Source organism: Rana temporaria, chromosome 10 (genome assembly GCF_905171775.1).
Source record: "Rana temporaria chromosome 10, aRanTem1.1, whole genome shotgun sequence".
In the NCBI taxonomy this organism is placed as follows: domain Eukaryota; kingdom Metazoa; phylum Chordata; class Amphibia; order Anura; family Ranidae; genus Rana; species Rana temporaria.
Window position 1 is genome coordinate 57,027,274 of NC_053498.1, and position 72,089 is coordinate 57,099,362.

Below are 72,089 nucleotides of genomic sequence, written 5' to 3' on the forward strand. Positions count from 1 at the left end.
TGGCAGTGCTCCCCTGCCACCCAGGTGTTAGGTCGTCAAGCCTTGGACAGGCTAATAACATGCCCAGGTCTTGCAAATCCAGGACACAGTTGATTTGTGTCCCTGTGACCCTTCAGCAATTAGGCGCCATTGTCATGGTTGTGTGAATTGGGTCTGGTTCTAATGTATGTCCTGGGCCATGCTTTGTTTTTTGTCTTTGGGAGCTGCGATGCTCCCGGCGCGCCCCCGTCCGCCTCTCTCCCCCCCCGCCCCTGTGGCGACAGTGGGTTTGGCGCACACGGTGCATCGGAGTCACGCATCCCACCCAGCGTCTGACGTCAGACTCTGGCGCCGTGACGCTGGGTGTGTGTTTTCCATCTCCACTGCCTAGCGAGGAGGTGAGCTCCGTCTGTGGGCGGGATCCTCCGCCCATGTCGGGGTCCCTCCCTGTACATGCCGCGTTTAGCATGACGTTGGTGACGCCGAGCGTGCACCCATTTGGGCGGCTATATTCGAGTTCTCCCCACAACACCAGTTCAGCTGTCACAACTTGGAGACACTACAGCACTTCACTGCACCTTCTTCTCCCCTTGCTCGGGATTCAAGGATGCCATACAAGGGTACTTTACCTACTCTATTTATCTGGGCTTATCTTTTCACGATAATGCATCTACATACTCTGATACATTGTTCCTACATTTATTTTGTAGAATCCTCTTTTGGCAATCACTACTTGTTTACCCTCTGTTCTACTATGAAAACTAACACCACGCCTCTCATGCCTGTGGGGGGACTACGTAGCATGTCCCACTGGTGCGCACCTCACGTCACCTCAGCTCCCATGACGGACTCAACTTTTGTCCTCGGCTCCATACCCACCATACCTACCACACTTTCATGTAAGTACACAAATGGGCGTTACTACCTCATTGCTTATCTATCCAATCATGAACCATACTAAATAACCATACTCTACTATATACTTTATAGATACCCCAAAACACCAGCCCCTGATGAGTGTCTGAAATACACGAAACGTGTCGGGCAACTGGGACGCAGATGCAATTACTCTCCAATCTGCCAACATTGAAACTTTTCTGGTTTTACTGGTTGCAACAATATAATGATTATATTTTTATTGTATTTATTTATTATTTATTTGCCTTTTGCTGCCTATATGACAATTGTATATATTGATACTCATTTTGAATGTACTCATCCACCAACACTGATCACCTTTTGCGCACTGTTGTATTTCCAATGCCGTACTACATGTGCACACACTATGGGGCAGATTCAGGTAGGGAGCACGTAACTCTGTGCGGGCGTAGCGTATCCTATTTACGTTACGCCTCTGCAACTTTGACAGGCAAGTGAATTATTCACAAAGCACTTGCTCCGTAAGTTGCGGCGGCATATCGTAAATTGGCTGGCGTAAGCCCGCCTAATTCAAATGTGTAAGATGTGGGCGTGTTTTATGTAAAATCATCGTGACCCCACGTAAATGACGCTTTTTACGAATGGCGCATGTGCCGTCCGTGAAAGTTTCCCAGTGCACATGCTCCAAATTAACCCGCAAAAAGCCAATGCTTTCGACGTGAACCTAAATTACGTCCAGCCCTATTCACGAACGACTTACGCAAACAACGTAATCGACGGAAAATTTGACGCTGGCCCAACGTCCATACTTAACATTGGCTGCGCCTCATATAGCAGGGGTAACTTTACGCTGGAAAAAGCCTTATGTAAACGGCGTATCTGTACTGCGACGGCCGGGCGTACGTTCGTGAATAGGCGTATCTAGCTGATTTACATATTCTAGGCGTAAATCAGCGCACACGCCCCTAGTGGCCAGTGTAAATATGCAGTTAAGATACGACGGCGTAGGAGACTTACGCCGGTCGTATCTTAGCAACATTTAAGCGTATCTCAGTTTGAGCATACGCTTAAAGTTGCGACGAAGCGGATTCGGACTTATGACGGCGTATCTACTGATACGCCCGTCGTAAGTCTTTCTGAATCCGGCCCACAATGTGCATGTGGGAACAGTATATACTCCAATGTTGTTTCCTCAAGGTGATCCTTGCTGTATGTGATATGTTTTACATATATATGTACCTCTTTTCAACTTACCTACACCATGTCTGCAGCCTCATTTAAAGTCCCAAAACTCCCTTATTTTTATTCAAGATAAATGAGGCACCTGAGCTAAATTTAAATTGTTGTTGCAAAGGGTCTGAATAGAAAGCCAATGTGATTTAAGTTTTTCATTTTTCATACATTTAAACAACTGTAGTGTCAGGCTGAAAAAAAGTGCAAAAAAAGTGAAGAGGGGTCTGAATAATTTATGAATTCACTGTATGTATTAAAGGGGTTGTAAACCCTTGTTTTGTTTTTGTTTTTTTAAATAACAAACAGGTCATACTTACCTCCACTGTGCAGTTCGTTTTGCACAGAGTGGCCTAGATCAATCTTTTATGGGGTCCCCCAGCGGCGCTGGTAGCTCCACCCTGCATCCGGTGCCCACATTGGAGAAGCACTCTCCTTGGTGGACACCCACGAGGGCGCGCTCCAGAGTCCTGCTTTTGCGTGTATTCACACAGCAAGCAGGACTCGGCCCTGCCCCCTGGCGCCCACATCATTGGATTTGATTGACAGCTGTGCTGCTATCAATCTATCCAATCAGGACACAAGACACCAGCTAGAGTTGGTGTGCTCGTTCATGGCTGGAGAAAGACAGTGTTCATGAAAGTAAAACGGGGGAGGGGGGGGGGGCTGCAGCACTACAGAAGGTTTTTCACCTTAATGCATAGAATGCATTAAGGTGAAAAACCACAAGGGTCTACAACCCCTTTAAGTACAATATATGTATATATTGGTCGATAGGTTTAATTTTATACAGTATATAATGGTTTGGATAATTCATAGTGCTATACTATACGATGTATCTTTTTGAGCTTCATAATTTTGATTTATGCTATGTATTGTTTAATTTTCCATGCCCTCATTATATGCCATGAAGAATAGAGGAGGAGATCCCACAGCATGAGAAAAACATCTACACTAAACAAATGGAATTTAAATCACTTTTTTGGCAATCTTTGTTTATAGAGCGGCAATACTATGAGGTGAGTGGCTGTCCATTTGAAAATGTGACACGTCAATCTGCACTGAATTTATTATGTTTATACAAATAAACACAAGGGTCTATGGATGAACTTGATACAGAAGAAAAATAGAAATGCATTTGTTTTTGAACTTTTTTAGAAACAGATATAAATGTTTGAAGTTTGCTTTTTAGGACTTGCATAGTGTCACACTGTGTGATATGTATACAAATATTGTAGCACTGTGTATTGAAGGCTCCTTTCACACTAGGTGGACTCCGTCGCTACGGAGTCCACCTGCTTCCACCAGCTCACCGGGAGATCTGTCTGCAGATCTCCGCTGAGCCGATGGATGACAAGCTCCTCTCTGCTCACTGAGCGGACTCTTGGGCACAGTGGCTGCTTTTGATAGACACAGTGGCTGCAATTGATGTTTTTTTCTTTTCAGTTGGCTTGTGCACCCCCAAAAATTTGGAGCACCAGCCGCCACTGGTTCGAAGTAATTTTCTAGCAAAAATATTATGATTTTTACATGTAGTAGAGAAGTTTCAGAATAGGCTTGGGAAGCAAGTGGTTAAGCAGAGCCCTATTGATATATAATGTAATTGATTTGATACTATATCATATGAAATTATTGATATACGATGATATATTCTTTCCTCACCATAAACTCTATCTTGGCACAAATGTCCTCAGGCGTCATGTATATATTCAGGAGGCTTGTATCTTCCAATTTTCCACACAAAGGATCTAGCAGATCAAGCTGTAGATTCAGCCACAACAGGGGAAAAAGAGAACAGCACCAATGTAAAAAAGTAATCTGTGTTCCAATTTTGGAACCTATATACAGTAAAACCTTGGTTTGCGAGTAACTTGGTTTGAGAGCATTTTGTAAGACAAGCTAGATTTTTAAATACATTTTGAATTGATATACAAGCGATGTCTTGATATAAGAGTAGCGTCATATCACAACTGAGTATAAAAGAGAAGAGAGGTGCCTCTAAGTGTAGCAATATGTTTACATTTAATGAAAGTACAACATTTAGCAACATATTGCTACACTTAGAGGCGCCTCTTTTCTTTTATACTCTGTAGCTCCTGCTGGATTTTGCTTTTAATCCCCTTGTGGAGGCTTCCATTTGTGGGTGAACATTTAATGGTTACACAACGTATCACATTGCTATAATCTTTTTATATGGACTAAAAGACTTATGAATAAATGGTTGCGGAACAAATCATCTGAGTTTCCATTATTTTTATTATGTGGAAATTCGCTTTGATATAAGAGTGCTTTGGATTACAAGCATGCTTCCGAAAATGAATTATGCTCGCAATCCAAGGTAGCATGGGGCAGGGTTAAAGTCTTTGAACTGTATGACTGCCTGCACTCATTTAGTACAGACAGTCTAATGTAATGGAGCCCTAACGCCAAAACCCAGTTTAGCAAGTTTGGCATGTGTTAGTAAAACTATACATACCTTTCCAACTACTTAGTGCAGTGGTTCTCAACTCCTGTCCTCAGGACCCACTAACAGGCCAGGTTTGCAAGATAACTGAAATACATCACAGGTGATATCATTTGCTGCTCAGTGTTTGCAGTATTCTAGTCTGCATTTCACCAAGGTAATACTTAAAATCTGGCCTGTTAGTGTGTCCTGAGAACAGGAGTTGAGGACCACTGACTTATGCCCTGTACACACGATCGGTTCATCCGATGAAAACGGTCTGATGGATTTTTTCATCAGATATCCGATGAAGCTGACTTTCATCAGTCGTGCCTACACACCATCGGTTAAAAAAAACAATAGTTTCAGAAGCTGTGACGTAAAACACAACGACGTGCTGAGAAAAATGAAGTTCAATGCTTCCGAGCATTGTCGACTTGATTCTGAACATGCGTGGATTTTTAACTGATGGACGTACCCACAGACGATAATTTTTTTCTATCGGTTTTTTAACCATCAGATAATTTTAAAACAAGTTCCTAGTTTTTTCACCGATGGATAAAAAACCGATGGGGCCCAAACACGATCGGTTCGTCTGATGAGAACAATCCATCAGACCGTTTTCATCAGACGAACCAAAAGTGTGTACGCGGCATAAGGCCTCGTACACACGACCGACCAGTTTCCGCAGACTTGTCCGACCGTGTGTACGGCCTAGCGGAACGGATTCCTGGGCTAGCGGACAGGTTTCCAGCGGACAAATGTTTCTTAGCATGCTAAGAAACATGTCCGCTGGAACCATGTCCGTCGGACATGTCCGATGGTTAGTACGACTCATCGGACATGTCCGCTGGGCCGAAATCCCGCGGATGCGTCGAAGTGATTCGACGCATGCGTGGAAGCATTGAACTTCCTGGGTCGCGCACGTCGCCCCGACGTCATCGTGTATTCTGTCCGTGGGGAATTTGGTCTGAAGGTGTGTACACACATCAGACCAAAATCCGCCAGCAGACATGTCCGATGAAAACGGTCCGCGGACCGTTTTCATCGGACATGTCTGGTCGTGTGTACGAGGCCTTAGTGTATCCAGATGAATTATACCTTGTTTTGCTCAGGACAAACTGGGCTTACATTTAGTGGTAAAAGATATTGTATTGTAATGGTAACACAATGGCCCTCACAAAGCTGTGTGAAAGGGCAAGGATGCTATGTTGTTCAGAATTCAGCCATGACAGTTTGTAACACAAGCAGGGGAATAGCAGCAGTGGTCCCCTTTTCTTTATCCCCCCAGGAAGCATCTGGTACAATACAAAAAACTGTTCCAAAACCTACTTCTCAGATCAGAACAGATGTTGACCCTCTCATGCCTATTAACTGAATCCACACTTCAGTCTGGAAACCCTAATTAAGCTCTCTGACTTGCCCCTTTGAGTAACTAAAGAGTTAACATATACTTGGCCATAAATACCTTAGCTGAAGTGGCAATTTACATTGCTGTCTCTTTCCTTTGGGTAGAATCTATAATTCCAGTTTATTTTGTAACTAATGTGGGAAACCAATGCTAGGTAAAGTAGACATCCGACACCTATCATATTTATATACATTTTGAAGCTAGTTTCATGCTGGGAAATAAAATGCAGGTTAGTAGACTGTAACCTGTAGTTATTTATACTTATCGAAAATGGTACCTGGGATACAGTCATAAACACAGGGCCACTCCTCAGCCACTTCATTGGTTAAATGGTCTCTTTCAACACCCCCTTGATACCAAAGAAAAGTGGACTGGAAACACATTTGGACAGCTCTCGTGTACCATCAAATGAAGGAAGATCTGTCAAGGTGCATGTTTAGGAGATATTCATACTGATTAAAGGAAAATCGGACGTTGTGTTCACATCTGCCAAAAATGTTCTATTCTGGGCATCCAACTTTTGTTGTTCAAATAAATCTGAATCGGCTGCCGAAAGCACCATACTAACGATCCGAAAATCAGAAGATCAGTCGTTGGGAAGTACAATCGGGTGTTTTTTTTTTTTTTAAATCAATGCAGTACATACCGTTTTAGAGATAGATGTTCTCCGCGGGGCTTCCGGGGTATGATCTTCGGGACTGGGCGTTCCTATTTGATTGACAGGCTGGACACCGTCGCATACAGCGCGTCACGAGTTGCCGAAAGAAGCCGAACGTCGGTGCGGCTCTATACGGCGCCTGCGCACCGACGTTCGGCTACTTTCGGAAACTCGTGACGCGCTGTATGCGACGGTCGGAGGCCTGTGAATCAAATAGGAACGCCCAGTCCCGCAGTCCATACCCGGAAGCCACGGAGAACATCTATCTCTAAAACGGTATGTACTGCATTGATTTTAACCACTTGCCCACCGGGCCTATTCTGGCACTCCTTCATGTAAAAATCACAATTTTTTTTGCCAAAAAATTAATCAGAACCCCCAAACATTATATATATTTTTTAGCAGACATCCTAGGGAATACAATGGCAGTCATTGCAACTTTTTTTCTCGCACTGTATTTGCGCAATCATTTTTCAAACACCTTTTTTTGGGAAAAAAAAAACGGTTTCATGAATTAAAAAATAAAACAGTAAAGTTAGCCCAATTTTTTTGTATAATGTGAAAGATGATGTTACGCCGAGTAAATAAATACCTAACATGTCACGCTTTAAAATTGCGCACACTCATGGAATGGCGCCAAACTTCGGTACTTCAAAATCTCCATAGGCGACTCTTTAAGTTACAGAGGATGTCTAGTGCTAGAATTGTTGCACACGCTCTAACGCACGCGACGATACCTCATATGTGGGGTTTGAACAGCGTTTACATATGTGGGCGGGACTTGCATGTGCGTTCGCTTCTGCGAGCAAGCTACCGGGGATAGGGGCGCTTAAAAAAAAATTATTTTTATTTTACTTCAATTTTTATTTTTACACTTTTTTATTTTATTTTTTATTTTTTATCACTTTTATTCCTATTACAAGGAATGTAAACATCCCTTGTAATAGGAATCAGTGTGACAGGTCCTCTTTATGGAGAGATGTGGGGTCAATAAGACCCCACATCTCTCCTCCAGGCTTACAAGCATGAAATCGGTGAAAAAAGATTCACCGATCTCACACCGACAGCCGCGATTGCGGCTTTGTTTACTTCCGGGTACCGGGTGTGACGTCATAACGTCGCGCCCGGGCCTCCGACGGTCATAGAGATGACTGACTGTCTGGTCACCAGTCATATCTATGGTTCTGCAGCGAGCGCCGGCCGATTCGCTCTCCGGGCCCCCGATGGCACGGGAGAGCCCGGAGAAGCACCGGATGGCGGCGGGAGGGGGGGATGTCCCCTCCCACTGCCTATAAGAACGATCAAGCGGTGGAACTACCGCTTTGATCATTCCTATTATGCACAGAATCACCAGCTGAAGACGGTGATATCTGAATGATGCCTGTAGCTGCAGGCACCATTCAGATATCACCGCACAAAGTAAAGGACGTCTTATGACGTCCTGCGGTGGGCAAGTGGTTACAAAAAACAAAAAACACCTGGTTGTGCTTCCCACAATTAGCCTCAATCTAATGTTAAAAATTTGTTTTTTGGGTGAACCCCCGCTTTAACTTAGATCAAGCAGTTCAGCTTTGGTCCTGGGTGCACGATTGAGCAAGCTCCTTGCACACAAAAATTGCCACATATATTTGGCACTATGTAATAAAAAAGCAAATTTTCGTGATTCTGCATATACAATATGAGGCTGTAAAAAAAAAAAAAAAAAAGAACTGCACCAGAGAAAATTCAACTCCTATGTATTTCATCTGTTCAACTTTAACCTCACAATGTACTTGTGTCAGTGTATGATTAAGGGGACAACTCACAATTTTGTAATTATACTCACTTTGGTGTGAATTTGCTAAAAAATAAAATAAAAAAGGATGCACTCAGAATCTGGTGCAGCTGTTCATGGTAGCTAATCAGCTTCTAACTTCAACTTGTTCAATCAAGCTTTGGCAATAAAACCTAGAAGCTGATTGGTTTCTATACAGAGTTGCACCAGATTTTGCGCTCTCCAGTTTTAATTAAAAACTCCTTAAGTTCCAATGACAATGAGCATGGGTATTTTTAAAGTGCATTTTCAACCATCAAGTAAATTAGGTAAAACAAGGTGAAAATTTATATTCCAAAGAATACCCAATGATGTGAAGGGAAAAAAATAAAAAATAAATAATTAAAACTTAAGGACATTGCCTGTTTTTCCGACTCTGTGTTTACAAGTTTAAAACATTTTTTTTTTTTTTTTTGCTAGACAATTACTTAGAACCCCCAAACATTATATATTGTTTTTTTTTTCTAACACCCTAGAGAATAAAATGGCGGTCATTGCAATACTTTTTATCACACCGTATTTGCGCAGTGGTCTTACAAGCGCACTTGTTTTGGGAAAAAAAATTTTGAACTAAAAAAATAGCCCAATTTTTTTTATATTGTGAAAGATAATGTTACGCCGAGTAAATTGATACCAAACATGTCACGCTTCAAAATTGCGCCCGCTCGTGGAATGGTGTCAAACTTTTACCCTTAAAAATAGGTCTAGAGCTAGAATTATTGCTCTCGCTCTAACGATTGCGGCGATACCTCACTTGTGTGATTTGAACACCGTTTTCATATGCAGGCACTACGCACGTATGCGTTCGCTTCTGCGTGCAAGCTCATCGGGAAAGGGCACTTTACTCGTTTTTATTTATTTTTTTTTATAAAAAAAAATGGGTCACTTTTATTCCTATTACAAGGAATGTAAACATCCCTTGTAATAGAAAAAAGCATGACAGGTCCTCTTAAATATGAGATCTGGGGTCAAAAAGACCTCAGATCTCATATTTAGACTAAAATGCAATAAAAAAATAAAAATAAAAAAAAACATTGTCATTTGAAAAAAATGACAACAAAAAAATGTGCCTTTAAGAAGTATGTATGGGTAGAAGTGACGTTTTCATGCCGCTTCCGCCCTGCTATGCTATGGTTTCCCTCACTCTTCTCCATACCCAGCACTGAACAGGACCCGATCACCTCCGACGCCTCCGGTAAGCGGCGGAGGGCGCGGGAGAGCGGTGGGAGGGGGGGCCCTCTCCTGCTGCCGATAATGGTGATCTCGCTGCGAATCCGCTGCACAGAACACCATCGATGGTTTCAGTACTGCTCACTGAAGAGATGAATATCTTGGTTGTGGTAGTAGCTGCTGCCGTTACCGAGATATCCATTTTTAAAGTGCCAACGTATATGTACGTGAGCGGGTCCTTAAGTGGTTAAGATGAGTGAAAAAACAATGCACAAAGAGAAAATTCACTTTTTTCACTTTGTGAATCTCGCTATTGGATAAGGCAATAAAAGCTTCTAAGTTTAGATTCGTCAATAAAGAAATACAGTTGATGCCACCACCTGAAAATACTAGTGCTTGTAGGTACTTGGCTGTCTGGCATCAATCATTTTTAGTTAGTCACATGGAACAAGCATGCAGCAAATACAAGTGAAATAAAATGTTTAGAATTCGTTATCTCTTTACACAAGCAATTAGTGGTTTCAGAAGCAATGGTCCTCAATGGCAGCCTCCCCTTTTTCTTTTATGACAGGGTTTCCTTTAAAGCAGGCATGTCCAAAGTTCCGCCCGGGGGCCAATTGCAACCCGCGTTCCGGTTTAATGCGGCCCCACTGGTAATTTGGACATATATCTCTTTTGTAGCCCCCAACGAATCCCAAGCATTGCGCATTCAGAGGCTGCATTCATGGCAATGGTGAGGCTGTACTCATGGCAATGGTAAGGCTGTATTCAGAGGCTGCATTCATGGCACTTGTGAGGCTGCATTCATGGAAATCATGAGGCTGCATTTAGAGTCTGTATTCATGGCAATGGCGAGGCTGCATTCATGGCAATGGCAAGGTTGCAGATGGGCACTCATTAGGCTGCATTGATGGGCACTGACCTGACTTACTTTGCTTCACAGTTCTTGAATTAAAATGTGTGTGTTATACGCATGTGCGTGTTATACACCAATAAATACGGTATATCCAAATGACACGCCTGAGCTCATCCTTATGCCGCGTACACACCATCACTTTATGTGATGAAAAAAAATGACGTTTTTAAAAACGTCACTTTAATTGACCGTGTGTGGGGGAAAACGTCGTTTTATGTCTTCTAAAAAACGACCAAAAAAAAATGAAGCATGCTTCAATTTTATGTGTCGTTTTTCAAAACGTCAACTTTTACTTCACAGAAATTGACCGTGTGTAGTAAAAAACGTCGTTTAAAACAACGTTTTTTCACCCGCGCATGCCCAGAAGCTACTTATGAAGCGAGCTTCAATGGAAAAACGTGGTGGAACGTAACCTTGCTTTGCTAGAACATTGTGAGAAAAACGATGGTGTGTAGGCAACTTCGTCTTTGAAAATTGAAGTTTCAAAAACGTCATTTTTTACTTCACAGAAAATGTCGTTTTATTTCATCACATAAAGTGATGGTGTGTACGGGGCATTAGACTCTTCACCACACACAGCCACAAAGGCAAGAGAATTCTTGTTGGGCAGTGTATTAGTTAATTTGCATTTAATTTTAATGGTTCGAAGAAGGTCAGGCAAAATGGTTGACCCTAACGCATGTTCACTTCATCAAATCTGGCCCTCTTTGAAAAAAGTTTGGACAACCCTGCTTTAAAACATAGGCTTCTTTTTACTTGGTGTTACTAGTGTTAAAATAGTATCAGAATTCTGCATTTTAAATCCAGCATTGTGCATTACTATGGAAACCCCTCTAATATATCGCTTTGAGTTGGAATTTCATTTCCCAACAATATTTTTTTCTTATATTTACTGTTCAAGGTTAGAGTATGATGTAAAAAAACAATTACAATGGACACAATTGTACATGGTTATTTTCCACAGCAAGCGGGGGCTTTTGCTAAGGGTGTACTCACCTCTAGTACCTCCTGTAACTCTTTACACACAGATTGTTGTGGCTGATTGTTAGGGCACTGGTTCTGAGAAAGATGTGCATTTCTATAAAAAGCAAAGAATTTTGTTAGGTGTTAATACTCAACTGTCCACTATTCAGTATTGTATTCAAGCTCATTGAATTTGAAAACAGACATTCCTTTCACTTTTCTCTCTGAAGTTAAGGTACATGAAAACTATTATTTTGAAATGAGGTCAGATTTTACATATATTAGTAGTGGTAGTTGCCCCTGCTTTCATTTAACTGTGTTGTTAAAAAAAAAAATTATGATAAGAATATTAAAGAAAATAGGTAATTCAATGATACACATTTTACAAACCTGTACATATACCGTACATGTAATTAACATGTGCTACCACTCTAACACAAAATATGAATCCCAGCACACAGAAATCTGTGCATATTTAAAAAAATAATAATAAGAAAATGATATACTGTGTATAGAGTGGTGTCCAGCCCTCAGGTTTTTGTCTTTATTTTACTTGGGGGGGGACACTGTTTTTTGCAAAGCTACTCATACATATTGCATGTTTGTTATAGTTTTTTTTACCGGTCACACTTGTCAATTTGAGTTAGAGCCGGTTCACACTGGGGCGACTCGTCAGACGACTCAGCCGCCTGACAAGTCGCGTCCCGTTCTATTCAATAGAACCGTTCTAATAGGAGCGACGCAAGTCGCTCCGACTTAGAAAAAGGTTCTTGTACGGGGGCGACTTGCATTGACTTCTATACAGAAGTCATTTTGCAAGTCACCTCTGAAGTCGTCTTCAGGACGCCTTGCCGAGTCGCCCCCAAAGTCGTGCCGCCCCAGTGTGAACCGGCTCTTAGAGTTTTGTTTTATTTAGATGAAGCCCACTCTCTTGGGGTTAAATTGGCCAGGGAAACTCTGTGCTAAGAGATTTCTTCCACTTATGGTTTTTCTGCTCTCAAGGTGGGTGTGGCCAAAATGGGCATCGCCTGAAGTATTTTTTCCTGGTCTATGTGCCACGATGTCCCCTTTGTATAGACTAAATAGGACCTGGAGGTACACTAAAGAGATTGTGGACATAATATAAGGTCCATTAGGGCCAGAAATCCCGGCACATGTTAGGGGCAGCAATGATAACATCTAGTAATAAAAATGTAGCGCCCCCTTTACTTTCAGTAAGGACACTACGCTAAAGTTAGCGGGAGAAAGAGGTAAGTTGCTCTCATTCTTGATTGTGTTCAATTTGACTGTCGCCAAATCTGGATTGTTCTCTGGGTCAGACTGCGTTCTAGGGATGCGGTACCGTCCCTGGGTGGCAGGAGGTGCCAGAGGGGTCCAGGCGGAGCCGCTTCTTCCCAGCAGCCAATGAGAGGAGTTGAGCCTCACTGTGCATGCTGGGAGGGAGTATTTCTGTGGCGGAAGCCGTGGTTCTTCGCGGGTTCCTGGTTCCAGGTGCGGCACCCACCTTTAGGGTGTGCGCACATCGCGGGCCCCACCACCTGGCCTGGGGTCGTGCACCACGCGGGGTTCCAGACTCTGGGCCCTCCTGGCCTGGAGCAACTGATGCCACAAAGGGGCCCCAGTGACTGACTGGGTCCCCCCTTCTATTGAGAGGATCCCAGGCTGTATGCCGTTCGGTGGGGGATGGGCTTGAGGAAACCCGGAGGCAGGTTATCCAAAAAGGGCTTGAATGAACCATCAGGGATCTAGTGACCGGTTACTGACAAGTACGCTGAAATTGTCAGACGGTGACGTTAACGTGACTTATTGGGAAGATTCGCTCTGCGTTCAAATTGTCAGCATTGAGCCTGTGGCAGAGGCCTCAACTGGCATCTTAATCCAATCAGAGCCAGGCCTGTGGCAGAGGCCTGTTCCTTCCAACAACCTTAAAGTCACACTCCGGCTGCCAGGCCTGTGGCAGGGGTCTGTCCGGGGGCACTTCACCCACTCTGGCTAGAGTGGCGACGAACTGTATTACTATTAAAAGCAGGATTGCTTTCTTCCTATCCAAAGCCTGATACCGCAAAGTTCTTCTACTTCATCAGCCTTTCCTATTTGTCTCAAGTTGATGTTGGTCGTGTTGGGCCAGCAAATATAGCATTCAGAAAACCTTATCTGCTGATTGGACATTCGCTTATTGCTCTACTCACTACCTTCACCCCTAGACACCACACAGAGGTAATTTAATACGCCGATCCCAAATCAACCAGCGGCTTTTTGCCATTCTTCCCACGTAAAAGTTTGTGATAGATCCTTCTCCCATTTAATCGTATTTAAAGTTTTGGTTTGAATTGGAAAAGATGAAAGTAGTTTATATATATGGGATATCCCACTTATTTTATAGGAAGTGAAGAATTCCCACAGCGCCCTAGGGAGTTCCACACTTTTCTTTGGGTCAAAGTTTTTATTGAACGGTTTGGCTATGAGTTTATTCGTTATTTTATGTATGTCATCGGGTGATAGCTGATCAAAAAAATTGATTCCCTGTTTGGACCAGGGTGTGGTAGTAATTCTTACTTTACAGTAATCGATTACTCCTAGTGGTATTGGCATTAGGACTGGGTTACATGTCGGCTGTAATTTTGTTAGAGCAAACTTCCAGGCTGCCAGAGTAGCTCTAATTGTTAGGAAGTTGGGTGTATTAATTTTTGGTAGAGCATAGCAGGCCATGGAAAGGGAAAATAGATCCTTCCCTTTAGACACTTCTCGTTCAATGTTCAACCATAATTTCCAGACAAGAAATGGCATGGATCCACCGCGGCAAAACCTATACTCCATTCGTGCTGAATATTGACACGGATATTAATGCTTTCATTAATAATTCTTTTTTTTTTTTTTTTCTTTTAATTATTCTTTATTCATTTTCATCATCTTTAAAAACAACAGGTGGTTACAATCATATATCTTTTTGCCATTTCTATTTCACATATTTCATACATGTCTTCTATATTCCCCCTTTTATTTTACCCCTTTCCCTCCCTCCCCTCCCCCCTCCCTACTCTAATCATCCGCTTTATTGGGTTTTCTTTCACACGGGGTATCTCATTTCTTCCAACCAAGGGTTCCACATTTTACAAAAGTCCCTGATATTCCCTCTCCTGGTATAGACCACCTTCTCCTTCCAGATTGTCTCAGTGACTACGTTGGTCCATTTCTTTACTGATGGAGGGTTCGCTGCTTGCCACCTCTGAGCTATTAGCTTTCTTGCCTGAAAACAACATCTCAACACTGCTTTTGATGTGCTGGTCATTCTACTTATTTCTTCCCCTAGACACAAGGTACATAATCTGGGGTTCATCTCCAACTTTATTTTATATATCTTGTTAATGATGTCCAGTATCCCCCTCCAATACCTGAACAGTTTCGGGCACTTCCATATCATATGCAATAAATCTCCTGTTTCTTGGCACCTGGGGCATCCTGCATCCATTCTCAATCCGAATTTAAATAATATCTTAGGTGTGTAATATGTCCTATGTATCAGCATCAGGAAGGAAAATCTCTGTGCTGGCGAGACTGTAGCCGAGTGTCCTCTTTCCAATACCTTCCTCCATTGATCCTCTCTTATAATCCCTAGGTCTTCCTCCCATTTTACTCTACGTTTAAGTTTTTCTGGGCCTTCAATGCTCTCCTTGCATATGTATGAGTATACCTCAGAGATAAATCCCTTCATCTTACTCCAGTTATTCAGTTTCTGAAGGATAAAGGTCTTAACCCATATTGGCCCTACTCTATTAAACTGAACATCTAGAGCATGTCTGATTTGGAGGTATCTATAGAATGTATGTTTAGGTACATCATATTCTTTTCTGATTGTGGCAAATGTTTTTATAGTTCTTCCTTCATATAACTGTGCCAATCTAGTGATCCCCTTGGCTGCCCATTCATTAATTTTCCCTACTGACTCCAGTTCCTGGAGATTCCTATTATCCCAGAGTGGTGCGTTTTCTGTCATTCCTTCCTGTCCTCCTAGTATCTTTACTGCTTTCCACACTTTAAGGGCCATCTTAACCGTTGGGATTCTATTAGTAAAGGAATTGGCCTCCAGTACCTCCACCGCTGTCTTATGGGGTGCCCCTACAAACATCAATCCCAGATTTGTATCCCCTCCTGATTCAGTTCTCACCCCTATGTGCTGCAGCTTTGCTGCCAAGAAATAGCATTGTGGGTGGGGTACTGCCATTCCTCCCTCTCGTATAGGTAATTGCAGTGTTTGCAACTTGATTCTAGATTGACCCCCTTTCCAGATTAGTTCTCTGAACGATGTATCTATTTTCCTGAACCACTTCTTATCTATCCATATTGGTGTGTTATGCAATATGTACAATAATTGGGGCATCCACAGCATTTTAATCAAATTGCATCTCCCTGCCACTGATAGGGGTAGATACCGCCATATTTGGATTTTCTTTTTAAATTTAGACAGAAGGGGTACTAAATTATACTTTATGTATTTATTGCGATCGCTTGTTATGAATATTCCTAAATATTTCATTATCTCAACTTTCTTCACCTGGGGGATTTCAACTGAGGTTTGACTCTCTATTGGATCTATCGGCATTAATGCTGATTTCTCCCAGTTTATTACCAATCCTGATAATTTCCCCAAATCTCTAAATATAGTCATTGCTTGTTTAATGGATTGATTCGTGTCCCCGAGGAAAAGGAGAACATCGTCCGCATAAAGTGCGATTCTCTCCTCCCCTGTCGGCCTCACGAATCCCTCCATTTTTGTGTCTGCCCTTATTGCAATGGCCAGTGGTTCCATTACCAGCGCAAATAGTAGGGGTGACAATGGGCACCCCTGCCTCGTGCCCCTCTCTAACTGAATCTTACCTGAATAATCGTTATTGACCCTAATTCTCGCACTGGGACCGTTAGAGCGTTTTGATCCACCTAATAAACACTGGGCCGAACCCAAAAACTTCTAAAGTGTGCCACATATACTCCCATTCCACGCTATCAAAAGCTTTTGCTACATCTAAGGACATTACTGCTCTTGTACCTTTGTTCTCTGTTGGCGTTTGTATATTAAGAAATACCCTCCTGATGTTCATGCTAGTCGATCTTCCCGGTATAAACCCAGTTTGGTCTCGATGTGTTAGTCTTGTTATGATTTTATTTATCCTGGTCGCCATTATTTTAGCCAATATTTTGGCATCTGCGCATAGAAGGGAGATGGGTCTATATGAAGTGGTCTCTAGCGGGTCCTTCCCATCCTTATGCAGTACTATTATTGTTGCTTCGGTCATCGAGGTGGGCAATTTCCCCTCCCTCAATGACCAATTCAACACTTTAAGGAGTTCTGGGAGTAGTATTTTCCCATAGTATTTGTAGGTTTCCACAGGGAGCCCATCCGGTCCGGGTGATTTCTGGTTTGCCATTTCTGCCACTGCACTTTGTATCTCTTCAAGAGTTATTGGGGCCTCCATTTGCTTTTTTCTATCTCAGTTAGAATTGGTATCTCTAAGTTTTTAAAAAAGAGTTCCAACTCCTCCGCTCCCACAGCACCCTGCGATTTATATAGCTTGTCATAGTATTCTCTAAATGTATCTGTTATTTCTGACACACGGGTAGATATCCCTCCGCTCAGTTTTTTAATAGCAGTTATTGTGGATGGGGAGGAGTTAGTTCTCACTACGTGAGCCAGCATTCTCCCAACATTTTCCCCTTCCCCAAATGCAACTTGCTTCTGGAATAATTTCTTATTCTCTGATTTTCTTATCATTACGTTTTTATAATCTTGTTGCTTATGCAGCCAAATTCTTTGCTTATCTAATGTTGGGTCTTCGATATATTCCCTTTCGGCATTCACTAGTTCATCTCTTATCCTTTTTTCCCAATCTTTTGATGCTTTTTTTGTTTTTGCCACTTGTTGAATGCATAAAAGCCTGAGGAATGCTTTCAACGCATCCCATATTACATCCGGTGTTGCAGTTCCTTCGTTAATCTCTATAAACTCTTTTAATTTATCTAATATCTCCTCTGGTTTCCCTATTAATTCAAACCACAGTGGACTGATTTTCCATATCGTATTAGACCTCTTTGTCTCTAAACACATAGTTATTGTTACCAATGAGTGGTCTGATACCCCTCTAGGCTGGTATTCAATTCCTTTTATGACTTGAGATGCTTCTACATTACCCAATACGAGATCTATCCTTGAGAGTGTATTATAGGAGCTAGAGCAACAAGAGTATTGTAAAGCCTCTGGATTTCTCTCTCTCCAGACATCAAACAGTCCTGCTTCCTGTAGAAACGGAGACAACCGGCTCTCAGAAATATTTGATTTGTTTCCCCTTGGGAATCTATCCCTGTCTTTATTTATAACCTCGTTAAAATCTCCCACTACTATAACTGGGATACCCGACTTATCTATCATAAAATTCATTAGTTTGTACACAATTTCCAACTTAAATGGCGGTGGGATATATATGTTTGCTAAGACATATTCCTTGTTCTCAATTACACAATAAAGAAAAATGTACCGCCCCTCTTCATCAATACTGATCTGTCTACAGGTAAACAACACTCCTCTTTTAACCATAACAGACACTCCCCTTGAATAAGAGGTGTGTACTGAGTGGTATTGATATTGAAATTTCTTGCTCTGGACTTGTTTCTTAATTTCTTTGGTGTAGTGTGTCTCCTGCAGACAGATCAGTCCTACCTCATATACATCCAGCATGTCAAATACAGCAGCTCTCTTAACTGGAGTGCCCAATCCACGGACATTCCAGGACCCAATTCTCAACTCTCTAGATTGCATAGAAACCATCCGTATAAAGAAGAAAAAGAAAACAATAAAACTTGAAATCTATAAAGCCTAGGGCTTCCTAAAGAGACACCCGTCACTACCATATCACTACCATATAACATCTTATAGGGAAAAAAAAAAAAAAAAGGAATTTCTATCTGTGCACGTGCGCACGTGTGCTCCGAATTTGTTTCATTTTCAGAGGGTATAGCACTATGACTTCCCCACTTTTAATACTTATTTTAATCATACATTTTTTTATCGTGTACTTGTGAGGCATCTGTGTAACTATACTATCATTTCTTAATTTACTTGTGTATTCTATCTTCAAAAAGGAAAACTTTTTTTCTTTTTTCCTCAATAAATGAATAAAAAGAGAAAAAAAAAAAAAAAGAAAAAATTTAAAAAATAATAAGATAGAAAAAAAAACGTGTTTTAAAGTTTTTTTTTTTGGGGGACCCCATCCATGTGCACTGTCTATCCGTATATATATACACGTACACATACACACATATGCTTTACCCTTGCTATATTTAAACCCCTTCTATATTTTCTAAAATAACCCCCAATAATACCTGTAGATGCTTTACCCTCCCTGTGTTCAAATCCGGCTATATTTTCTGAGATAACCCTCAATAATACCTTACCCCCCCTCCCACCCACCCTCAAATTCTCCCTCCCTCCTCCCCACTCCCTCCTCCACCTTCCTAGGTAATCCCCCGGGGCTTTTTTTGTGATCGATCCATACGTCCCCAATCCTTTCACTACCGTGCTTTTCCCCCGCCCCCCCCTGCCAGCTCCCCCTCCCCCCATTCACCTCCTCCCTCCCCCCATTCGTTCCACATACCAAATACCTTTACATTACATTCCAAAACCATTCTCCTCCCTCATGTGGTGTATGTCCCCCTCTACCCATCACCTCTATAACTTTGTTTAAATTAACTTCCCCTCCTACCCATATTCCTTTCTCAAGTGTCCCTCCCTTTTTTTGAAAGCTGATCCTTTTTGTCCTCCAACCATGCCGTTGCATTTTCTGGGGTATCAAAGAAAAAAGTCCTATCCAGTGCTGCTACACGTAGCCTTGCTGGATATAGTAGGGCATAGGAGAGTTCAAATTTCTGCATCTTGCGTTTAACATCGATAAAGTTTGCCCTCCGCTTCTGTAGGGAGGGTGAGAAGTCAGGGTATAATGAGACCCTATGTCCTTCATAAAAAATATTCCCTGCTTCTCTACTCTCTCAGTAGTGTTACTTTATCTTTGTAATTCAGGAATTTCATTAGCATTGACCGTGGGTGTCCGCCAGAAGGGGGAGGTTTAGCCGGGACTCTGTGTGCTCTTTCTATCGAAAACTGTTGTGTGAAGCACTCTCTCCCAAATAATTTTATGAACCAATTTTCCAGGAACTCTGTTGGGTTGGTCCCCTCACATTTTTCTGGTAGACCCACTAGACGCACATTATCCCTGCGAAGCCTGTTTTCTATGTCATCCATCTTCTCATCAAATTTGCTCATTTGTTGTTTCATTATTTTAACCTCTTCTTTTACTGGGTATAACTCATCCTCTATTTGGGATATCCTTCCCTCTGCCTCCGTTAACCTCCGATTTGTTCTTTGAAGTTCCTGTCGTACTGCTACCAGATCTTCTTTGATACCCTTCATTTGCTCACATAGTTCCCCTAGTGTCTGTTTACAAGCATTAACCACAAGGAACACACCGCCTAGCGTAGGGGTACTTGTAATGGGAGGGGAATTTGATGCTGGTTCTGTCTCCACCTCTTTATTGGCTACGGCTGTGCTTTTACCACTTGTGTTTTTTGTTGTAGTGGTCGCTGTTTGTCCCTGGCTCTTCCTGTCTGTTTTTACCGGGGCTGATGATCCTGTCTTAACAGGTGTATGATCTGCTGTATGAAAATATTTTTCCAGTTTAGCGGTTGCTGCAGAAGCTTGGTTCCCCTTATCTTTATCTATGGCTGACCGAAGAGCTTGTGGCCCTGACATCGTGACCTTATAAGCTTTATCAATCTCCAAGCGAGCAGAGAGTAATCTGGAAAACGGCAGTGGACAGGGTCTATAAATCAGGCGATGTTACCCCTACAGCTTTACAGCACGGGGGCTCAAGGAACTCCAAGAGGGCTGACCACAGATCGGAGCGATATTTTGCCTATTTACCAATTGTCTCCTGGTGGTCTCTCAATTTCTTTTCAAAAAGAATTTACAAGCATTTACGAGAAGTCCAGAGGAGATGATGTTCCCCACACTCTGTTTCAGAATGGGTAATACTCAAGATATCACCTTATATCAGGACCTACCGATATCAGTAGAAGGATGACAGCGCAGCAACAGCCACAGTTTTATCAAGGAGAGAGAGAAAAAAAAAGGAGTAGTAAGCCGCTGGTAAAAAACTTCAAATTATTATTCTTTTCTCTCCAATAATACCACCGCGGTAGTTCCTTCTCTCCCACTTCCCTATACTGTAGGAAGGAGGTAAAGTGCAGAGTGCAGATTTATAGGACAGTTCAATTAAGTCCCCCTTTTTTGCTGGTACACAGTCCTGTGCAATGTATATACAAAAAAAACAGTGCCTTACTCACTGCGCCTCTGAGTGTTGTCTTCCCTCAGCTTCAGAGTCTTTTCAGTTCTGCTGTTCAAATCAGTTCAGTTCAGCTGTCTCGATGTCACTGCGGTGACCCCCCCGCACAGCTATGGCACACAAACCGCTCTTGCTCTCTGCGCTGCGGGCCCCTGTCCTCATGCAGATTTGCGCTCTCTTCGGCTCCTCCGAGGGTACAGGGGACCTCCACTAGCCGCTACAGCTGGTTCCTCCGGCCGTCAGCCTCGGCACGCCGGGATTCGCTAAGCCGGTCACGTGTCCCCGTCAGCTGACCGCAATCCTCCAATCACGATCTCCGGGGGGAGCGAGTCTGCAACAGACCCTACGGGGCTCCGTGGGACCACTGGTCACTCAGCGTCACTCAGCGTAGAACAAGGGGGACACCTTACCACCCGCTCCAGCACAGCGCCCACACAGCAAAGTAGGTGAAACAAATGGGACAGATTTTGGCAATACCTCGAGTTCCTTCCTCCACAGTAAGCTGCCTTGATGCCTCACAGACTCAGGTCAGATCATTGCCATTGCCACTGTCACGTTCATAGCAGACGGTGTAAAACTTGACCGCAGATTCAGGCTGGCAGTGTATTAACCGGGTGTATCAACTCCAGTATCAGGATTTAGCTGGATAGAACGAGGACTTTAGGCAGGAGGTTGAAGCTGCATATTTAGGCATTGGGTAGACCATGGGAGACACACACCTCTCTCCATGCCTCACATCTCCCTCACACACTGCACGTCTCCACACCTACATCCGGTCACGCCCCCATTAATAATTCTTAGTATTCCTTTAAATTTTAGTGAGAGGTTTATTTTGGAATATTATCTGTTACCTTTTGTGTCACTGTGACCAACTGAATTTCACAATTTTTCTAAGTTGGCTCCATTATTCGTGAAAGTATTGTTATCTGCATTCTTTTTTGTCAGTGGTATTAACCAGTCCATCATGGTTTGGTACACTACCTAAGCAATAGTGGGTAATATTAATTTTCATTTTTAACAATCATATTTTGTGTACACTTTGGCAGGTTCATTATTGTGAATTCCATCTTTTGCATATATTTTTTTATAATCTAAGCTTCCTGGCTATAGTGGTACATACACAGGGCCGGCGCTACCACTAGGCGGATTAGGCGACCGCCTAGAGCGCACTGCCGCCTAGAGCGCACTGCCGCTATTACTCCCGAGTCCTGCACTGTGTCCTCCACAAAAATGCTGGCAGCGCCCTCAGCCCTGACATGTCAAGCAGCCCCCCCCCCAGCGCGGCTCAAGTTCTCCGCTCCGAGTGACAGTGTGTCTGTGTCAAAGGATAGGTCCCCCCCAGCCTGGGCGCACACCACTGTTTCATGTGATGTGTCATGTAATAATACAGTACTGAGTGTGTGTCATCATCATCTCATCTCCTGTGTCCGTCCGTGTCCAGCACAGAGCCGACTCACATGAGGCAGCAGCCCCTCCCTTCTCAGCTCTGTGTCCACACTGACTGATTGTGTGTGACAGGAGCCAGAGGTGTACCGCAGCACAGCGCCCCACCGGCACCCCCCCTCTCCTGAGTCCTGGCACAGTGTGTGGAGGATGCCGCGTGATGCATCATGGGATACTGGCGGCTCCCGGGCTTGGGGGGGACAGCCTCAGGTGGAGCATAATATTAAAGAGGCACCCCAGTGCCACTGTACAACAGCAGAGGTGGTGTGGGCGAGGTAGGGCAGGCAGCCACCACAGGGTTCACCGTTCAAGTTGGTGTGGTGAGTAAAGTAAAACTTTTGTGTATGTGATGACAATTTTTTTTTAAATGTATGTGTATATTAAAATATCTGCCCCCACCCCCCCAGAGCTTGATTTGCATTGATTGGCACTGATGGACGCTGGTGAGGCTGTATTTGATGGACGCGGTGAGGCTGCATTTGATGGGTGCTGGTGAGGCTGCATTTGATGGGCGCTGATGACACTGTATTTGATGGGCGCTGATGACACTGTAATTGATGGGCGCTGGTGACTCTGTATTTGATGGGTGCTGATGACACTGTATTTGATGGGCGCTGGTGACTCTGTATTTGATGGGCGCTGATGACACTGTATTTGATGAGCGCTGATGACACTGTATTTGATGGGCGCTGGTGACGCTGTATTTGATGGGCGCTGGTGACGCTGTATTTGATGGGCGCTGGCGACACTGTATTTGATGGGCGCTGGCGACACTGTATTTGATGGGAGCTGGTGACACTGTATTTGATGGGCGCTGGTGACACTTTATTTGATGGGCGCTGGTGACACTTTATTTGATGGGCGCTGGTGACACTGTATTTGATGGGCGCTGGTGACGCTGTATTTGATGGGTGCTAGTGAGGCTGTATTTGATGGGTGCTAGTGAGGCTGTATTTGATGGGCTCTTCGTTAGAAAGGTGGGGTATACATGGGCAGGGTAAAGAGGGTGGGGTCAAGGGGGGCGGCAAAATTAGGTTTCGCCTAGGGTGTCAAAAATCCTTGCACCAGCCCTGTACATACATGCGCCAGAGATGTATTACTTATTTTATTTTGTGAACATATTTTAGTGTGTTGTTATCGTCCATGGTCTTTTCCTTCCATCTGATTGTGGGCAGGATTTGTCCATGGCTTTACGTTGGTCCATTGTGCCTAAAACGAGCTCCAAACTGACATGCCTTTTTAACACTGCTATCATGCAAGTGTGTTTTTGTCTTTTTAAATAAATTTTATCTATGGTTTTACACTATTGCGGCCCTCTATGTGTTTTCCATGGTACTCGGTAATCAAGCTTTCCTTATACTGGATTGAGACGGGGATTGGCCCATCTGCACTTCAACTTCCACAGTGTTAACCTACATGCTTTCTGGGGTCCTCTTTTGATTAAGGGACCGCTGGAAATCTGGTAAGCGGATTTAATACTCTTATGGTGGAGGATCACTGTCTATCGGATTGTCACTACAAGTTTATGATCAACATCTGTAGACTTTTTTTCTTCTTTTTTTCATTGCATTGGTGAATAGGATCTACGTTGTCCCCCTAAGGACTTTGATTTTCCTGTTTTTATGTTCCTTATTATTCATGGACAATCAGTTGTGACATGATTTTTGGGCTCATTTATTTTGTTATATAATTGTTTGGCGCTTCTTGTTTTTTTGCAATAGTAGAAAATTTTACAATTAGAAAATGAGATTGAAACTGACACAACCCTACAGACACAGTGGGCAGGCTCTAGCGGGACGGACATGCCTGCCTAGAGCTCCTCTCAATGGGAAAATAAAGCCGCAGATATTTCCATTCCTAGACATACTCCGCTGGATAAAAACGAAGACAAAAGCTGCAGGAAGGTGAGGGGCACATATTTAGAGCAATATGGTGCTGGGTGGCTCAAGGAACAAAGCTAAAATGAGTCTCGTCAGCAGAGCTCAGCAGAGCAAAGGTGCTGTTAAAAAGGCGGCATTCACCTCAGAGCGGCTCCCCTCAGGGAAAGAGAAGAAGCACTCTGCTAAAACAGCTAAACCTATGGCTACCTCGGCCAATTCCACCTCAGACAGTGATGGTAAAGGTACAAATACAGCAATAATAACCGCTACACAAGAGGATACAGTCCCCTCAGGGTTAAACAGTTTGAGAAAATGCTTCACAAAGCATTGAAACAGACCTCTGACCAGATTACTACAAGTCTTACTAGAGAAATCAGGGAGCTGGGAAACCGCACTGAAGCCCTGGAAGCTAAAACTGAAGAAATTGAAGTCTATACCCAAGACTGCCTGAACGACATAGATTTACTCAAAGAAGAAAACCTAACATTACAAAACAGGCTGGAAGATTATGAGAACCGTGCTAGGAGGTCTAATTTAAGGTTCAGAGGCATACCAGAGTCTGTAGTAGACCTTCAATCCACCATAATGACATTATGCCAGGAATTGCTTCCAGGTACAGCAGTGGAACGCTTGGAGATGGATAGAGTACACAGAACACTCACTCCTAAAAAGGCAGATGGTCCCCCTAGGGACATAATAGGCAAGTTTCATTTTTATAGAACCAAAGAACAATTACTGGAGGCAGCAAGTGAAAAGAGTAATCTGTCATTTCAAGGCATCAGTTACCAAATATATGCGGACATCTCGCAGCTAACCATAGCTAAAAGAAGAGCTATGAAACCCCTCTTAATAGAATTGCAGCAACGCAATATAAAATATCAATTGGGATTTCCCTTCTCCCTCCGTTTCACGTACCAAGGGACGAAAATAGTCTGTAGATCTCCTGACCAACTACACCAGGCCCTTATAGACTTCAAGCTGATTGAGAAACCCTCCACTGCTTCAAACACACGCAGAAGAACAGCCTCAACCTTGTGGCTCCACCTATCTGTCATAATTGGTTGTATACCCAATGTTGATTTGTGGGGTCTGTTCCCAAATGTTTTTAACGTGTAAACCGTTTTATGTAAATACATTTTGTTTTTTACACTTACCTGGTTTCTTATCAGTGCCGTGAAAGTCCCTCCCCCTCCTCCCCCCCCTTTTTTTGACTTATGTTTATGGAATTGCCTGGGCCTCAAGCAGCCTTGGCTCTTTAGACTATTAGGTCATACAAGTTATATACTAACTGGGATGTTGGCACAATTAAAATAGTTGTATCATTAGTCTAATTGAGGCAATACTCACCCCTTTTGACAACAGCCTTAACCTCCTCTTACAACAATTCCACACAGCAAGAGCAGAACGGCGGTACCCGGCAGTCAAACAAGCGGAGCAGATATGCGCCACAGCCTCAGGATCATGAAGACACGATGGACTGATATTCCTGTATTTCTAATCTTTCTCCCCTTCTTTTTTAGGTTGTGAAAATGTTTTTTTGCAGCCATCCTGGTTGCTCTAGCCTCATGATGGTTTTACCTTCCTCTTCTTGTTAGGTTCGGTTTCAACACTAATTATTGGTGGTAAAATTATTTTCCCACACACTGCAAAACATGGATCTTGCAGGGAACTGGCCCCTATGCCTTATTACCTGTTCGTAGTTCATACCCCATGCAGATCCATGAACTACATTATGAGTGACCCCTTATGGGAGCCTGCGGATCTACCCACACCAGCTCCACCTGACTCACTATAAAGTATCTCTCACTAATCTTTAATGCTCAAATTCATGGATAAACAGCTGATTTGCCAACTGACACCCTTCTTCCTATTTTACTCGTGTTAATCTCTGCCTAACGGCTGGCAATCACTTAATATATTCTTAATGCCCAAATAATCCACTTGGCAATCAACATCCCTCCTCAACCTTCCTCTCAAATAGGTTATCCAGTGAGGCATTTAATTGATCGGAAACACCCTGCACCCAAAAGGGTGCACTCTTTACATTACAGTAGGCGGCACCCTGACCCATGGAAAAAACATGTGTCCCAATAGGTTCGCCTCAAGTCCCCAAATTAATATGTGGGGATTTGACGAGGACCCTTTTTCCCCTGGTGGGGGGATTTCCTCCCTCGCCACGGGTGAACTTTGAGCACTTAATCTGCATTTTATTGCATAAATGTACATTAATCTATAATGTTTTTCACTTTTCTTTTGAGATTTTCCATTTTGGATCCTACCCTTCCCCTTTCCCCACCTGGTCTGTAAGGAGCAACCCTGGTAAATACCGGACAAGGAAGCAAGGTAAGAGGAGATTTTTGGTTTGGCTACCATGGCACCTTTGAATATGATATCTCTCAATGTACAAGGCTTGAATACACCACAAAAACGGACAAAAGCATTTAGGCTCTTCCAATCTAAAAAGACTCACATAGTCTGTTTACAAGAGACACACTTCACCCCTACATCAACCTCCAAACATTTTAATAATGCATACCCACAAATATATACGGCATCTGCCTCAACCAAGAAAAGAGGTGTCCTAATAGCTTTCCACCAATCAACCCCATTTACCCTGAAAACTGAACTCAGAGACCCTGAAGGTCGATATCTGATCTTAACAGGATACATCCTAGATACGGCGGTTACGGTCATATCCTACTACGCCCCTAATCTCAATCCTTTGCCGTTCATGTCGCACCTATTCCAAACAGTCAACACACACAAAATGGGTTTCCTTTTCATAAGTGGAGACTCGAACCAAGTTCTACTCCTGTTCCTAGACAAGTCTCCCTACACCCACCTGAAACACCACCCAAAATGGACCCTATCTTCTCTTCTTTCGAAATACAACCTAGTAGATTCTTGGAAAGAAATTAACCCCACAAAGCGCAACTACACCTACTACTCTAATCCCCACCGATCGCTTAGTCGCATAGATCATATCTTCCTAACAATTGGAATGCTGCCAGAAGTCCTTAGCTCTGTTATAATCCCCAATCCCTGGTCAGACCATAATGCTGTATTAACAACAATAGCGTCAACCATCCCTAAAAAACAGGATCCTACCTGGTACATGCCAGAAATTCTACTCAAACACCCCGCCCACTGTCTAGAAATAGAGCAAGCGTTGAAAGATTATCTGAAATTTAACGCGACCCCAGAAATATCTGCTCTCACACTATGGGAGGCCCATAAACCAGTACTGAGAGGGGCTCTTCAAAGACAACTAAGGATCCTTAAAAGAGAACGAAAACAATTCACAATAAAACTGGAAACAGAATTCAATCTGGCATATTTAGCTTTCCAAAGTGACCATTCTCACAATGCTAAAAATCGCTTAGATAGAGCGCGCTTAGAGTATGACTTGTTTCTCACAGAATCGGCAAACAAATCTTTGAATAGGTCCAAACATACCTTCTATAAAAGTGCTAATAAAACTGGTGCATACCTTGCTAGAACGCTTAATTCAATAAACAAGTCATACTCTCCTATTAAACTGAAAATAGCAAATACAATTACTAGCAATCCCCTTAAAATAGTGCAGAAATTCGGAGCATATCTGAAAAAGTTATATTCAGAAACAAATACATTTAATGAAAAAGAAGCGGATTATTTTTTCTCACAAATTCATTTGCCCCGAATGTCCGAATCCCAAAAAGAACAACTAGAGAAATCAATATCACAAGAAGAAGTAACCGAAGTAGGGCTGCAACTAACGATTATTTTTATAATCGATTAGTTGGTCGATTATTGTTTCGATTAATCGACTAATCGGATAATCTTAAAAATAAAAAAAGTGTGGTGTACAATTTAGTTAATATGTACATAAAATAAAAAAAGGCAATTTATTCTTAAATATCCATATGCAGTGGTAAATATAAATAACCAACTACAGTAATTGCAATGCCTTCTATTACCTCCACTTTCTCTGGGTTCAGATGCTGATCTTCCCTGCACAGAGTCTTTAAAGTGTTTTTTTTTAAACAAACTTGTTATACTTACCTGCTCTGTGTAATGGTTTTGCACAGAGCAGCCCAGATCCTCCACTTCTGGGGTCCCTCACTGATGATTCTGGCTCCTCTTGCCTTCAGAGTGCCTCAATAGCAAGCTGCAAAGTATAGTATAGCACGCCCGCTATAGCAAGGTTAAAAAAAAAACACTTCTGCCTTTAGAACCACTCACTACACGGTATATCAAAGGTATACGGGATATTAACAGAACTCGAGACTCAGGAAGCATTGCCTTTTTTTAGAAAAATGGGAAAGCGATATTGGTAAAAAAATTGATAAAACACAAATGATAGGTGCAGTATATAATCATGCAGCGGACATTACCACCATAGAAGCAAACTATAAATGCATGGTGCGATGGCACATGACCCCATCAAGAATGAGTAAGATTCACCCAAGAAATTCAGAGCTATGTTGGAGAAACTGTAAACAAAAAGGAACAACGCTACATATATGGTGGGACTGCCCGAGAATGCAGGAATTTTGGAAAGAAATCTTGAAATATATTGTAGAAATAACAGGGGAGACGATTCTATGTAGCCCGCTGACCTGTTTGTTTCACGGAACTGAAAAAACAAAAAAACAGTATGGAACAACTCTGGTCCCAGTGTTGTTAAATGCAGCTAAGGCTCTGATCCCCAAAAATTGGCTACACCCAAAGAGGCCATCAATTAAAGAGTGGATAGAAAGGGTGGAATATATAGAAGAGATGGAGTATCTTGCCTGCAGAGAGATAGGAGAAGAGGACAAAAACAGGATGGTTTGGGAAAAGTGGAAAGTGTTTAAATCCACAGAAAAGTTCGCCCAGGGAATGACAGAAGCAGAAAGCTGAGAAACCATAAAGAAGATTGCATGGCACACAGATCCGGGGGGGGGGGGGGGGGGGGGGGGGGGGGAAGGAAAAGGGAAAAAAAAAAAAAAAAGAACCACTCACTTCCTGCCCAGGACTACATGTCCCATGAGGCATTGCTCCTCACACTTTCACATTCACAAATTCTCAGGCACTTACAGTAGTGACATGTATGGATGGTGTACTGAGCTGTATGTGTGCTGCACTGTATTTCCTGATATGTAAACAAATAATGTATTCTATATGCAGGCCAAATAATCAACTGGCCGATTAATCGATTATGAAAATAGTTGACAACTATTTTCATAATCGATTAATCGATTAGTTGTTTCAGCCCTAAACCGAAGCAATCAAGGAGCTCAAATTGAATAAAAGGCCCGGTCCTGGTGGATTCTCGGCCAAATATTATAAGATCTTCAGTGATCTTATTTCCCCTAGACTAGCTGATGCCCTCAACGAACTACTAAAACAAAAGACCTTTAGACAGGAATCGCTTTTAGCCACCATCTGTATGATCCCCAAGATGCATGCAGATAACACCCTCAGTGAAAATTATCGCCCCATATCAATGTTAAACGTGGATGTTAAACTTCTAGGTAAAATATTGGCGAAGCGTTTAAATGAAATAATTGGGACACTAATTCACAGAGATCAGGTAGGCTTCATGCCAAAGCGGCAAGCTGGGGACAATATAAGAAGGGCAAGTCTTCTGGCACATATAGCAAAGAAGAGAGGTATCCCTGCTTGCTTTCTTTCTTTGGACATAAAGCAGGCATTTGACTCGGTGTCCTGGCCATATCTGAGATATGCATTACAAAAGTGGGGCTTCGGCCCCAATTTTACGAAATGGATCCTGGAAATGTACAATGGCCCGAAGGCATATGTAAAATATGCGGGGTACAAGTCAGATACTTTTTCTATAAATAGAGGTACGAGACAGGGATGCCCGCTCTTTCCCTTAGGCCGGGTACTCACGAACAAACATGTACGGTGAAAGCGGTCCGTCGGACCGTTTTCACCGTACATGTCTGCCAGAGGGCTTCTGTACGATGGTTGTACACACCATCGTACAGAAGTCCGCGCGTAAACATTACGCAGGGCGTGTCCGAGTCGTCGCCGCGGCGATGACGCGGCGATGACGCGGAGACGTGGGCGGGCCTGCCATTTAAAGGCTTCCACTCATGCGTCAAAGTCATTCGATGCATGCGAGGGACGGCGGGCGCCTGGACATGTACGGTAGGTCTGTACTGACGACCGTACATGTCCGAGCGGGCAGGATTCCAGCGGACGGTTTTAAAACACGTCCAGGAATATTTGCCCGCTGGAAAAAGGCCCGGCGGGCAAATGTTTGCTGGAAGTCGGCCCGCTCGCGCCTACACACGACCAAACATGTATGCTGAAACTGGCCCGCGGACCAGTTTCAGCATACATGTTTGGTCGTGTGTACGGGGCCTTAGTATTTGCTCTCCTCATAGAACCTCTCGCACAAAAGATTAGGTCAGATCCAACGATTTTAGGGATAGAAGTAGGTGGCCATAATCATAAATTATGCATGTTTGCCGATGACATTCTCCTTTTTCTCGCGTCTCCCCAAGTTTCCGGACCCAACTTAACGTTAATACTAAAACAATTTGCTTCTTTCTCGGGGCTAGCTATCAATCCCAAAAAATGTCTTGCATTAAACATTTCTCTCTCTGATATAGAGCTAAGCACAGCCAAATCTGGTTTTCCCTGCAATTGGTCAGAAAAGAACATCCCCTATTTAGGAATACGCCTTTCAGCAACGCCGTCAGAACTGTACTCGTGCAATTACCCCAATATTTTGAAACAGATATCAAATCTCCTAAAATCCTGGGTCCATTTACCACTGTCATGGTTCGGAAGAATTAGCGCGGTTAAAATGATAATATTACCTAAACTCCTATACCTCTTCAGAGTGTTACCCGTCCCTATTCCAACATACTTCCTAAGAATTGTGCAAAAAAGAGTTTCTACCTTTGTTTGGGGACTCACTAGACCGAGAATAAAACCTCAAATCCTTCACCTTTCTAAAGTTATCGGGGGATTGGGATTACCCAACTTTACGAGTTACTATAGAGCAGCACAACTAGCAAACCTAGTGAAATATCACACCAAATGCGAACCTCCCCTCTGGGTATCAATTGAAGCAGTTAGAGTGCGACCCGGTTTCAATTTTTAAATGTTTTATGGATCTCTCCCAAAGCACGTAAACACATACAGAATCCTATCACCAAGCACTCTCTCTCCCTATGGGACAGAATGAAGGTCAAATATCTCCTACAATCCCCTCATATCCCCCTACTCTCATTCTATAGAAATCCTGCAATCTACCCAGCATGGATTTATCCCAACACTTTTAAAGAATAGGGTGATGAAAGACTGTACATGCCTGTATAAACTAACGGACACTTATTCTTTCAAGTCCTTTCCCACAATCTGTGAAAATTATGACATACCGCAAGCCGAAATATTTAGATATCTGCAAATAAATTTTTTTTTTAAGCCATCACTAGATTCTTCACCTACGCCGTTACGCTTACCCATTTTCGAATATTTCTGTAAAAATGGTCCTCATGCTAGGGGAATAATTTCAATGATCTACTCCCAGTTACTGACCAGCTCTATCACAGGGAAATTATCTTATGTGAGTAAATGGGAAAAAGATCTAGAACTAGAACTAGAGGCTTCGGAGTGGAAACAAATCTGGAATTGCACCAAGTCAGCATCCCTGAATGAATTAGCAATTGAAACAAACTATAAAGTAATCACAAGATGGTATTTAGTACCTGCCAGGATTGCGAAATATGTACAAAATTACCCGGAACATTGTTTCAGGGGTTGTTCATCAACAGGGACATACTTTCACATTTGGTGGTCGCGTCCAATAGCACAGTCATTTTGGTCAGAAATTTTCCATATAATCAACATACTCTCAGGCCTCGTACACACGACAGAGAAACTCGACGTGCCAAGCCCGTCGAGTTGCTCGTCGAGTTTCTTGTTGAACTTGTCGAGAAGCTCGGCAGGCTTGCTTTGCGTACACACGTAACATACCAAAATCTGGTCGTTCTCCGGCGCGATGACGCTCACGACGTATGACGCGACTATAAAGGGGAGGTTTGATTTTGTTGGCGCCACCCTTGGGGCTCCTTTTGCTGATTCCGTGTTTACGCGTGTTAGTAAAAGTTTGGTGAGTGACGATTCGTGCTTTTCAGTCTTTGTGCTTTCAGATTGATCTCTGCCGTTCAGTTTGTACTTGTGTGGGTCGTATCTAGGCAATCGAGACGTGCGGTCAGGTCGTATTGTTTTACATTGCGGTCCTGTCCCCGCGTTTTTCATTGTCAGGGTCGTTCTTCATAGGTCTTGCTGTTCTTCACTGCGGTCTGTTTAGTGCAATTCTGATTTGTCGTTCGTAACTAGCCTTGTAGCCATGTTGCAGGCACCTAGTCGTCGCCGACTTCGTGCTAAGCATCTTCTGTCTATAGGTCTGTTTGTTTATGACCTAGACGATGAGGAGTTCATGAACAGGAGGAGGACACGTTCATGGACCAAGAATTGGTTGCTCCGTAGGAACCAATTCTCTCACATGCCTTTGCTGCGGGAGCTTCAGGAAAATAATCCTGTTGATTACAGGAATTTCCTGAGGATGTCTGATCCCGTCTTTCAGCACCTGTTGGCTTTGGTGTCCCCCTATATTACCAGGCAGGACACCGTTATGCGGGAAGCCATCAGTGCTGAGCAGAGGCTAGTTGCCACCCTCCGTTATCTGGCAACTGGGAGAAGCCTTCAGGACTTAAAGTTCTCGACGGGCATCTCCCCCCAGGCTCTGGGCCTCATCATTCCTGACACCTGCTCTGCCATCATCCAGGTTCTGCAGGAGGAATATATGAGGGTAAGTTTTCTCCTTTAATCTCACATTTTATGTCTATAATGTATGCTAATGTCTTGTAGTTATCTCCTCCTTCCCTAATTACCATGTCTGGAATATGCTGTGAATGTCCCCTTTGACCCCATGCATGATGTAAACTTTGATGCCCCTTTTTTGGCCTACATGCATATTTCCCATCACTTACCTCCCCAGCATGCTATCCTGGGCCCCAACCTACCTAGTCTAGTCACTTCCCAATGTATTGTGTTATATCCATTGTAATGTCCCCCCCCTCCCCTCCAAAATGTGTTGTAAAGTCTATGTTCACCAATATTTAATTTTTTTTTATTTTAATTTTAGGACTCCAAAACTCATCTAGCCCTCTCCCCTCCAAAATGTGTTGTAAAGTCTATGTTCACCAATAATCAAAATTAATTTTTTTTAGTACTCCCAAACTCATCTAGCCCTCCCCTCCAAAATGTGTTGTAAAGTCTATGTTCACCAATAATCAAAATTAATTTTTTTTAGTACTCCCAAACTCATCTAGCCCTCCCCCAAACTTGGGCACTGGCCCATCAGAGGGGGTGTTTAATGTGTTAATTGGCTAAATATATTTAGATATAATATGCTAGTTCCCAGAAATGTTATAATGCTTATAATGTCTTTGTATAATCTGCTTGCAAGGTTATGTGGCTAATTTTTTCTTTTTTTCTTCCCCAGCTTCCGTCCACACCACAGGAGTGGCAGTCTGTGGCTTTGGACTTCCAGACCCGATGGAACTTCCCCAACTGCGGGGGAGCCATCGACGGGAAGCACGTCCGCATCGTGCCTCCACCCCGTTCAGGATCCCAGTTCTTTAATTATAAGGGGTTCAACAGTATTGTGCTGATGGCGGTGGTGTCAGCACAGTATGAATTCCTTTTTGTGGATGTCGGGATGAATGGACGGGTATCGGATGGGGGAGCCTTCAGGCAGACGGAGTTCGCGCTTCGCCTTCAGGATGATGATCTGTCATTGCCACCGGATGACCAGAATGTAGAAGGCCTGCCATTTGTTTTCCTGGCTGATGAAGCGTTTGCCCTGGGACCCCATCTTATGAGGCCATTCCCTCAGCGCACCCTCACCCCAGAGAGGAGTGTCTTTAATTTCCGGCTGGGCCGAGCACGTAGAGTGGTTGAGAACGCTTTCGGCATCATGGCCAGCCGGTTCCGCCTTTTCCTCACCTCTCTCCACATGGCGGAATATAAGTGGAATACAATTATTTTTGCCTGCTGCATTCTCCACAATTTTTTGCGGAGACAATCTCCAAATTATATGGCCCTGGTTGGGCCCGAGGCACAACATTTGACCCCTGCAGAAACTTTGGCGGGCCTTGAAGCTGGCCACACAGGACTGCCCCCCCAGAGTGCCCGTGAAGTCCGGGACAAATACATGGACTATTTCATGGGTAGGGGGGCAATACCATCTCAATCAAATTTGCCCTAATTGTAGCTTTCAAAAAAATAAATCATAATCTTTTTTCTAAACTTGTTATGTCTTGCTTGTGTTGTTTGGAGTTCTTTACTAAGTGTAACTAAGTGTATTTTCATTATCAACTAGCAAACATTTCCCAGGTGACCCCCAAACCAAACACATAGAAAATTTTACGTATTTTAGGAAAAACACCACACACTTTTTTGATGTTCAAAAGCTCTTTATTTTCTTAATTTTTTTATTTTTATTTTTTCATAAATACCCTACAACAATTTTTGGTATATTTTCTCATACAATATACAATCATTTTTGTAATTTTTTTGGTTTTTTTTTCTCATACAATATACAATCATTTTTGTAATATTTTTGGTTTTTTTTCTCATACAATATACAATCATTTTTGTATTTTTGTGGGTGATTTTTCTCATACAATATACAATCATTTTTGTAATATTTTTGGTTTTTTTTCTCATACAATATACAATCATTTTTGTATTTTTGTGGGTGATTTTTCTCATACAATATACAATCATTTTTGTAATATTTTTGGTTTTTTTTTCTCATACAATATACAATAATTTTTGTATTTTTGTGGGTGATTTTTCTCATACAATATACAATCATTTTTGTAATTTTTTTGGTTTTTTTTCTTAATAAACATTAAAATCTGGTTATATTATTTTTTTTTTTTTTTTTTTATTAAATAAAGTATAAAATCTGGTTTTATTATTTTTTTGTTTTTTTTTTAATTAAATAAACATCAAAATCTGGTATTAAAAATTTTTTTTGGTATTTTTTTCAGATTCAGACTCTCCCCAAAACATCCAATAAATTTTTTAATTTAGTTTCCACCCTCCTTGCTCTTTCGTTTATTTTTCTGTTGGCCAGATGTATCTCCTCCACCTCTTCTCTGCAGGCCCATATTTCGGAGATCAGCATCTGTTTAGTATGCCTGTCCAAGCCACCACCTGATCCTGAAATGTGGGACAAAACAATTTTTTTAAATTAGGCAGGCCTACATCTACATTACCTGAAGCTGGGTTAGTTATATGTTACTTTACCTGATGTGGTGGCAGGCTGCGCATCATCACCATCCCTCGGGGGTGTGGCTTGCTGGACTTCTTGCTCCCTTCTTGCTTCATGACGCCCTACGAGAATGAAGAAAATGGAAACAGGATTTTTATAGCTTATAGGCCTGAAAGAGGAATATGATTCACTTTATAAAATTTCTGGGACTATTGATGTTTAGAAAAACCCCTCAGGGCAAAACACAGGATTGAAGGCATTCACAAAGATCCTGACAAGTCTTGTAGCTTTGGTCTACTTTTAAACATGTAAGCCAACAAAGTATACACTGGATCACCTCAGCTCTGTGTGAAGCCCAAAATGGGTTATTAAAGGGGACAACAATTATGCAAATGAGTCCACATGTGTCACCGACTGCTGAGCAGACTCTCCTTTTACTGTATATTTAATTAATAAAAAAAGTTTTGTGGTTTTAATAGCACATCTACATAATTTTCACGATTGATCTCACCACAATTTTAAAAAAATGTCATAATTTGTAGGATTTTAAACACAATATTTAGTCGTTCCGAATGGACGTCCAGTTTGACGACAAATTATTGTGCCTAAAAAAATATTACAGTACAACCTGAAATAAAAAACACATGGCGCGGAACAAATCTTACAAAATATATAACAAACTTACTTCTTCTAATCACTCTCCTGATCCTCTTCATTTGTTCCGGCTCACGTTTCTTAAGGTCACACCACCTTTTCCGGATCTGTTCCTTGGACCTTTTCACTCCAAATTTGCGATGGAGACTCCTCCTCACCTTCTCCATTATTGCGGCCTTGACCTTGTTCGGGTACTTATATGGCCCATGCCTCCCATCGTAGTCCTCTGCTTTGAGGATGAGGACCATCTCCACCATTTCCTCAAAGGTCATGTTGGAGGCCTTACAACGGATTCGCCGTGCTGCCATATTCTCCATGTGCTTCCAACAAAAAAAAGATGGAAAAGGGGCGGGGAAAATACGATACCATGAACGTCAGGGGCGGGGAGACGTGCGTAAAGTCCCACATGCGCGTGTATAAAGGGCTACCACGTGAGTAAAAGGGGCGTTCACAGTTTGTGGAAGACGGCGGAGATAACGATCGGGTCAAAGACCGGTATGTAACTACATTTTACATGTTTTTCTTGATTGAATGATTTTGTGGCCTACATCTTAGGTTCATAAATTAAAACATAGCCAGTTTGAAATTTGAAGGTAATGGTCCGCTATAGTGCCGTCGTACGTAAACAACGCTTTGATTATGCATTTTGATCCAACTACTGTTGTGTGGGCAATCTCGGTTCTCATCAGGATGTCTTCTAAAAACAAGTCGGTTTAAACATGATGCAAATGGTCGCTTTTATGTCTTGACCAAACTATATCGGGAGTGCTTTTATCTAACTAACGTTTCATACACAAATGAGGATGAGATCTGGCTTATTAGTTCGACACAACTGGTCATCTGTTTCCTAGGAACTGACCCAACATGATCTGCTGCCAATTCCACCTTGTCGTTTTTGCGACGGAAGATAAGGGGCGGGGGGGAAACATCAATTTTTTTTAAGCATGGGCGGATGTCGTGTGCGGAGTGTATATAAGGCTCGAACACATGTAGCGTCCATACGACCGGGTTGCGTAAGAAAGACGTTTGAACGACAAGCGTGTAGGTATGCTTCGAACTTGGGACAGCAGTGGCATATTCAGGAAAGACAGACATTTAAAGGAGCAATAAGCCAAAATTGTTTGGGGCAGAAATAACTAACTTTACATTATATCAGTCTTGATTTCATGTCCTCATTGTCCCTTTTTGCTTTTAAGCAGCTGTAATCATTTGCATAAATCATCACTTCCTGGTTCTGCTCCCTCTCAAATTTATCAGGGGAGCTTGTCACTGGTCTAAGCTGTGTGTCTAAAAATCAACCAAAACAATGCTAATAATTTTAGAAATTAAAATATGCCCTGCTTTTATTTTTTTTGGGTTCTGTGTGTCTCTTTACTTCACAGAAACAATAACTAAATTTAAAAACAAAAGTGAAACTAGAGGCACATTATATGTATGCACTTGTATGTCTCTAGACACTGTAAACAGTCATTTCCTCCAAAAATATAGTTATCCATTAGTGACCCTTTAAGGGCTAGCTTGTGAGAAAGAGTAATTGACTTTATAGATTGTGTAGTGACATTATTTTTTTATCCTTGGTTTTGGACAGGAAAAGATGAATCTCTTTAACCGACCCGACTTCTTGGAGATCTTCATTGATAGGTGGCAAGAACTTCCTGTTCTGTGGGCCACCAAAGACCCCATCTCTAGAAATAGAGAATTGCGCAAAACTGCACTGGAGAGCCTGCTCCCACTTGTGCGGAGACAGGTGGGGTTTGATGTGACAACTGACCAGTTGGAGGTCAAAATTGGGACCTTGAGAGGCACCTACAGGAAGGCACGCAACAAGGTCTTGGCTTCGATGAGGTCTGGAGCTGGAGCAGGGCGGGTATTTAAACCCAAGTTGTGGTACTACAGCAAACTGAGCTTCCTGGATGAACACCTGGAGGTTAGGGAGTCACTTTCTAGCCTTCGCCCCAGAAGCCACAGAAGGTCCAGCCTTCCCTCCAGCCAACCTGCTGCTCCCTCTGCAGAAGAACCCTCTCAGCAGCCTTCCATCCTGGATGAAGATCCGGATTTGCCCAGCTGGAGCCAGGTATATAGTACTTTCAATGTGCAAATGTGTGGTGTTTAAATGTTGTTAAAGAGATGTAAATTAAGATATTAAAGGTAAATAAAAATTAGATCTAAAAGTGTTATTCCTAAAATTTGTCAGTATTGGCCATGAATTTTTGTGGTGTGATTGACCATAAAACATGGGTCAGAATGATTGGCTTAGCTAAGTCGTGACAAAAAAAAATGCAACAGTCAGGAGCTTAAATAAATAAAACAAAAATTTTTTAAAATAGTAAAACTTTACTTTTTTTCCATACACAGGACGAGACCAGGCAGCAGGAGGATCAGGAAAATGCCAGGCAGGAGGAGGACAGGGTGAGTGGCTTGGAGGAGGCTGCAGGCCCAAGTATCTTGGACGTGTTGGCAGGCCAAAGTATCAGTAACGTGGTGGCAGGCCCAAGTGGAGCGGATGAGGTGGCAGGCCCAAGTGGGTTGCACGAGGTTGCTGGGCCAAGCACAAGATGCCAGGTGTCTCCTCTTCGTCTGCGTCCGAGAAGGCAGGTGAGGGATACAAGGGTGCGTGACGCCTCACTAGCCCTCATTCGGGACGCCCATGCAACCCTGCAACAGCCTCCCAATGCTCAGGAGGGATTTGTCACAGTGGTTTTGGCCAAAATGTCAGAAATGACATTAGACCAACGCCTCCTCTTTGAGGGCCTCCTCATCACCCTCGCAAATCAGGGGGTGAGGGGTCTTCTCACGGAGGACACTGTGATTTGCCGCCATCCCCATCCTCACACACCACATAACTCCCAAGCTCCCCCACCTTCTTCTTCTTCTCATGCTCCTTCTCAAGCTCCCCCACCTTCTTCTTCTTCTTCTTTTTCTCATGCTCCTTCTCAAGCTCCCCCACCTTCTTCTTCTTCTCATGCTCCTTCTCAAGCTCCCCCACCTTCTTCTTCTTCTTCTTCTCATGCTCCTTCTCAAGCTCCCCCACCTTCTTCTTCTCATGCTCCTTCTCAAGCTCCCCCACCTTCTTCTTCTTCTTCTTCTTCTCATGCTCCTTCTCAAGCTCCCCCACCTTCTTCTTCTTCTCATGCTCCTTCTCAAGCTCCCCCACCTTCTTCTTCTTCTCATGCTCCACCTGAACATTCTTCTTCCTCTTCTTCTCCTGCTCCTTCTGAACATTCTTCTTCCTCTTCTTCTCCTGCTCCATCTGAACATTCTTCTTCCTCTTCTTCTCCTGCTCCATCTGAACATTCTGCTTCCTCTTCTTCTTCTACTACTCCTCCTCCTTCTACTGCTCCTCCTCCTTCTACTCCTCCTCCTTCTACTCCTCCTCCTTCTACTCCTCCTCCTTCTACTCCTCCTCCTCCTTCTACTGCTCCTCCTTCTACTGCTCCTCCTCCTTCTACTCCTCCTCCTTCTACTGCTCCTCCTCCTTCTACTCCTCCTTCTACTGCTCCTCCTCCTTCTACTGCTCCTCCTCCTACTGCTCCTCCTCCTTCTACTCCTCCTTCTACTACTCCTCCTCCTTCTACTGCTCCTCCTCCTCCTCCACCTCCTCCTCCACCACCGTCGGCTACTCATCCTCCACCACCTTCGTCTACTCCTCCTCCTGGCATGAGTACTACCCCTGTGGCACCACCTCCAGCCAGGCAGAAGAGGAAGGCTGCTGAGAAGGCTGCAGAGAAGGTGAAAGAGCAGGCTGCAGGGAAGCCACCAAGGAAGGCCTTGAAGAAATCAAGAAAGTGACTCCCTTACTTCCATGTGGTGTACCAGAGTTCAGGCTGCTGTAGTACCACAACCTGGTGACATCTGCCTGCCCTGCTCCAGTTTCTGACCTCGGGGAGTCCAAGACCTTGATGCGTGACTTCCTGAATGAACCTCTCAAGTCCCCATTTTGGCCTCCAACTGATCACCAGTCACATCAGGCCACACCTGGCTGTGCACAAATGGCAGCAAGCTCTCCAGTGCTGACTTTTGCATATAAAATTTTTTTTTATTACCAAAATAAATGGTACATTTTTTTTTTACAGTTCATACTTGTCCTTGTATTTTTTTACATTTCAATTTTGCAAGTGAGAAGGCAGGTTCTTATTTTGTAAAAATTGGATATAAGGTGTAATTTGAAAGGGACACATGAGATAAGACAAAGCAATAAGGTTTCTATGGGGGGAACTTGACATTACAAAAAATAAAAGGATTTGCATTTTTTAAAAATTTAAAATTAAGGTGATTAAAAGCAGGATTTAAAACACACGACCAAAATAAGGTGACAATAAAAAAAAAAAAAAATATTGAGTCCAGTAAGAAAAAGGTTCCACCTAATTTTAAGGAACTCTGTGTGAATATCGTAAAAAAAAATTATTAGATTGCTGTTTTGTGCCCTTAGGAAAAATTGTGTAAAGCGCTGCAAATAAACGATTAAATAATGTTGGAAGCGACACGAATGTGCTATCTCCATTCCAAACGCTAGTTTTACCTATGTTGGTCTCCAGTGTCTAAGTTTTTGACAGGTTTCTTAGCATACACACGACCGAGTTTCTCGTTTAAAAAACAGCCCGATGAAGAACTCGTCGAGCCAAAATCCACTGCCATCGAGAAAATAGAGAACCTGCTCTCTATTTGCTCGACGAGTTCCTCGGCGGCTCCATCGGGCCGAAAATGTACACACGACCGAGTTTCTCGACAGAATCCGGCTCTTCACCGAGATTCTCGACGAATTCTGCCGAGAAACTCTGTCGTGTGTACGAGGCCTCAGAAAAGAAAATTTCTTTAGATCCTAAAACTGCACTATTAAATTTAAAACCTGACAATTTGTCACTCACACAATTTAAATTAATTAAACAGCTTCTTACAGCTACGAAACAAACGCTCGCGAAGGCATGGAAATCCCCTAATCTACCACTAAATGAAGTAGTCAATAGAATGAATAACGCGATGATTCACGCCAAAATGATGGCAATCGACACAGATACAGTAGGTGCACCCGATTTTGTGTCAATCTCGCTCTCTTTCTCGGCGAGATTGAGCACCTACGAGCCCCATCGCGGGAGCCAGCGCCGAGCTGGCTTGCCGCGATGGAGACAGAGCCGTCATAGAAGCGACGGGAGATCCGACTTGGATTCCCGCCAATTCTACACGTGTGCGGCGTTTGTTATGAATCCTGAGGGGGAAGTCCCCGCCGGATTTTAAATAAAAATCCGGCATGGGTCCCCCCCTCAGGAGCATACCGGGCCCTTAGGTCTGTTATGGGTTGTAAGGAGAGCCCCCCTACGCCGAAAAAACCGGCGTAGGGGGTCCCCCTACGATCCATACCAGACCCGTATCCAAAGCACGCTACCCGGCCAGCCAGGAAGGGAGTGGGGACGAGCGAGCGCCCCCCCCCTCCTGAGCCGTACCAGGCTGCATGCCCTCAACATGGGGGGGTTGGGTGCTCTGGGGCAGGGGGGCGCACTGCGGCCCCCCCACCTCAGAGCACCCTGTCCCCATGTTGATGAGGACAGGGCCCCTTCCCGACAACCCTGGCCGTTGGTTGTCGGGGTATGCGGGCGGGAGGCTTATCGGAATCTGGGGGCCCCCTTATTAAAGGGGGCTCCCAGATTCCGATAAGCCTCCCGCCCTAAGTGAATGAGTATGGGGTACATCGTACCCCTACCCATTCACCTGCAAGAAAAGTGGTAAAAACACAAATAAACCACACAGTGTATTAAAATATTTTATTAGTCTGCTCCGGAGGCCGCCCCCTGTCTTCTTTATTAGCTCTTTTACCAGGGGGGGCTTCTTCTTTGACGTCTTCGGGTGGGTGGGGGCCGCCGTCTGGTTCTCTTCCACCGCCGGGGGGGGGGTGGCTTTTAAAAAAGCCCCCACCCCCCCGGCGGGTTTCCTCCGGCGTCTTCGGCGGGGCTCTTCTTCTTCCGCTATCCCGACGGGTCTTCTCCGCTATCCGGGGGGTCTCGCCGCTCTCCGCTGTTGACTCGTCGCACCCCGGTTCTTCGTCTCGCAGTCCGGTCCCTTCTTCCGTGCTGTACGTCTTCTTCCGCGCTGTGACGTCATGTTCTTCACTTCTCTTCTTCTCCCGATGTTGACTCGCCGGTCCTCCTCGCTGAAATGACGGATGCGCGCCTTGCATCGGACCTATATAGGCCTCACAGTCCCATCATGCTCTGTACCTACCCATGTGATACCCATGTGGTAGGTATCACATGGGTAGGTACAGAGCATGATGGGACTGTGAGGCCTATATAGGTCCGATGCAAGGCGCGCATCCGTCATTTCAGCGAGGAGGACCGGCGAGTCAACATCGGGAGAAGAAGAGAAGTGAAGAACATGACGTCACAGCGCGGAAGAAGACGTACAGCACGGAAGAAGGGACCGGACTGCGAGACGAAGAACCGGGGTGCGACGAGTCAACAGCGGAGAGCGGCGAGACCCCCCGGATAGCGGAGAAGACCCGTCGGGATAGCGGAAGAAGAAGAGCCCCGCCGAAGACGCCGGAGGAAACCCGCCGGGGGGGTGGGGGCTTTTTTAAAAGCCACCCCCCCCCGGCGGTGGAAGAGAACCAGACGGCGGCCCCCACCCACCCGAAGACGTCAAAGAAGAAGCCCCCCCTGGTAAAAGAGCTAATAAAGAAGACAGGGGGCGGCCTCCGGAGCAGAAAAATAAAATATTTTAATACACTGTGTGGTTTATTTGTGTTTTTACCACTTTTCTTGCAGGTGAATGGGTAGGGGTACGATGTACCCCATACTCATTCACTTAGGGTGGGGGGGCCGGTATCTGGGGGCCCCCTTATTAAAGGGGGCTCCCAGATTCCGATAAGCCTCCCGCCCGCATACCCCGACAACCAACGGCCAGGGTTGTCGGGAAGGGGCCCTGTCCTCATCAACATGGGGACAGGGTGCTCTGAGGTGGGGGGGCCGCAGTGCGCCCCCCTGCCCCAGAGCACCCAACCCCCCCATGTTGAGGGCATGCAGCCTGGTACGGCTCAGGAGGGGGGGGGGCGCTCGCTCGTCCCCACTCCCTTCCTGGCTGGCCGGGTAGCGTGCTTTGGATACGGGTCTGGTATGGATTGTAGGGGGACCCCTACGCCGTGTTTTTCGGCGTAGAGGGGGCTCTCCTTACAACCCATAACAGACCTAAGGGCCCGGTATGCTCCTGAGGGGGGGACCCATGCCGGATTTTTATTTAAAATCCGGCGGGGACTTCCCCCTCAGGATTCATAACAAACGCCGCACACGTGTAGAATTGGCGGGAATCCAAGTCGGATCTCCCGTCGCTTCTATGACGCGCTTGCTGGGATGTGCTGTCACTATTCCAGTGAGTGTGAGATGTCGGCGAGATCTCGGCACCCTGTCGCCGAGTATCAGCGCGACGCTGTCGTGCTGAAAGCACAATATCACAAACACCTACTGTACGATCACCAGATTTGAGAAAATATGGAAGCCTTGGATCACCTATACAATCCCAAATGTATTTAACAATGATGTTCTACAACCAGGGGCGGACTGACCATTGAGTCACTCGGGCACTGCCCGAGGGCCCCATGCCACTAGGGGGCCCCATCAGGGTTGCCAGGCTCAGTAAAACCAGGGACAGTATGTAAAAATCTGTGTTTTTTTTAGATCTGTCCCTGATATGTCCGGGGGCCCCATGAGTTGTCAGTCCGCCCCTGTCTACAACCATGGTAGCCCAGCCAAGTTAACATCCTTTTGCGCATATTATCCAACAAAAACGGTGCCCGGATTGCTCCTGCAGACCCCCCTCCTCATTCCCGTTTCCCCTTTTCCCCCCCTCTTTTCAGTAATTTATTTTAGGCTCTATTATGCTTGTTCTCTCAAGTACTGTTAAAAGGTTGGATATCGTTGACACTTCCAGTGTTTTGCATGAACGGATTGTAGAGCAAGATACGGTCCTAGAATCAGCTTAGATCGCACTAGATAATTGTGACAATGCATAGCGACTCGGCAATTAGAAAACCAGTCATTACTGTTCTTGTACACTCTACTATGTGGACAATAAGTAGTCTATCGTGTAATGCACAATTACTATATTCATTTGTTAAGGAGTTTCTTATTTTTGTAACTATTTTATTTTATTGTACCTGTATAATTCTTTATCACTCAAATAAAGATATATTGACAAGGAAACTGACACAACCCATGGTCAGAACAGCATCTGCACAATCAATGTCAAAACTATAGAATTTTTAGATGTGAGAAGATGTGCAGACGGAAGGCAGGAGTAGTCAGGAAAAAGCCAAAAGTCTGCTGGAACAGGTATTCAGGATCAACAGGTAAGCAGGGGTCACAGGGAATGCTGTAGACCAGACAGCAATGAACCTGGGCATCAGTCTCCTTTAAATAGTGCATCTGGTGCCAAGAACTGTCACAACGTGCGCATGTCCCCGTGCACCATCATTTGCGAATGGCACATGTACATGCACCGTTCAGCTCTTCTTACTGGGAACCCGTGCACAGAAGTTTTTCTTACATTTACTGGCTTGCCCTTCCTGACAGGGCCACTCTGTGCAAAACCCTTGCACAGAGCAAGCAAGTATAACATGTTTGTAATTTGTTTTTTTCTAAAACTGAGCTTTACAATCACTTCAAGCTATTCATCTTTGCTGACATTTGGGTTGCAGATAAGTGTTTCACAGTTATAACCTTGTATCCATGTTTCAGTTGCTGAGTTTGCACTGTTAGCAACTAGGGGCCTGATCCACAAAGAGTGGCCGTAACTTAACTTTTCCTATTTAAGTTACACCGCCGCAAAATCTCTACCTAAGTGCCCGATCCACAAAGCACTTACCTAGAAATTTTCAGCGGTGTAACTTAAATCCGTCCGGCACAAGGCGGGCCCAATCTAATGGGGCGAGTCCCATTTAAATTAGTCGCGCTCCCGTGCCGGACGTACTGCGCATGCTCCCGACGCGATTTTCCCGAGTTTTGTGAAACTCCGGGTAAAAAAAGTTGCGTCGGGGAGAAAAAGATGCGGCGGGAAAAAAAAAAAAAAATTTGACAGCGTCGCGGGAAAGAAGGGTCTACTTTTACAAGGTGTACTAACTTTACACTTTGTAAAAGCAGACCTATCTTTGCGTTTGCAAACTAACAACTTACGGAGACTTCACGAAGGGAAACCGCTTCGTGGATCTCCGTAAGTGCTAATTTGCATACCCGAAGCGGAATTTCGACGAGAAATGCCCCCAGCGGCGGCCGCGGGACTGCATCCTAAGATCCGACAGTGTAAAACGATTACACCTGTCGGATATTAGGAACATCTATGCGTAACTGATTCTGTGAATCAGTCGCATAGATAGAAACAGGGATACAACGGCGTATCAGTAGATATACGCCGGCGTATCCCTTTTGTGGATCAGGCCCTAAGTTTATAATTACAGGCAAAATGTTGATAAAGTGGCCCCTTATACTTGAGGCTCCTTTGAGGGGCGGATGCCCTCAACAATCTACCTTCCCCTTTTTTAGATAACACAGATTGGACTCTAACGGTCTAGCAGATGTAAATGGAACATTACTTTTCTTGTTTCCTGCTAAAAATACACAAAAATCATTACTAGCACATACAAATGTAGGACAGGGTTGCTAGTGAAGTTATTATGTTAAGTTATTATGTTGAATAGTTCACTGTTTCTTAAGTAAGGGTTTAGCTCCCTCTAGTGGCCGCTGAAACTTTACCAGGATTTATTTCCTTCATTTAAGAGGTAGATACTTATGCATTGTGGGATATATTGTTTAATGAGGAAGTGACTCATATTGTTTAAATCAGTCTGGGGACTAAAAGACTCACAATGCCAAGTTACAGACCCACAATGTTGAGTCACAGAACAGCCTGCTGGGAGGGGAGATAAAGGGACAGGCGTGGCCAGCTTTCGACCTCTCTGGACGCCATTCAAACAGCCAGCAGGAGGTCTGTGTGTGACCAGGGCTGAGAGCCTACGGCCTGCAGCGGAGAGCGGATCTCCCGCCCCAGAGGGATCCTTGTGAACAGCCCTGCTAATTAAACAGGAGGATCAGCCTGCGCTTCAGAGCATTTGAAGCCATCTGCCTTACAGCACCCCGGGAGGAGCAGCATGGCGTGGCAGCGCCACCTACACGGACAAAGTCACATGCAGGAGGTTCCGAATGGAGTCTGCAGCCAGCTGGGATCCAATCGCAATGTCTGTGTGCATTGGTCTGTGTGTTGAGGCTTCCGTGGGAAGGTATTCAATACCTGAGTTTAAAGTATTTAGGATCTATCTGCCTGTGCACCTGTTCACATATACCCACATTAACCTATTACTGGGTACAAGTGAATGATATTATTGCATTGAACAAATACCTCCTGCCAATCATAACCTGTGTTTATTCATCTATTACTCATACCATTTTCTTATGTTATTCTTTACCATAGTAAACATTTACAATTGGTTCATTGATATTGTGTGCGAGTCTCTATTTACTATCACAGCTGACGAAGTGACGGAACCCAGGGCCTCGATAAATATACTTCATGGTTTATCAGTATTGTGTTTTCTCTCTGGGTGTCACACTAATATTATCAAACAGGTGTGCCAGAGAGGTTGAGACCATTCTTGGAGTTGAGAGGTAGAGTACAGAACCAAACATACATTAAGCGGCTCCTCCAGGGGTAGCGCTACACAAACACAGCAAATTTACAGAATTCCTGCTTAATTCCTACTAAATAGAAAAGTTTAAACCTGTATTGAGTTAATTAATAACAAATATTGGTAAATTTTAAAGCGAATGTATGCAAAAGTACCGTATTTATCGGGGTATTGCACGCTCTGGCGTATAGCGCGCACCCCTAAAGTGGACCCGCATTCCTGTGGAAAAAAGATTTTTGTATTTACAGTTTTGGTGTGCTTTGGGCGGCGTCCATCGGCGGCCTCGTCGGGTCCGTCTATGGCTTTCGTCGGGTCCGGCGTCCTCCCCGCTCGATCCCCGCGCCGAGTTTGAATACTGCGCCGGCATATACCAAGCGCAGTACACTCGTGTATAGTCGGGCAGGCTCGGCTACTCTCGCGCTCACATCCTGTACGTCCAGGACGTGAGCGCGAGAGGAGCCGAGCCTGCCCGACTATACACGAGTGTACTGCGCTCGGTATATGCCGGCGCAGTATTCAAACTCGGCGCGGGAAAGCGGGTATCGGCGTATATATCGCGCACCCACGATTTTGCCCTGATTTTCAGGGCAAAAAAGTGCACGGTATACGCCAATAAATACGGTATATAAAAGTCGAGGTTTTCATTTTTCACTTACAGCTTTCAGAGTTTGTAAAGACCCCCAAACCATATATTTTCTGAAAACACATGAGTAGAATAAAAAGAAGGTGCTACTGTAGGGGAAAAATAGTTTCGCAATGCAAATATTTATCAAAAAACACTAAATCACTAAAATACTTATTAGCATACAAAACACACCATAACTTATAAAATTCCTGCTAAATTCCTACTAAGCCCTTGTTCACATGGGGTGTACGCCCACAGATGGCCATTGGGAGAGCCATGCATCCCTGTGCTGGTAGTCCCATTCATGTCAGTTGGGATGCAGTGGCTGCAAGGACAAATCTTACATCTGTTCGGGTGTAGGTACATGGCCCCAACTGCAGACAGTGTGAGTTCAGGGACAGGCACCCACACGGATGTCAAGTTGGGAGCAGTGTCCATACATTCACTGTGTCCCAATTGACATGAATGGGACTTCCTACACAGGAATGCACAGAACACCTGTCCATTCCCCTGCTCCTGCTGTATCCCAATTGACATCAATGGGACTGCCTGCATGGGGATGCACAGAACACTTGTGCTTCGTTGTGCAGCTAAACATAGCCTTGTTGTAGTATACCCAGTGTGAATGAGGCCCTAGACCTTTTTTAGACTTACAGTTGGGCGGGTGACAAAAATGTGCTGTTGAGTTGTGTTTCTGCCACCCGCACAATTAAATTGTTTATGTTTTTTACAGATTTCTTTTGAAGGGGGGGGCTTTGGAGAGACATCACATGTCTCTTTTTTGAGACAGAGGAAGGGACCGAAGACCGTCCCTTTCTCTGTACTGTAGGTGAATGAGATAGGAGTCTGCATAGAGACTCCTGTTCATTCACAAACTGAAATATAGTAAAGTGTTTACTATATTATAGTAATGAATGAACAGAAGCAATCAGTACTGATGTATTTGATGTTTAACTCTTAGTGAATAACATAATTTATAATGTGTTAGGGCCCTTTCACACGTACGGACCGTATGTCCGCATTTTCATCCGTCCGCTGCGGATGAAAACGGGACATACATGGGTCCCTATGTGATTACGGGTGTCAGCGGATGACCATCCGCTGACACCCGTAATTGTCCACCTCCGCAAAGATCCGCGTTTGCGGACGGAAGAAAATCCTATTTTTCTTCCGTCTGCCGGATTGGATGAACACAGACATACGGTCCGTGTTCATCCGATCCCCCATAGGGGAGAGCGGAGGAAAGACAGGGCGGTCCCTGCACAGTGTTTGGGGACCGCCCTGTCAGCTGCCAGCTCAGCTGGGATTTTACGGAGGATCCCCGCTGAGCTTTTGCGGACACACGGAGCGGATCATTACTGATCCGCCCGTGTGAAAGGGCCCTTAACTGTAATTAACTGCAGTTCTTTATATTTAACAACACCTCCTTGCCAGCTGGTATGTCAAATTGTCTGAATTTCGTCCATTTATGGGCAGGTTAGTTAGTACATAAGTTTATCTAGCAATAAACTTGTGTATAACCAGGCTGTTGGAAAATTTTCTCTCGTTCAGTGTCGCTCGCTATAGCCGATGGTGCTGAGGAGTGTTTTCTGACAGCAGGAAAATCTCCCCGCTGTCAAAATACAAAGGCTAAGCGGGAGGGATTCCAGCAGGAGGAAGAAATTGAAGAAAATTAAACGACTCGTTAATGGCCAGCCATGGCCAGCTGTAGGATTCTACAGCTTCAGAAACAATGATTGTAATGGCACTGATTTTACCATATATTTTGTTTTGCTTTTTTACATAAAAATAACTGCACTAAAATTCTAAAGTTTGATAGTGGCCTTACAAGAGCTAAATTTGTCATCTCTTTCTATCAAGGAAATTTGCATTTTCAAAAGGAGAGTTCGAATACAGCAGCCTCTATGATTCTCTTGAGAGAGAGTCCTTTACTTACATGTTTATGTCTTCGTTGGTCTGTGAAAACTGATCTTGGAAACCATTCCTTTCTGTTTTACGCTTCAAATCATAAAAAAGTTGAAAAGTAAAATTATGTTTAGTTTTAATATTATTTGGCACACACTATACATCAAAATATAGTTAACTAAATCCTAAAAGTGAGCAGAAAACAAATGATACAGATATTTCAGTTTTGGTTTGACCATAGAGTTAAATGGTCCACTAGCTTCTAATATACAGTATATCAAGCTTTCCAAATGAAACGACTCTATACAGGAGCTGCCTGTATGTAAAAAAGTCCTGACTAGGGCAGCCGGATAACTTACTGCACCAACCAACACAAATACATATACCCCTTAACTCTCTATAAATGAACACACTGACACCTGCTGGATTAAAATGGCCTGTTCGGCCTTTATTTAACAAAATAACCAAAATAATTGTATATATATATAAAAATATATATATATATATCCCAATCCCAAAATATAAAACAACAACATTTTAATAAACCTTTTTACCATTCCTTGGTTGTCAGCCCCCTGACAACCCACTGATCACTCTTTTTGGGCCTGTGGTACCCTCGTAGCTAACAACATGTCCCCAGTCGCAACCACCGCCTCGAGGACCCTAGCTGACCACAGACCCACCCACTTCTCCCTGGTGGTCCAGACTGACACCAGACCACCGAGGGGGACTCAATCCCTGAAACGTGCCCCTACCGTTGTACCCAAACATCCTTCTCTTTAGAAAAACGTCAGGGCACACACCGCCACTGCGGCACAAGTGAGACACCTCACACTTGTGCCCGCCGCCAAATGAAAAAAGCCCTCCTGATGCCCTCCTCCAATCCTAGGGCCCACAGATCGATCCCGATCGGGTTGAGATGCACCCCATCCCCTCTCAAGTACCTCCAGGTCTCGACTTCGAGTTCTGGATGGCGAACTGCCACCCCCCCCTGCTGGACCACAAATCTGCCCACCTCCCTGTTTACTTTTATACGGGCCTTATCTAATCTTTCCAGCGACCGGGCCTCTCTCCACGCCATACGAGCTACTATATCTGACCAAACTATGATTAAGTCGGGAAAAGAGGCCCGGAGTCGCCGGAAATCCCACTGGATGTCCTTAATGACCTGACGCATAGGACGAATGCCCAGGTCATTCCCCCCCGCATGTATTACCAAAATGTCTGGCACCCGGTCTAAGCTTGCGCCCCTGTGCACCTCCGGTACTACCTTCTGCCACATCAATCCCCTTATGCCAATCCACCTGACCCTTCCTTCCTCCCTAGGTAAACCCAGCTGTCTGCCCCCGGGCTTGACGTCCGCCCGCCTTGCCCCCCAAAAAACGAATGAATGTCCCAAAATCCAGACTAGGCATCCTTGGGGATCTGAAATGACAAAATTGAAAAATACCTAGCAAAAAAGCCCCAACTAACACATAACATGACTTATCATAACCACATCAGTCCACATATTCATAACAAGTGAGGACGTACATACAGTCTATATCTGTTGGATTCCCATCTGCCAATCCGCTTTACAGAATCTGCAGGCAACCCCCACCTTGACGCCTCCGTCGCTGCCCCAATGCGAAATGAGTGTGCCGAATACTCCCCTGGTACCAAACCTCCCTCCTTTAGACACTTCCTAAATACCGCTGTAAATTGGAACCTCGACAGGCACTCCCCCTTCTGATGCACAAAGAAGGCACCATCTCCCTGTGGGCGAACCCCCAAAAATTGTCTTACCGTCACCACTGGGCAAGTTAACGGGCAATGCCCCCGAAATAACTCCACTCTTACTCCCTTCCCTTGCTGATCCGTTTTTGACCGCCTAATCCAGATCGCTACCGACTCCTCGGAGCACTGGATGTCCCGAAACTGTAGTCCACCCACCACCGTCTTGGAAGGAGACACTATTTCCCCCACCCTGAATGCCCCAAAAAAGGCCAACACAAAAACGGCCCGGAATAGTACCTGCTCGTAAGGAGTCGCACACACCCTCCCCAGATTTCCCAATACCGTATCCAGAACCGCAAATGATACCGGGCGCCTGGAATCCCTGGCAGGACCTCCCCTCCCATATCCCCTCAACGCCCGGCGCACCACGAAGGATTTTGTAAAATCCTTGAGGCCCGCCATTTGGAATAAAAACGCCAACGCCGACATTTTCTTACCTTGTTCATAATTACTGCAGATGAAAAATAAAACTAACGCTTGCACCTCCTCTGGGTCCTCCGACCCCCCTACCTCCTCCCTCAGCGCGCCCCATTCCTGCCACACTTTGGAATATGCCCTCCAGGTTCCCTCGCTGAGCGACTGCCGTATCAATCCTGCGGCGACTCCAGTGCAATGGCCCACAACTTCTGCGGGCAAGGCTCTCCCAGCCCTTCGGCCTCCGGTGCCAACTTCCGGAACTCTTCCCACTGGAAACGAGACAAAGCATCCGCTAATCTGTTATCCACTCCGGGAATGTGCACCGCATAAATCAGAGCATTTATCTTCAAACACTTAGGCACCAGGTAACGCAGTAGCCTGATCACTGGGGGGGAAGATGCCGAAATAGTGTTAATGGCCCACACCACCCCCATGTTGTCGCAATTGAACCGCACTTTCCTATTCCTGAGAGATTCCCCCCACAATTCCACTGCCACCACAATGGGAAATAACTCCAGCAACACCAAGTTGCGAAGGAAACCAGCTTCCTTCCATGCCTCCGGCCAGGGCTCAGCACTCCACCGACCTTGACAGTACGCTCCGTAACCCACCGACCCTGCCGCGTCTGTGAACAACACCAAATCAGCGTTGCTGACCGGTCCTGATTGCCACATCGAGCGACCATTGAAGGAATCCAAAAAGGTCCCCCAAACCCTCAGGTCATCCCTCAATTCAGCGGTCAGCCGCACAAAGTGGTTCGGCACTCGAACCCCCGCCGTGGCCGCCGACAACCGCCGGCTAAAGATGCGCCCCATAGGAATGATTCTACAGGCAAAATTTAACTTCCCTAGCAAAGACTGCAGCTCCTTCAACCGAATTTTTCTCTTGACCCGAGCTACACTTACCTCACTCCGCAGCGCCACCACTTTGTCCTCCGGCAACCTACACTCCATGGCCATGGAGTCAATAGTGATCCCTAAGAAAACCAATTCTGAAGTCGGGCCCTCCGTCTTATCCGCCGCCAAGGGAATGCCAAAACGCTCCGCCAAGTACTGTACTGTGCCTAGCAACACCCCGCAACAGCGGGACTCCGGGGGCCCCACACACAGAAAATCATCCAAATAATGGACGACGGAATTCACCCCCGCCACCTCCCTGACTGTCCATTCAAAGAATGAACTAAAAGCCTCAAACAAGGCGCAGGAAATGGAGCACCCCATCGGCAGGCAACGATCAACGAAATATTCGCCCTGCCAGTGACACCCTAACAAACGCAAACTGGCGGGATGCACCGGCAAAAGCCGAAATGCCGACTCGACATCCGTCTTAGCCATCAGGGCACCCCTGCCGTATTTCCGAACCCAGGAAACAGCCGCATCGAACGACGTATAGGTAACCGCACATTGCTGCGGGTCAATACCATCGTTAACCGAATTCCCCTTTGGGTAAGACAGATGATGAATCATCCGAAACTGCCCCGCCTCCTTCTTAGGAACCACCCCTAGCGGGGACACTATCAAGCCCGCTACCGGCGGCTCCGGAAATGGGCCGGCCATCCGGCCCAGCGCCACCTCCTTGGCCAATTTTGCCGACACCACTCCATGGTGGAGCAGTGCCGACCTCAAATTCCCCGACACCGGAGGGACCTCCAGCATCGTACTAGGGATCACGAAACCCTCCCTGAAACCCGCTTCTAACAAACCCGCCGCCGCCCTATCCGGATACTTACTTAGAAAAGGCAGCATCCTTCCCAGTCTCACCGGCGTCAGTCCCTTTTCCAGCGCCGTCCCCGGAACGTCCTTTTCCTTGTTTAAAGCATCTGTTAAAGGCGTGTGTCCCCCCACATCCTGAACACTCATGTTTGAATCGGCAGGACCCGCCAAACCTACAGGTTCCGTCATTGTACTGCCAACAGACCCCTTTCTTTTTAAGGGCCGGCGATCCCGCGGCGGAAGTGCCGCCGGCCCCGCCTGGAAAAGACTGGCTCGCCGGCCTAGTCATCAACCTCATCCACAAACTAATGTCCTTATGATCCCACCGAATGTGCGGCCGCACCGCCTTACGCTGACGAAATTGTTCGTCATACCGCAGCCACGCTAACCCCCCATAAACCCTATGCGCTTCGTGAATGGCATCAAGGTAACAAAACAGTGCGGAGCAGTTCTCGGGGGACTTTTCCCCAATTACGCTCGCAAAAATTGCAAACGCTTGCAGCCAATTCGCAAACGTGCGTGGAATCAGCCTGTATCTGCGCTTCTCCTCCTCATCTTTTTTACTCTCGTCCGGTTTCACCCGGTCGAGATTAAATTTTTCCAGCGGGAGCAGTGAAAATATTTCCACAAACTCGTCTTTTCCAATTTTTTCCCTCACCTCCGGCTTTAGGTGGGCCCCTAGTGGCCCTTCAAAACATATGTAAATTTCCCCTCTCGCCGCGTCGTCCAACCGAATTTTCTCGACGTCTTTATCCTTGTCCTTGTCTTTTTTCGGCGCCGCAGATCCCTCGCTGTCCTTCTCTGTCTGCGTCCCTGCCACTCCTGTCGTGGTTGCTGTCTGTGTGGGGGGGGCAACCACTGGTACCTGCGCTGCCTGCAAAAGGGGTGCCGACCCCGTGGGGGGACCCACCTGTACGGAAGGGACCCATGGACTCACCGGGGCAGGAACTTGGGGGGAACTCCCATCTAACCTCCGCAGTAGCTCCCGCAAAGCATCCCATACCCCCCCTTCCCCCGTGTGATTAAGCACCGCCACCCCCCCACTAATCTCCTGTAACCCCCCCGGCCCCCCTCCCCCCATAGAACGCTGAGACTTGGTCTTACCGGGTCGGCGCGGCCGTGACGGTCCTCCAGCCGAAAGTCCTGCTGCTCTCCCGTCCTCCAGGGGGTCCTCCGTCAGCTCCCCCTCCTCACTGCTGCTGGATAGCACCGCCGCCTGCCCGTGTGGCCGCAGACGCTCCTCTCCTCCTCCACTTCGACCTCTGGACACAGCTGGCGTAGTGAGAGGGGCGGGGGCGACCCCCCCCCCGAGGGCTCTCCTCTCCATCGCTGCTGAACTCTTCTATAAGCTCGTCCCTCAGCACCGCCGACGCGGCCTGAGCACCATCCTCCCTCCGGTCAACCCTCCCAGGCCCCTGCCGAGACCTGGAGGCGGGACCTCCCGACTGGCGCGAATGTGTAGCTGCCGCTCCCCCCCCACCGCTAGTGGAGGCCTCGCCACGTGCTAGGCCGCCGCCTGTGGATCGCGCTAGGCCGGCGCCTGCTGGAGGATCCTTCCCGCGTCGGGCCGCCCCCCCCGACCGGAGCATCGCCAGTGGGGGCAGCCGAGTGAATCTGCGCCCGCACCACCATAGGGGAAGGAGGCCTAGAGACCCGGGACTCGCCGCGCTGTACGCCCTGCGCCCTCCCCCCCCCCCGCACGTGCGCCGGATGCCTGTGCCTGCTTCGCGGGGGGGCCCGACGGGGACCGACTGGGGCTCCTCACCCTCCTCTGGGACCGGGGGGTATTGTCCGGGCTAAAGCGCTCCGGCGGAATAGACCGCCGCGAGCGCGTGGATGCAGGCCGCGTGTTGGGAGGGCCCTGCTGAACCCCCCGCAGAGACGCGGTAATCTGGCTTTGTAGCCAGTCCGCTCCATGAGTCTCCGCCACCGCCCTCAGCTGCTCCATTAAACTAGCTACCTCACTCATCTTCCCTCACTAACTAACCAGGCCGCACGTACCGCTGTAGAAGCTGGGACTTGATGACTTTCCCTTCAGGCTTCCTCACACCGACTGTTGCTGTCCCCTCCTCCTCTCTCCCCACGAATCCAGCCAACTCCTCCCCTTTGCTGCATCTTCCAATCCCTTAAGACTCTTGCTCTACTAACCACCCCCCATTCCTTTAACCTCTTCCCCACTGCCAGTTACCTACACCCTGTCATGCTGTACTCCACCTACGTTTTACTACGGCTCCATACTTGTCTTTCACTGGCTGGGCAAAAGCCCATGCCTGTAGCTCTCAGGACCGCCCAACAGTTTTCTTTTTAGTTTTGGAAAGATTGGTGGGGGGTTAAAACCATTGTCAGGATTTTTATCTGTGTGTCCCCACTAAAAAATAACTCTCTCTATTTGTCCAGGTGACCATTGTCATGGGAAATGAAATTGAGAGAAAATCTAAAATTCGGAGATACACCTGTTACAGTGATAGTTATCTAAATCGATATTTTGCATACTTTGGAGAGATTTTGTCTCACTTGCTGTTGTGTCTACAGGACAGAAACTTAAGGGAAGTCCCTGCAATGCGATATGTGGATAAAACCACAATAATAAAAAAAGGTTTTAGCTTTTGATACACTTTAAAGTTTAATGCAAAAACCTTTTTTTACAATTGGATAAAGTAGCGCAATCCAGGGCATTGTTTTATACACCCCTCTTCTGTCATGATGGAAACAGTTTTACAAGACATTCTGTGTAAATATGCAGAACTGAGGTTACATCTTCAACATGGACACAGAGAGAACTCGCTGAGTGTGCATCTATACAGAAAACCCAACATAACTCATTTTATTTTGGTATTGTTAGTATTTTTTTTTGTAGAAGGCGCTTTAAAAAGGATGTAACACAGTTTAGAGGAGCTCAAGGAAGAGAAAAGAGGAGATCTCTGGTGCTGCACATCTGTATGATCCTATGGTTGTGATAAGAGTGGCAACCTCAGCCTGGACTCCAACCAGGCATCCCCATGACTAAGCTCTGGGGGCAGAGTGAAATGCGTGGCCTAGTTAGAGTCCAGGCTGAGGTTGCCACTATTATCACCACCAGTGGCGGTGCGTCCATAAAGGGCGCAGGAGCGACACCCCCTCTCTCCTGCACCACTTTATTACCATAGATAGATTCATGCATTGCATGAATCTATCTATGGTCGCTGCCGACACCCCCTATTCAGGTGTCCGGACCCTTTTCGGGCACCAGGCACCTGAATTACACCAGCGGGGTGTTTTTTGGAAGCCGTCGGCTCTAATAGGCACTTAAATATGTGAACAGCAGGCACCATGCCGGGCATTCGCTGTTCACTCAGCTGTGTGTTAGCAAAACGATGGAATTCACTTTGCTAACACTGAATCTGCTTGATGGGCACAGTGGCTGCGCTTGATGGGCACAGTGGCTGCGCTTGATGGGCACAGTGGCTGCAATTGATAGGGTTTTTTTTTTTCAGTTTGTTTGTGCCCCCTCAAAAAAAAAAAATTAGCACCAGCCGCCATTGATCACCACCGTAGGATCATATGGATGTGCGGCACCAGGCATCAACTCTTTTCTCTTCCTTGAGCTACAGCAGGAGCCGGGATGGGCTTCATCCCTCGCCAGCTCTCCAAGCGGTGGATGTGGAAGAACCCACATACATACCCTATATCATCCAAGTCTGAGCAGCACACAAAGAATCACTATGGGTCACAGGAAGTTTACAGAAATTCTCAGATTGTCACAAAGAGAGGGAACAGACTGATAAACAGCATTTTTTGTTTTTTAAGTTTTCTCTGTAAAGGATAAGATAGAACTAATTTGCAAACCAGCTGGATCCCGAAGCATAATTTGTTTTCTAAGAGAATTACTTAAGTACATAGCCTAATTAAAATTATACTTTTAGAAATTACTAGTTTGTCCTGTATTCATAAAATCATTTTGGAACAGACACACACACCTGCAGCCAATTGAGCTGATTTACAAAAGGGATAAGGACTGTTCACTAAAGCTGCCTTCACACCTGAGCGTTTTCAGATAAAAAAACGCTTGTAAAACGATTATCTCGAAAGTTTCAAAACGCCCAACAAGCATAATCTCATTCATTTCAGAGGCAACTGTTCACATCACAGCGTTCTGTCGCCTGAAGCAAAACACCTGAAGCTCAAAAAAGTACATGAGCTTCTTTCTTGGCAGATTACATTTTACTGCTTTTACATTAGTGACCTTTTAACCTTGCACATGATTGTACAAGAATGCTGCAAAACTTTGCAAAAACACCCAGAAAAACACCCCCAAAAAAAAACTAAAAACGATACGTTCAGGTCTGAATACAGCCTTAGCATAGTGAATGTTCACTGAAGTTAGTTAATAATATTTACCGTAAATATCGTTTCTTTCTTTGGAGCGAGCCTCTGGCCACATTTATCCACAAAGCTCATGATGTTAAAGGGTTGTTATTAGGGTTGAGCGAACCCGAACTGTAAAGTTCGGGTTCGGTACGGACTTTGGGTTTTTCCCGAACCCGGACCCGAATAATTGGAAAAAGTCCAGGTTCGGAGTTCGGGTATGTTTTGGCGCGCTGCACGGCAGCCAATCGCCATTCGTGTTACTACTGTGACTGGGAACTGATCACAGCCATGCCTACTTATGGCATGGCTGTGATTGGCCAGTGCAGCATGTGACCAGTCTCTATATTAGATAGAGGCACACAGCACAGATCGTCACTCTGCTTCACTCATGATAGGGAAAGGCTGCTGGAATCTGCTGCTTAGGGAAAGTCTTAGGTGTATCTGGCTCGTTGTCACTGTATTTCACTTATGTGAGGGAAACGCTGCTGAATCTGCTTAGGGACAGTTTTAGGTGTATGCTGCTATGCTGCTCCAGAAATATCAAGAGGCACACTTTATTTCTTTGATATCTGCATCTTATGGCATCTGGCTCGTTGTCACTGCTTCACTTATGTGAGGGAAAGGCTGCTGAATCTGCTTAGGGACAGTTTTATATTTTTCCTATAGGGGCAGTCAGCACTCTATAGGTGACTGAGTATTTCAACAGCACTACACCTGCCACACCACCTGTGCACCTGTGATATACTGTGTTTCTGTCAAGTACATAGTCAGGGAGAGTTTCCTGAAATATTTTTCCTATAGGGGCAGTCAGCAATCTATAGGTGACTCTGTATATTTCAACAGCACTGCACCTGTCCCCTGTGATATACTGTCTGTGCAGTACATTGTTTAGGGCTGGGTTCCTGCTTCTTGCTATAGGTGGAGAAATATATAGGTGAATCTCTGCCTATTTCACCAGCTTACACTTTTTTGTATTTAACATTTTTCAAAATTAGGGCAAGACCCTAAATTTGAGAAATATATAGGTGAATCGCTGCCCATTTTACCAGCACTCCACCTTTCCCCTGTGATACACTGTCTGTGCAGTATATTGTTTAGTGCTGGATTCCTGCTTATTGCTATAGCTAGAGAAATATATAGGTGAATCTCTGCCTATTTCACCAGCTTACACTATTTTTGTATTTAAAATTTCTCAAAATTAGGGCAAGACCCTAAATTTGAGAAATATGAGGAAAACTTCAAATAAGGGACGTGGCCGCGGTCGTGGCGCTGCTGGTGGAGCTCCTGTTACAGGGAGAGGATGTGGTCGATCTGTGCCAGCTACAAGCACAAGTGAAACACCTTTCTCAGGTGCGAGTAGCCGACAGAGCCTGTCCCGGTATTTGGTTGGGCCTATTCCAGCTCTACGAATGTTGAGGCCAGGAGCAGAACAGGCGGTAGTAGATTGGGTTGCTGACAGTGCCTCCAGTTCCTTCACATTGTTTTCCAACCAGTGTTGTGCTGAAAACTCAGAGTTGGCGCCTGCAGCCGATGTCCACCTTGAGTCTTTCACCTCACCCCCTTGCAAATCAGCCAAGCAGTCTGAGCCCCAAAGCATGCAGCAGTCTCTTCTTCTTTTTGAGGAGTGTTAGCATGTGTTCCCAGGGCCATCCACCTAGCCCAGCCCCAGAAGGGGAAGAGATTGAGTGCACCGATGCCCAACCACTTATAATTTCAGGATGAGTTCATGGGGGGACCATCACAGCACGTCTTGCATGATGATGATGATGAAACACAGTTGCCAACTGCTGGTGCTTTTGCAATTGTGCAGACCGACAAGGAGGGCAGTGGTGAAGACTGGGTGGAAGATGATGTGGAGGACGATGAGGTCCTCGACCCGACATGGAATCCACCTCATGCAGGTGACCCATGTAGTTCGGAGGAAGAGGCGGTGGTCGCACAGAGCCACCAGCACGGCAGAAGAGGGAGCAGGGTGCCAAAGCAGAGCGTCCGTCCCCTAGACAGTACGCCTGCTACTGCCCAACGCAGCAAGGGACAGAGCACACCAAAGCCAGGTCCAAGGAGTTCCCTAGCGTGGCAGTTCTTCACACAATGTGCTGATGACAAGACGAGCGTGGTTTGCACGTTGTGCAATCAGAGCCTGAAGCGAGGCATAAACATTCTCAACCTGAGCACAACCTGCATGATCAGGCATCTAAGTGCAAAGCACGAGCTGCAGTGGAGTAGACACCTCAAAAACCAAGAAAGGTCTCTGGCTCCTCCTGCTTCCTCTTCTGCATCAGTCTCGGGCCTCTCTGCCTCTTCATCCACCTCCATAGTGACAGTGCCACCCCTCAATTAGAGGACCGGCAAGCAACACTACCACCTGGGTCACCAAACATCTCCACAATGTCCCATGGAAGCATTTAGCTCTCCATTTCCCAAACACTGGAGCGTAAGAGGAAGTACCCCTCTACCCACCCGCGATCCCTGGCCCTGAATGGCAGCATTTCAAAATGACTGGCCTTTGAAATGCTGTCATTCCGTCTGGTGGAGACGCAGAGTTTTAAAAGCCTGATGGCATTGGCTGTCCCACAGTACGTCGTGCCCAGCCGCCACTACTTTTCCAGGCGAGTCATCCCTTCCCTGCACAACCAAGTGGGGGACAAAATCAGGTGTGCACTGCGCAACGCCATCTGTGCCAAGGTCCACCTAACTACGGATACGTGGACCAGTAAGCACGGTCAGGGACGTTATATCTCCCTAACAGCGCACTGGGTAAATGCAGAGGCGGATAGCAGTTTGGCGCATGTCCTTCCACCACCGAGGATTGCAGGGCGCTTCAGTTTGCCTCCTGTTCCTAACTCCTTCTACTCCGCTTCCTCATCCTCTACCGCCTCCTCATCCAGTCAGCGTAACAAATTCACCACCAACTTCAGCACAGCCATGGGTAAATGCCAGCAGGCAGTTTTAAAACTTTCCTGTTTGGGGGAAAAAAACCACACACCGCGCAGGAGTTGTGGAGGGACATGGAACAACAGACCGATGAGTGGTTGGCATCAGTGAGCCTCAAGCCGGGCCTGGTGGTGTGCGATAACGGGCGAAATCTCGTAGCAGCTCTGGGCCTAGCCGGTTTGACGCACATTCCTTGCCTGGCGCATGTGCTGAATTTGGTGGTGCAGAGTTTCCTGAGAACTTACCCCAATATGCCACAGCTGCTGCAGAAAGTGCGGGCCGTCTGTGCGCACTTTCGGCATTCTCACCCTGCTGCTGCTTGCCTGGCAGCGCAACTTCGGCCTTCCCGCTCACTGCCTCATATGTGATGTGCCCACAAGGTGGAACACCACCTTGCACATGCTGGCCAGACTGTGCGAGCAGCAGCAGGCGATAGTGGAGTTCCAGCTGCAGCACGCACGCGTGAGTCGCTCTGCGGAACAGAACCACTTTACCACCAATAACTGGGCCTCCATGCGAGACCTGTGTGCCTTGTTGCGCTGTTTTGAGTACTCCACCAACATGGCCAGTGCCAATGACGCCACTCTCAGCGTGACTATCCCACTTCTATGCCTCCTTGAAAAAACGCTACGGGCGATGATGGAAGAGGATGTGGCACAGGAGGAGGAGGAGGAATCGGGATCATTTGCAAGGCTTTCAGGGCAGTCATTCACAAGTGGCTCCGAGGGTGGGTTCGTGCACCAACATAGGCCAGGTACACAATTGTCTAGCAAGGGCACAGTTCTGGAGGATGACGCAGTGGATGATGAGGAGGAGGAAGACATGGAGGAGGAGGATGGCATCCAGACCAGCTCATGGCCATTGCTGGTGCGTGGCTGGGGGGATACAGATGATACACCTCCCACAGAGGACAGCTTTTCGTTGCCTCTGGGCAGCCTGGCACACATGAGCAATTACATGCTGCAGTGTCTCCGCAACGACCGGCGTGTTTCGCACATTATGACAGGTGCTGATTACTGGGTGGCCACGCTGCTGGATCCCCGTTACAAGGACAATGTACCGTCCTTAATCCCCTCACTGGAGCGTGAACGCAAGATGCGCGAGTACAAGCGCACGCTGTTAGACGCGCTGCTGGTGCAATTCCCACCTGGCAGCGGGGCCACAGTGGAAGCAGAAGGCGAAGGCAGAGGAGGAGGAAGAGGTCGCCAACGCAGCAGGGGCACCGCCAGCACCTCAGAAGGCAGGGTTAGCATGGCCGAAATGTGGAAAAGCTTTGTCAGCACGCCACAACAAACAGCACCACCAGCTGATATGGAACGTTTTAGCAGGAGGCAGCATTTCAGCAATATGGTGGAGCAGTATGTGAGCACACCCCTACACGTACTGAATGACGGCTATGCCCCCTTAAACTTCTGGGTCTCCAAATTGGGCACATGGCCTGAGCTTGCCCTTTACGCCTTGGAGGTGCTGGCCTGCCCTGCGGCCAATGTATTGTCTGAACGTGTATTTAGCACGGCAGGGGGCGTTATCACAGACAAGCGCAGCCGCCTGTCCAGATCCAATGTGGACAAGCTCACGTTCATTAAAATGAACCAGGCATGGATCCCACAGGACTTGTCCGTACCTTGTGCAGAATAGACACCGGGCCGGCCTTACCCAGCCATTGTTTTTTTCTGAGCTTTCTAGGGTTGCCATCTCATCCCTTTCAAAGCAAAAACATATTAATTATACAGGTTCTCTGGCTGATTAAGGTGCTGCTAATTAAACTCACTTGGTGCCTTATCGACATCAAATTAGCCCCAGAACCTGTGTAACTCTGTGTTCAGGTTTAAAGGGATGAGGTAGCAACCCTAGATCTGTCTCACTATTTTGGGGTTTACCCTAATTTAAAAAATAAATCAATTAAAAACCAAAACCTGCTGTGTTGGCTACCTCGTCCTCCTCCTCCACCGCTTCAACCTTTAGTCACATTCTTAGGCTTGCGCACTGCAACTGCTTTCTTTAAGTCCCACCAGAGGTTCGCAATCGGATTTAAGTCTGGTGACTGTGATGGCCACTCCAAAATGTTCCAGCCTTTAATCTGCAACCATGCTCTAGTGGAGTTGGAGGTATGCTTGGGATCATTGTCCTGTTGAAAGGTCCAACGTCTCCCAAGCCTCAGGTTTGTGACGGACTGCATCACATTGTCATCCAATATCTCCTGGTACTGAAGAGAATTCATGGTACCTTGCACACGCTGAAGCTTCCCTGTACCTGCAGAAGCAAAACAGCCCCAAAGCATGATTGACCCCCCGCCATGCTTCACAGTAGGCAAGGTGTTCTTATCATAGGCCTTGTTCTTCCTCCTCCAAACATAGCGTTGATCCATGGGCCCAAACAGTTGTAATTTTGTTTCATCAGTCCACAGAACACAATCCCAAAACGTGTGTGGTTTGCCCACATGACTTTCGGCATACTGCAGTCGACTCTTATTCTTTGGAGACAGCAAGGGGGTGCGCCTGGGAGTTCTGGCATGGAGGCCTTCATTACGCAGTGTGCGCTGCATTGTCTGAGCAGAAACTTCAGTACCCACATCTGACAAATATTATCTCAGTTCCTCAGCAGTCACACGGGGACTTTTCTCCACTCTACGCTTCAGGTAGCGCACAGCAGTCGAAGTCAGCATCTTCTGTCTGCCACGACCAGGTAGCGTTTCAACAGTGCCCATTGCCTTGAATTTTGCATTTACTACTGTATTACAAAACCAATTGATGTCATAATAGTTGCATATGGTTCTTTATGAAGTCCTTGTAGGATTTCATTCTGAATACAATTACAAATGTACACTAAATTCCCTAAAACCCTTTACAGCATTGGGGGGTTCAATAATTTTGAACAAAACTGTATGGACCTCGTCCTCAAAAGGTAAAAATTTTTTTTAATGTTATTTTAAGTTATTTCCCTATCCACATTTATTTCCAGAGTACTTGCCATGCTCTTCCAGACATTTTGCTGCCATTTGCAGCCCTCCAGCCCTTTCCATTAGTTTTTTAGAGACATTTTTGTAGTCAAAAGTCCGGGTCCCCATTGACTTCAATGGGGTTCGGGTCAAAGTTCGGGTTCGGTCCCGAACATCCAGGTGTCCGCTCAACTCTAGTTGTTATTCACAACCATTCCTTTAAATTGTTGCTTTTTGCAGACGATACAGTGCCTTGCGAAAGTATTCATCCCCCTTGAACTTTGCGACCTTTTGCCACATTTCAGGCTTCAAACATAAAGATCAAAAAAAAATTGCAAAATTATTCAGCCCCCTTAAGTTAATACTTTGTAGTGCCACCTTTTGCTGCGATTACAGCTGTAAGTCGCTTGGGGTATGTCTCTATCAGTTTTGTACATCGAGAGACTGAAATTTTTGTCCATTCCTCCTTGCAAAACAGCTCGAGCTCAGTGAGGTTGGATGGAGAGCGTTTGTGAACAGCAGTTTTCAGTTCTTTCCACAGATTCTCGATTGGATTCAGGTCTGGACTTTGACTTGGCCATTCTAACACCTGGATATGTTTAATTTGTGAACCATTCCATTATAGATTTTGCTTTATGTTTTGGATCATTGTCTTGTTGGAAGACAAATCTCTGTCCCAGTCTCAGGTCTTTTGCAGACTCCATCAGGTTTTCTTCCAGAATGGTCATGTATTTGGCTGCATCCATCTTCCCATCAATTTTAACCATCTTCCCTGTCCCTGCTGAAGAAAAGCAGGCCCAAACCATGATGCTGCCACCACCATGTTTGACCGTGGAGATGGTGTGTTCAGGGTGATGAGCTGTGTTGCTTTTACGCCAAACATAACGTTTTGCATTGTTGCCAAAAAGTTAGATTTTGGTTTCATCTGACCAAAACACCTTCTTCTACATATTAAACAAATAGTGGAAAAAAAAAAAAGAGAATAATAGGCGCTCCTTCTGATTCCTTCCACCCCACTGCGCCAATGACTGTGCGAACCTCAAAAAAAAGCAGCTACTTAATAATAATAATAATAATAATAATAATAATATGTACCAAAAATTCTGAATGAACAAAATAGTAGCGCTAAAAAATAACTAAACGTTTCTAAATATTAAACAATACATTCGTGATACAAAAAATATTGTGAGGAATGCAGGAATATATAAAGTGAAAAAATTGTATAAATATATATGTGAAAAAGCGTCCACATGGAATATTATCACCTTGGATTTTCTAAGTGAAAACAATTAAAGTGTACAAAGGAAAACAAATCTTCAAAAAATCTTCTTAATATAAGACCGTTCACCACACCAAAGTGCTCAGTGACTCCACACCCATAAGAATTGCGCTTACCAATGCGATATGCCTTGCATTCTCATGCTTGGCACAAAGAGCAAAATATTTCTCCACACCAACTGACCAATTCCACCAGTGATTCTCACAAGCCGAATCGTTGTTCCACATGAAAGGTAAAGTGACTCCAATGGTGAAGTATATCAAACTTGTTTATTTAAAATCAGTAAAAAAGCTTCACACATTTCACTCACATTTGATACAGCAAATAAAGGCACTTCAATAGTGAACTAAGCAGTGAGTTCCTCACAGGTGATTATCTTGTTGCATTATTGTCACAGCGGACCTAAATAAAAACTGTCAGCCTCACCCCCTGCTCCGTTCGTCTCACTCGTCACTTCAAAAACACACTACACCACTTCCTTGGTGTGCCGTGTAACTTTCCCTAGACTAGTTTCGTCGCTCTGGACTTCTTCACGCAGGATTGGTTAACTTCCCTTTTATCAATGGGCTGACCTCTGACACGCATCATGTTACACCCACACATCCGCCCGTCAGTCCAAATGTGAATCACACTCTGTTAATTACAATGCTAATCAGTCCATCCACCTGTCTGTTCCACAGAACCTGCATCACATTATGTCAGCACTCAATGCGTGTCCCCATGACCACAATGCAACAAGTGTCTACAAACAGGAAATGGTTGCAATCCATCAATAATTTACAATACATCGCAATTATACATATTATGACATTGCTATTTGATTACTCTCGGTGTACAATGGTTCTATGTATTAAATAGATAATCCAAAGCCTTAAATTAAAAAAAAAAACATAAATAAATAAAAAAAAAAAAATAATGCACTCATCTGAGTGCATAACATGCCTCTCTGGGTTGGGAAAAATGTGTGTATATATGCCACTAACCACGTCCATATATGAATGTGAGTGATCATACTTCCACATAAATTCTACCTTATAAAATACGTATCAGGTTAAGCAAAAAAAAAAACTAACATGTATATACCCCCGTCATATCTGAAAAAAATGTATATATATATCCCAAACAGACGGATAGGCATTAGCATTCCTACTAAAACTACACATATAAATAAAATTTAGGAGTTGCTATTAAAGCAGTTCAGGTCAAGTTCGATTTTTAACCCTCTAGGGTGGAGACTCCCGAGGAGAAATATCCACTTCATTTCTCTCTTAGAGAGTTCCCTTACTCGATTAGAACCCCTCCAGGCAGGGAAAGTACAATCTATTCCACAGAATTGAAGAACTGAGGGATCTTGATGGTGTTTTTCCTTAAAATGCAGGGAAACGCTGTGATGTATAAATCCTTTCTTAATATTAGCCAGATGTTCGGCTATACGTATCCTAAGGAGACGCTTAGTTCTCCCTACATAGTACAGCCCACATGGGCACCATAAGAGATATACCACAAAGGATGAGTTACAAGTGATACATTGTTCAATCTCATAAACACGACCATCCTTATCTGAAAATTCCTTCTTCCCCCTATTGTTGATACTCACTGTCCTGCAACAAATACATCTCCGGCAGGAATAAAAGCCTTTAAAGTCCTCACTAAGGCTTGCCTTTTTAGGTGGATCCAGGATTTTCCGTACCACCCGATCCCCAAAGTTAGGGGCTCTCCTGTATATTTTTTAATTTAAGGCTTTGGCTTATCTATTTAATACATAGAACCATTGTACACAGAGAGTAATCAAATAGCAATGTCATAATATGTATAATTGCGATGTATTGTAAATTATTGATGGATTGCAACCATTTCCTGTTTGTAGACACTTGTTGCATTGTGGTCATGGGGACACGCATTGAGTGCTGACATAATGTGATGCAGGTTCTGTGGAACAGACAGGTGGATGGACTGATTAGCATTGTAATTAACAGAGTGTGATTCACATTTGGACTGACGGGCGGACGTGTGGGCGTAACATGATGCGTGTCAGAGGTCAGCCCATTGATAAAAGGGAAGTTAACCAACCCTGCGTGAAGAAGTCCAGAGCGACGCAACTAGTCTAGGGAAAGTTACACGGCACACCAAGGAAGCGTCCGAGTACCGACCAACGCATGTGTAGTGTGTTTTTGAAGTGACGAGTGAGACGAACGGAGCAGGGGGTGAGGCTGACGGTTTTTATTTAGGTCCGCTGTGACCATAATGCAGTGTTTCTCAATTCCAGTCCTCAGGCCCCCCCAACAGGTCAGGTTTTCAGGATTTCCCTCAGATGAAAAGGCCTTGGTGATTACTAAGGCAGTGAAACTGATCAAATCACCTGTGCAAAATAATGGAAATCCTGAAAACCTGACCTGTTGGGGGGGCCTGAGGACTGGAATTGAGAAACACTGCCATAATGCAACAAGATAATCACCTGTGAGGAACTCGCTGCTTAGTTCACTATTGAAGTGCCTTTATTTGCTGTATCAAATGTGAGTGAAATGTGTGAAGCTTTTTTACTGATTTTAAATAAACAAGTTTGATATACTTCACCATTGGAGTCACTTTACCTTTCATGTGGAACAACGATTCGGCTTGTGAGAATCACTGGTGGAACTGGTGGAATTGGTCAGTTGGTGTGGAGAAATATTTTGCTGTTTGTGCCAAGCATGAGAATGCAAGGCATATCGCATTGGTAAGTGCAATTCTTATGGGTGTGGAGTCACTGAGCACTTTGGTGTGGTGTAAGAAGATTTTTTGAAGATTTGTTTTCCTTTGGACACTTTAATTGTTTTCACTTGGAATATTATCACCTTGGATTTTCTATGTGGACGCTTTTTCACATATATATTTATACAATGTTTTCACTTTATTTATATATTCCTGCATTCCTCACAATATTTTTTGTATCACGAATGTATAGTTTAATATTTAGAAATGTTTAGTTATTTTTTAGCGCTACTATTTTGTTCATTCAGAATTTTTGGTACACCTTCTTCTACATGTTTAGTGTGTCTCCCAGGTGGCTTGTGGCAAACTTTAACCACTTAACCTCCTGGGCGGTGTTCCCGAGTCTGACTCGGGGTGAGATTTTTGGGCAAGGATCGGTAACCCCGAGTCAGACTCGGGCTCGCCTCGCTGGATGTACAGGGAGTTTTACTTACCTTGTCCCTGGATCCAGCGATGCCACCGCGCTGTGTGAGCGAGCAGGACCTCGCTCGATTCACACAGTGCCTCCGTGTGACGCCGATCTCCGTTCCCTGCGACGTTACGACGCACGGGGACGGAGAACGGCGCCAAATTCAAAAAAGTAAACAAACACTATACATACAGTATACTGTAATCTTATAGATTACAGTACTGTATGTAAAAAAAAACACACCCCCCTTGTCCCTAGTGGTCTGTCCATTGCCCTGCATGTCATTTTATATAATAAAAACGTTTCTTTCTCCCTGCAAACTGTAGATTGTCCATAGCAACCAAAAGTGTCCCTTTATGTCAAAAATAGTTTTAGATCAGCTAAAAAACAGCGATAATAAATTATAATCACTTGCAGAATTGTGCGATAGCGATTTGTGGGGAAATTCGTCATAAAAAAAAAAAAATAATGACAGCAACAATTCTGCAACTGAGCAAATTTCAGTGATTTTGATTTGATTACATTATTGAATAATTTTTATTATAATTATATTATTATTTGTTATATTGATTTATAATTATTTATTATATTATAATTTATAATTTTGTTTTTAAAAAAATGTCATACCCGGGATGCCTATTAGAAGCTTGTTTGGTCAGATTTAAGTGAGTTATTTCTAAAAATGACAGACCTACAATATAAAACGCCAAATTTCCTTGCAAATAATGGTACCGCTTTCAGCATGTTTTTTCTGAAAGAATCATACCGCCAGGGAGGTTAAGGACCGGACCAATATGCTGCTACATGACCCAAGGGGTTTTTACAATTCGGCACTGCGTCGCTTTAACAGACAATTGCGCGGTCGTGCGATGTGGCTCCCAAACAAAATTGGCGTCCTTTTTTCCCCACAAATAGAGCTTTCTTTTGGTGGTATTTGATCACCTTTGCGGTTTTTATTTTTTGCGCTATAAACAAAAATAGAGCGACAATTTTGAAAAAAAATCTATTTTTTACTTTTTGCTATAATAAATATCCCCCAAAAACATATATAACATTTTTTTTTTCCTCAGTTTAGGCCGATACGTATTCTTCTACCTATTTTTGGTAAAAAATCGCAATAAGCGTTTATCGGTTGGTTTGCGCAAAATTTATAGCGTTTAAAAAATAGGGGATAGTTTTATTGCATTTTTATAAAAAAAAATTTTTTTACTACTAATGGCGGCGATCAGCGATTTTTTTTTTTTTTTTTTTTTTCGTGACTGCGACATTATGGCGGACACTTCGGACAATTTTGACACATTTTTGGGACCATTGTCATTTTCACAGCAAAAAATGCATTTAAATTGCATTCTTTATTGTGAAAATGACAGTTGCAGTTTGGGAGTTAACCACAGGGGCGCTGTAGGATTTAGTGTTCACTTAGTGTGTGTTTACAACTGTAGGGGGGTGTGGCTGTAGGAATGACATCATCGATCGAGTCTCCCTATATAAGGGATCACTCGATCGATGCAGCACCATAGTGAAGCACGGGGAAGCCGTGTTTACATACGGCTCTCCCCGTTCTTCAGCTCCAGGGAGCGATCGCGACGGAGCGGCTATAAACAAATAGCCGCGCCGTCGTCCCGGATCGCTCCCCGAGGGAACCCGACCGCCGCATGTAGCGGGGGGGGGTCCCGATCGGACCCCCGAACCACGTCTAGGCAGGGACGTACAGGTACGCCAATGTGCCTGTACGTGCCATTCTGCCGACGTATATGTACATGCGGCGGTCGGGAAGTGGTTAAACAACACTTTTTATGGATATCTTTAAGAAATGGCTTTCTTCTTGCCACTCTTCCATAAAGGCCAGATTTGTGCAGTATACGATTGATCGTTGTCCTATGGACAGATAGCCAGATTCAGAAAGACTTACGCCGGCGTATCTACAGATACGCCGCGTAAGTGTAAATATGCGCTGGCGTATTTATGTTCCGTACCCACAGAACAAAATACGCCTGAAAATAGGCTTCCTCCTACCGACTACACTTTCCTACGCCGGAGTGTCGTGGGCGCATATTTACGCTCGACGAATCTTGCAATCACATTGATTTCCTATTCAAATATGCAAATGAGGGAGATACGCCGATTCACGCATGTAAGTGCGCCCGCCGCAGGCTACGCGCAAGTCGTACGTCAGGCCTTAAGTTATTCCATCAAAAAGCTGGATTATCTTTGCACCAGACGTGCACAGGTCAGCTGGAGAGCAGCTACAGCAGCACCGTTACGGACGAGCTGAGCAACCACACTTGCAGGAGAACACATCTGTGTGCCAACATGCCAGGGGCAGCCGTGGTCCTAGCACTACTAATGGGTCGACAGACTCGTAGGAGGGCACGGGAGAGGATATACTGCATGCGCATGAACGTCTTTGGCATGGGTGATTCGGAGGTGTATCGCATCTTCAGATTCAGCCCTGATGCCATCCTAGAATTAGCCACAACCCTGCATGATGACATCACCAGCAAGACACATAGTGCACATGCAGTGCAGCCACTGGTCAAGGTACTGGCAACACTGCATTTTCTCGCCAGTGAATCTTTTCAGCGTACAAGTGGAGTTGTGGCTGGGATGTCACAATCCACCATGAGCAGATATGTGCACCAGGTTGTCCCCGCAATCCTCAGACGCATGTCCCACCACTTCATCAGACCCACCCATGAGCATCTGAGGCAGAAGGCAATGCAGGATTTCTACATGATTGCAGGATTCCTACGCACCGTGGGGGCCATTGATTGCACACATGTGGCACTACGCCCCCCCTGTGACACAGAGCACAAATACCGCAATCTGAAGCACTGGCATTCCATCAACGTACAGGTGATAGCCAATGCCTCATATGGCACGTCCGTGCCAAACACCCAGGGTCCAGCCACGACAGCTACATATACCGTCAAAGCAACATCCCAACAGATTTTGAACAGAACGTGTATGGGGACAGCTGGCTGGTTGGTGAGTGACATGGGTGTCAGGCATGACTGTCTGACCCCATGATACAGACATCACGAGGGGCACATGCACGACTAACATCCTCCTGTCTTTTCCCTTCCAGGTGCATATGCACTTGGACCCCATCTCCTGACTCCATACCGGAATCCCCAAACCAGAGGAGAGATTAACTACAATGCTGCACACATACGTACCCGTGCAGTGGTGGAACGCACCTTTGGCCTCCTGAAGTCCCGTTTCCGATGCCTGGATAAGTCCGGGGGGACCCTGTTGTATTCCCCAAACTTTGTGTGCCAGATCATCGGTGCATGTTGCGTGCTGCACAACTACGCCATGAGAAAGGGCCTGGAGATTGACCTACGTGATGACCAGACCCGCGAACCACACAATCCCCCCCCCTAACTGAGGCTACCCCGTCTGCTGAGGGAACAGCAGTCAGGAGACACCTCACAGAAGACATCTTGCATGTTAAACACACACATTCATCATGGCACAAGGAGAATGCACGCATGCACACCACTGTGGTCCCTAGCTCACACACACCACATCCACATCACATTGAATTACCCCTAGTCCACCATGCAGGACTTGGGAGCAGCAACGCCACGCCAAGGCCCCAATTATGTCGCTGTCCATTCATACCACATTCACACGGTCGTGGGGATAATTTCTCCCCGACAGCCAAGGGTGACACCCCTTACTGGCAGGAGTGTCACCCCCACATTCACACACCAGTCACACTGTAGCCAGCACTCCTCACCGTGTGCTTACATAAATAAAAAAAAAGGCTCATAACCTGAGCATAAAAAAAAAAAAATCAACTCCTGAGTCAAACAAAAAAGGCCCTCATTTGGCCTGACGGGGGCTGCCCCTGGTGGCAGCTCTCTGGCTCCTCAGCTGCCTGGGGGGAGCCTGGGTGAGGGGGGTGGGACATCTGGAGGTGGCTCATCCCCAGGTGTGCCACTCCTGGCAGGTGATGGCTGCCTGCCCTCCAAGGCCACGGCAATACGGCTCAGAAAGTGATTTGTCTGGGCCTGCATCCTCAGCTGGCGGGTGAGGTTATGCCGCTGGTTGTGCTGCCTCTGCCTCCCCTCCTGGATGGCAGCCGTGTTGGCGTGGACGGCCCCAGTAAGGGTTTGAACCTCTGCCACTAGGTCCGCTGTGGTGGCCTGCAGCTCCCCAACGCAGGTGACCACTGCTGCGCTATTGGCATTGCCATCCTGCACTGCGTCCAAA